Consider the following 61,526-nt stretch of genomic DNA (forward strand, 5'->3'; position numbering starts at 1 on the left):
GAAGGCTGTGGGGAGACCTGCGAGTATCAGGTCCTGCCAGTATCTAAAGGGGGGCTGTAAAAAGAGAGGGGATAGACTCTAGCAGAGTCAGCTGTGACAGGACATGAGGAAATGGTTTTCAATTAAAAGAGATTTAGATTGGACATAAGGAATAAGTTTTTTACAATAAGGGTGGTGAGGCACTGGCACAGGTTGCCCAGAGAGGTAATGGATGGTGTCCCTGGAGACATCCAAGGTCAGGCTGGACGGGGCTCTGAGCGCCCTGATCAACCTGCAGGTATCCCTGTTCATTGCAGGGGAGTTGGACTAGCTGGTCTCTAAGTGTTCCTTCCAACTCGAACTATTCTGTGATTCAGACTTCAGACTTCATCCCTAAAAAGAGTTAATTTCTGATACAGTGATAATTCTCATTTTGTCAGTTTTTATTTCATTATGAAAGCAGTTTTGACAGTCCCAATACAGACAGATTTTTTTTCCTACCACATAGCTAAAGCAGGATTAATATTAACTTCTGATGTACAACCATATGACTCAAAGCCATATCCACAGTGAGAAAGCCCTAGCAAAAGGAAAACCGAATTGCCATGACTCATAATGGTTCAAAGCACACCCGACTACTGCAAACCCGTGTGGTAGTGATGACTTCTACGAGCACACTGTGGGTACCAGAGCTGTTCCTTGCTCTAGTAGTAACTGACAGCAGTAATCAATAGATGGATTAAAAGGTAAATAAAGTAAATTATGTGGGTTACTCTCTTGATGTATAAAACAGCATGTACTCTGTCACGTGAAGCAGTGTTAGCGCTGTCTCTGATAGAACAGGCAATGCAGAGTAGAACAAGGGATGAAAGTACACACGGGTGCAGATGGCAGGGTGCACTGGGGGCAATGAGGCATCGGTGGGTGTATGGTAGAAGGGCCCTTATGGCTCAGCTGCAATCAGGCGTGATTCTGTTTGTGCTGTCCACGAAACAGTGCGGAGCGACCCGACACCAAATTGTTCTGAGGCAGGAGCAGATGCATTGAGCTGTCAGGGGCAGAGCCATGACGAGGCGCCACGGCGCCGGGGACACACCTGCACATCTCCTTGGCTGGGGAAACCTCCCCTTCTCTGATGGGCTGCTTTGTGCCTTGGGAACATTCTTCTCATATTGCAATGTCCCAAAGAGCAGAGTCCCCAACATCTCCGGGACCAGCAAGGGTAAAGAGCTTCAGCTGCACAGGACTGGTGGAGATGGAAAGCAGCATGAGCTGCAGACAGTGACCCTCAGCATCTCATATCGCGCTCAGCTACACAGCACCTATGTCAACAAGCTTGAAAGCCAAATATTCCCTGCTGTATGGTGTGTCATGCAGCAGGGGTAATTCCCATCTCAGTGCTAGATAAACTCAGCCATACAATCAACCTATAAAATAGATACTTTATTTTGGCATAACAATAATTGGTGTCAGCTCTAGTAACTGCTTGCTGCCTGTATTCTCTTCACTCTCACTGTCTATCAAGGTCTGTGTCAATGTACTTACTATTTCTTTTTTTATCACTGCAGTGCAAATCACCAGTATCAGGATTAATTATGTTTTTCACTCTTTTTTTTTTTTCACATTTACCAGCTTCTCATTTTTCATATCAAAGAAAAGAAAAAAGGAAGGGAAGGGAAGGGAAGGGAAGGGAAGGGAAGGGAAGGGAAGGGAAGGGAAGGGAGGGAAGGGAAGGGAAGGGAAGGGAAGGGAAGGGAAGGGAAGGGAAGGGAAGGAGAAGGGAAGGAAGGAGGAAAACGAGAGGAGAGAGGAGAGGAGAGGAGAGGAGAGGAGAGGAGAGGAGAGGAGAGGAGAGGAGAGGAGAGGAGAGGAGAGGAGAGGAGAGGAGAGGAGAGGAGAGGAGAGGAGAGGAGAGGAGAGGAGAGGAGAGGAGAGGAGAAGGAAAACAAAAAAGGAGAAGAAATGAGGAGAAGGAAAAGGAAAAGGAGAACAAACAGAGAAGCAATGAAAAATGTTGCCCATGAGAAGAGCTCTTCCATCACTACTGTGGGCTTCAGCACCTTCCCATCCAATGCCTTCTTTCCCCTCTTGTGGCAAATTGAAAATCCTCAGCTTGTTGGTCAGATGGGCATTATGAAGTGTTATTACAGAATAGGGCAAGTGTGAGTCATGCTGCCTTGATCAGCTTGCTCTTGCCAATTCTTTTCCATTGACATTATTGAAGGTAATGTTCAGTTCACTGTAATATCCTAAGGCCGAAGTCAGATAACTGGAGAGGATGTGTAGTACTTCTCTTAGTTCATAGAATCACAAAATGATAGAATCACAGTATCATAGTATCATAGAATCCTTGGAGTTGGAAGGGACATCTGAAGGCCACCTAGTCCAACTCCCCTACAATGAACAGGAACACCACAGGTTGCCCAGAGCCTTATCCAGACTCGCCTCATCAGTCTCCAGGGGTGGGACATCGACCACAACACTAGGTAATAACCTGTTTCTGTCTCACATCCTCACTGTAAAATATTTTTTCCTTATATCCACCCTAAATCCACCCTCCTCGAGCATGAGGTTAGGACAGCAGTTATTGACACTTTTGCAGCAGTATTTTCCAGAAAGATTTTCTTCATTTACAGAAAAGGTCATAAGAAGAGACATGGATCTTGTGATTTTAGAATGAATTCCATTTGTGATTTACAGTATGGTTTGCATGTGAGAGAACAGTGTCTACTTTTTTCACCTGAAGGCTAGGCTTTTGTTCTCATGGGCACTATTCTGACTGGATCTGGAGATTCAGGAATGAAAGAGTATCATAAACTCATTGAATCACAGAATTGTTTGGGTTGGAAGGGATCTCACAGCCCACTCAGCCCCAACGCCTGCTGTGGGCAGAGCTACCCTCCACCAGCTCAGGCTTCCCAGGACCCCATCCAACCTGGCTTTGAGTGCCTCCAGGGATGGGGCACCCACAGGTTCTATGGGCAGTCTGCTCCAAGTATTGTTTTTAATTTATTTTTATTTATTTTCCTTGCCTCTATAAAGAGAATGTCCTCAGAAGTGCCAATGTTCAGTCGTTTCCCTCATTTCAAAGAATATACTGTAAAAAATAAAAGGATGTGTCAAGCTATCGCATGCAGCCATAGGGCTAGATGATGTGTATACTGGCTAGAAATTTAAATGTGTTCTCCTGAATGACTTGTATATAAAATAGAAAAGTCTTTTATTGGTGACATGCTTTGAAATTTGTCATCAGAACCCTAGGTTTAGAGCCCTGCTTTTAGTTTCTGGGGTAAATAAATGGCCGCCACAGATGTTTAGCTTTTTGAGTCAGAGCTTTAGTCTTAACTCATAGACAGAACCATAGAATCATTAAGATTGGAAAAGATCTCTCAGATCTTTGATCCAACCATCAGCCCACCCCCGCCACAGCCATTAACCATGTCCCACATACAGTTCTTCAGCACCTCCAGAAACAATGACTTTACCACTTCCCTGGGCAGCCTGTGCCAGTGGTTTTGGTTTGTTTGAGGTCAAGGGAGGTAGATACACTTTGCCATAAAGTCATGCACAGTGGTGTGTGCCAATAAAGATTTTATTAGTTTGAACTTTGGAATACCACATTACACATAAGTGATGATGTTGTGTGTAAATCCGCTGTTTCAGGAAGTACAGGAGGCCGATGCTCAGTGTAATGTGAGAGAATCCTTGTCCTGCTGAAAGACGAGACCAATTTCCGGTGCCTTCAGCATGAGCAGCATTTTGCCAGTGACATGTTCAGTAGCAGCAACACACACACACACACACATTTATGCACACGTATATATGCATACATGTATGTAGGCTGCACCGAAAGTAGTGCCTTTTATTCATTTTCATGGAAACTACAATAAAGAGCATAATAACACTATGTGATAGAGCATATTCTCAACAAACACTACTTTTCAACAGTCACCACTGTTAGCTATGCATTTTCACCAGCAATGAACAAGAGCCTGCATACCACGCTCATAAAAATTGACAGCAGTGGTGTCACTGTCACCACTAAAGTGGTGCTAAAGGCAGCACCCACCGCCTCACTGTGCTCACATTCACTGTTTGGTGTCCATAAACTTTTAGTAAGTGCTGATGAATGTTAATGAGTGCCATTTTTGCATGTGGAGGAATTCAACTACACACCTTTGCTCCATCCGCGCTTCCACGTCAGACACCATTCTGTCAGACCACCTCTCTGCTGCCATCTGTCACACGACAACAGCATGTAATGGAATATTGGTGGGAAGGTTCAGCCTCTACTGCCATCCCACCAACATCTGCCTCTGACGTAATGGGCCAGCATCGTAACATAGGAGGCATTACTTCTGGAGCAGCCCTCAAAGAAACACATAAATACATATGTGTGTGTGTGTGTGTTCTCAGATTTTGGCATTGTATGGGCAATAGACATAATATGTAACAGTTAATATATACACTTATACATATTTTAGATATAGTATATTCTATACTATATAGCATACATATATATGCACGTACACATCCACCACGTCTGTAGCGCGCTCACTCCCTCCTGCCGTACGTACGCACACACGCACATGCAACACTCCTTTCGACTAACTCAGACTTCGGAGCTCACTCCGGCGCCCGGCCCCAGCACCACCGTGCCGTCTGACAGCGGCTGGGCGGCGGCCGGGGGCAGCGGGGGCGGCTCCGGGGCTCGCGGGGCGCCGGGCGGGGGCTCGCCCAGTCACCGGCGGGAGGCGGAGCCGGCGGGGCCGCGGCGGCGGCAGGTGTCCGGGGCGCTGGCGGCGGGATGGTGGCGGCGGCCGGCGCGGGGCCGTAGGGCGGCGGCGGGACCGGCAGCGGGGCTGCGGCGGGGGCGCCATGGGCGGCGGTGGCGGCCCCCCGAGCCGTGGCGCGCCGCGGAGGCTGCTGGCGGTGCTGGCGGTGCTGGCGGCCGCGGTGGCGGAGGCGCAGGGCACCGCGGGGAGTCAAGCGCCCGGCGCGGCGGCGATGGGCACCGGCACCCCGCCGAGCCCCAGCGGCACCGCCTTCGAGGAGACGCGGCTGCACGTCTTCACCTTGGACTACCCTCACGTGCAGATCCCCTTCGAGATCACCCTCTGGATCCTGCTCGCCTCCCTCGCCAAGATCGGTGAGCGCGGCCCACGGGGACTCCCGTTCTCCGCAGCCCGGGACCGCCGCGGGAGTCCGGCGAGGGGAGTGAAGCACCGGGCGGGGGGCGCGGGGCGCGGGGCGGGGCTCCCGGAGTCGGCGATGCCACTTCTCAGCCTCATGCCCAGGGACGGGCTCGTTCGGAGGGTTTGGGGTAGGAAGGTACAGGTGAGCAGCGGTTACCTGCAGTCCGCTAAAGCACGGGCTGGTAGGATTGGAAAGCCGAGAGTTCAGCCGGGCACGGCAGGGTGTTCCTTGATGGCTCTGCTGCCATCGGAGCTCTGTTTTCTTCCTCTTAAAATAACACCGGCTATAATGACAGTTTCCTAACAGAACAACAGATCGATGGAGAGCAAATATTTATGAGGAAGATCCTCGTTGTACTTTCCCCACCATTCATTCGTGTCCCGAGAAAAATAGAAAGTGCGGCACTGAACGAGTAAGAAAGGCCGCTTATTCCCTCATGTGGAAATTATTAGTATTGCATAGTTTCACTGTTTTGTGTGGTTTACAGACCGTGTGTCTAATGAGCTTTCTGTACCCCAGACTGAATAAAAGGGGTACAGCAGAATCACCTAAAGATGTCAGGAAAATCCATACTAGAGACCTGTTTTAGTCAGTAAAACTGCATATGATGGACTCTGTCTCAACTAAAAGATAATGACAGGGACAGAGCTGTGGAAACCCAATAAAAAGGTCTGTACATCCTTGGTTTAAATGGGAAATCTGACTTTGTGGCACAGATTTGGGTGGTCCTGTGGGCAACCAGGACTTGATGCTCCTTGTTGGTCCCTTCCAACTCTGATTATCCTATGATTCTTTGATTTCAGTCAAAGCTGTGATCATACTTTGATAGAACTGCTCGATAAAACTTTGACGTGACTTCTCTTGACATTTAAATGGGGTCACATTATTTACACATTACATGTCAGGTAGTTGAGTTTCTGCAAAAATGGATGTTGCTGCTCATCTCTAGCCACAGTCAGCATCAAACTGGGGGCATGATCCTCCACCCCAGGACCTCACTGTAGCTTCATTGCTTTCTGCAGAAATACGTTTATCTTGCAGCCAGCCATTCTGGCTGCACATCTGAATGCGTTAAAGGTACATACTTAGCCTTGAGGATGAATGTAGGTGTTTGCAGAATCAGGATGTAGTTCCAGAGTGATGCACTCAGATAAATCATGAACCGTCACAGCCAGAACATAAGGGATTTGGGAAAGAACTCAGCCAGTCGAGTGCTGCAGATTTACTCCAGCTTCTGAGCCTAAATACAGAAAGAACTGTTGAATCAACTAACACTTCGTTTGTTTCATTAACAATTAAATGGAATCCATCTGAAACATGTCAGCACATACATACACAGTAATAGATTCTGCAGGTCTGTATATATTGTAATTGTCATGGCATTTTGCGAGTGCACAGGCATCTAAAAAGTAAGAAAATGAGAGTTGCCTACTTTTACTTCCCAAGCTGACTGCAGAGCAATGAATAAGCTAGAAGTGTAAATGAGGAGAAATGCCTATAATTGTCAAATCCCTTCAGCTACACCAAACGAAGGCTGATGTGGCAGATGTAGGGCACTGTCTCTGCTGTTAGCAGCATGCTGCAAGCAACCAGGGCCAGGTCCCAGGTGTGGCCACACCGGCTCCACCACGCCTACCTTAAGGGCCCTGGCTGTGAGGCTGGAATTAGGAACATCCAGTTCTGGCTCCCAGGTTCCTGCTGCGCTCCTTATCCAGCAACTGCATCGCGTGCACCTGCCCAGCGCAGGATCTCATCACTCCCAAGCCTAAGTCTGTAGGACAGGGTGGTTTGCCTCAGTTCAAGGGGATGGAGAGGAGTGTTGAGCCCCTTCTGCAAGGCAGCTTTCTGGGACATCCCTCTCCCCACATTTCTTCAAGGCAGTGCAGGCATTCTGCCTATGTCGTGCCACCTCGAGGCGCGTGCACTGCCCAGGAAACTTGGGTGCTTAATCTGGCATCACGCATTCCTTTCTGGGGCTGGGCACAAGGTGCTTACTTATAGCACTGCTGAGCAGCAAGCCTTTATGAACAGAGCCCTGAATTCTGCTCAGCTGCAGGAAGCACGGAATATAAGGTCACATTTAATAACATCACTCACCACATCCTTAGGATCCCAAAGAACTGTATCCCAACACTTGCTTACTGGCTTTTTGAAAAAGCATGTTTTTGCAGAAGTGCAGTTCGATTGAAGTGGAAGCATTGGAAAATATGCTCTTTGTTATGAGGGATATCTAACTGAAAGACTTCTCAGATCCCCTGATTGTAGACTAGGATTATCAAGAGCACAAAGGACAGCATAAGAAAGGAAAAGTTGTCAGGGAGATCCGAAGCATTTTTGTAAAGTACATAGAAATTAGGAACTTAGTATTTATATTCCAACAGAGAGCAAGAGCACCTTTTGAAATCTAAGAAATTGCCTTGAGCAGAATTGCTAATTTCTGTCTACCTCTAGTTACTTATCTTGTGTGGTGATACCATACATGAAGTATGTCACTAACATGCTGATGAGTTCACTGGAGCATTAGGTGGAATCCAGTGCACCCCAAACATGCTGTAATCTCTAGGCAGTGAGACTGGTCTGCTTACTGCCCCATATTGCTGAACTCCTGTAGCTCTAAACTTAGAAAACGTTGTCTAACTCACCCAGATTGTCGTTACTCATATGCTTAATCACAAGCACAATTAGAAGTGCTGCCTCTCAGAACTGACCTGATGCCCCATCCCTGGAGGTGCTCAAGGGCCAGGTTGGATGGGGTCCTGAGCAGCCTGAGCTGGTGGGGGGCAGCCCTGCCCATGGCAGGGGTTGGGGCTGGGTGGGCTGTGAGGTCCCTTCCAACCCAAACCATTCTATGATGTCCTTCCAGCACATCTCTTCCTAATAAAAGGTTTTCCTGAATAAAACTGTTCAGCATCTGAACCCTGAGAGTTGGACCACTCACGCATAACCGAAAGTACATGTCTTGGTGGCATTGTCAGCAACAGAAAGCACTGGACTTCACCCAAGAATAGGAAACCAGGAACTTTCAGCTTCAAGAATATTGAACTTGCACATTAGGCAATGCCCAGTGGCCTGAGGGTAAACATCTTCCATGCTTCTACTGCATAGTCAGGAGTCCAAGAACAAGGTCAGAAGAGGAGAAAGTAGCTATGATCTTGGGTTCAGCCAAAGGTCATTCATGTGCTGCATAGTGGGAGCCCTTCAAGAATGAGGTAGAGTACCAATTGCTCTGGGAAGGTATGAACTTTCCAAAGAGTGACTTGTAAAGGAAAAAAAAAAACAAGAAAAAGATTTTTATTGTATGTTCATAATAGACATTTCATTGCTTTTGCATTAGACCTGCTTGGAAGCTTTTTTTTTTTTTTGCTTTTTTTTTTTCCCCCTCATTAAAAGCTGCATTTGTATAAATAGCCTTGTTTTCATTTTTTTATTGAGAAAATGTTTTAAGATACTTTCCAAGGGCTTTTAAATCTTCTAACAAAAAACTATTTGCTCAGGAGAATCTTCTTAATCACTCTGTCAGAAATTTTGGCATCCTGCCACAGCAGAAATGAAGGCAGACTATAATATGTTCAAGTGGAAGTGTCTGAAAGGTGAAGAGACAAGTGTGCAAGAGGCAATTCTTATCTTCCCAGGGTCATTACCTGCTCTGCTTATACAGCAGACTGGATCCTAGTGATTCCTGTTCCAAAGAATGATAGTGAATTTAGCAATCCTAACGCGTCACAAGGCTATTCCCGTATATTAAAAAGCACTCTGTTCATCCAGATGGGAGAAAGAAAGGAGGATTGAGCTGCTTATTTTTAAAAAAGCTTTAATAGTTATTGAAAACATAAGTAAAATTCTGTAGATTAGAACAACTTCCCCCTTAGTCTTGTTTAACCATTTGTTTTCCATAATTGTAAAGTCAAGCTTTCTTTTGCCTGGAAAAAAATCAGTGATGAAAGGAGAATTAACAGAATAAGTGCTACAAGATACAGAAGCCTCAGACTGGGAACCTGGATGCGAACTGTTCCAAGTTTGCAGAAGTTTAACTGTTTCGACTACAGGTGTGAATTTTACTGAAATAGTTTTACTGAAATAGACGCCCGTTATTACCACACCCAGTGTTTCCGCGCAGCTCTCATTTAAAATAATTTAAATGCTTTTTACTTAGGCGGGAATTGTAGGATCTTGTGGGTGTGGATAGTTTTCTATATAATTATATGGGCCAAATATAGATAAGGAGGAGCCTGGAAGATTGGTATCGCCACGACCTGGAATGTGACCTTTGTGCATAGGGTTGACCATTCCATTAGATTGGCCAAAGTAAGTTCCTTTCAAACATCTGCCATTCATTACTGAAAGTCACCCCTACAATAATCAACTTCTAAAAGTAATTGGAATCTTTAAATCAAAACTACATGGCTTTGAGAACTTTAGTAGGCAGTGGAACACTCAACCATTAGTGTTGAGTTTTGACAAACCATTTTTCTTTTTTTTTAATTTTTTTTATCACTATGCACAGATTTTTGTGACAGACTCAGCACTACCATAATTCATATGATAGAGAAGGATTAGTATAATAATACAAGCTGCAATTTATTGTCCCTTTATAGAAAACATATTTCTTTTTGTTGTTGTGAAACCAATTTGGAGGCTCTGTTAAAGAGTAATGTGGCTGGTGATGCTTCCTCATGGTCACTGAGAAAGTGCCTTGGCTGAGTGGATGCAGGTCATGTGCTAGTGCCCCTGGTTTTTAGACTCAAGAAGCCTAAAAATAAAAAGAATGTGTTTGTTTCTTAAGTTCCTTTGTGACGCTGTGCATGGAGGAAGGGGTAGTTATCCTGATTTTTTTTCTCTACCTAGGTGTCACTTGCCAGTTAGAAGAAGTCTTTGGAACATGTTCCTGTAGGATTCTAAGTTACAAACAACCACAGCAGAAACAAAACAGCAACTAAAGAGCTTGAAAAAAGCAACAAAAAACGATAACGTAGTTTCACAAACAAAGCACCAGTTGCTCTAGCCAGCCTACCTATTAGCAGGAAACTCTAGCTATTAAATTGCCTCTCCATCAAATTAATTGAATTAACTATGCTGGATGACAGGTTTACATTGGCCTGTGATGGTGGTCCATTTCAGTCTTGTCAGTGAAAATGAAACTGCCCTGCAGTTGATGTTTGTTTACTACAGAGACTAAGATAACAGAATGTAGAGTAGTTGTTTGGATTCTTTGCAAATAACTTTTTCATTTTCTTGTGTTTGAATTTCCTTTGAAGGCTTCCACCTCTATCACAAATTGCCCTCAATAGTACCTGAAAGCTGTCTCCTTATTCTGGTTGGATTGCTTCTTGGAGGGATTATTTTTGGAGCAGAAGAGAAGTCCCCACCTGTAATGAACAGTGATGTGTTTTTCTTATATCTCCTACCACCAATTGTACTCGACGCTGGATATTTCATGCCAACACGTCTTTTCTTTGAAAACTTTGGTACTATATTCTGGTATGCCGTGGTGGGCACGCTCTGGAATGCCATTGGCATTGGGATTTCACTTTTTGGAATTTGCCAAATCAGTGCATTTGGTTTGACTGATATCACCTTGCTGCAGAATTTGCTCTTTGGCAGCCTCATTTCAGCTGTGGATCCTGTGGCAGTACTGGCTGTGTTTGAAAATATCCATGTCAATGAGCAGCTATACATCCTGGTGTTTGGAGAATCATTGCTGAATGATGCTATAACTGTGGTAAGTTACCTGATAAATGATTAGTTGATTAAAATGATAAATGATTGCCTGCATGCCACTGTGTGGCCTGTTTGAACATATGTGGTTATTGCAATTTGCCAAAAGAGGGAAATAAGTAAGTGCTAATGCATTTACGTAATTCTCTGAACTTTAGATTTAGGAACTACAATAGTCTAGCTACAGCAGAGCAACGGGTAATGGTAGCATATTTGTTCAAGTCATTTTACTACCTGACCTCTTTAGTTTCTTTGAATTCTATCACTTCTGTAATCTTAAACTGGAGGCTTGCCTCACCTGCAGAACTAATTGGATGGGACAGGCAAAAGGGCCAGTGTGAGGTGTTCTGTGTATTCTCAGGGAGAATGGGTGAGTTATTGAGCTACCACGAGCATGGGATCCAGGTAATGCCAGGTGTTCTCATGTGCCTGTCTGGTTCAGACTGCCCAGAGCCCACCCGTACATTCTCCCAGGCTACAGATGAGCCAGGAAAGCCACCTGGAGGTAGCAGTTTCTAATCATTAACTAGCAGCACCAGGTTTGTGGTGCTAACCCGAGGACAGAAATCTGTAAATTCCATTAGCACTCCCAGTGCCCCTTGTTTGTACCTGATGACACTGTGTCTGGAACATTACTCCCATTTATCTATACCTTACTTGAAATCCTGCCCATGTTAACTATGTCATGGCATGCTTTCTGTTTTATGAGCCTTGGAAATCCATTTTTTTTCATATGACAGAATGATCAGGAAGATTGATGAATTGGGTCCTCACCTTCACCTTCTCTGGCTTCTTATCAACTGTTCCACACCATACAGAATTCTGCTGCAGTTTTCCTCCTTTCTGGGACATTCCCTCACCTGCTTAACATCTGTGTATCTCAAGCTTTTAATCCGAGCCTTGGTACTGATAATTTCTTGTGTGCCCTGAGGCATACTGTTCTACACACTCTATGCTTTACCAGACTCTACGTCGCATCCCCTCATATGGCCTTGACTTAAAGCCTAGCTGTTCTCATCAGCTTACAGCTGCATCTGCCTGTTACTACTGAACTGGCACCTAAGACAGTTGGGGAAAACAGTAGGTGTTAATTCTAAGTTTCAAACAGTTCAGCCGTGGATGTGTCTGTCTATATTCACTCTTAATGAGCACATGTACAAGGAATCCTTTTCATATTATTTTTCGAGAGGAAAAAAAGGGCTACTTGAATTTAATATAAGCATTTTATTTTATTTTATTTTATTTTCCTTCCAAAATTGCTTTTTCCAATCACAAAATCAATTGCTTTTCTACAGGAGCAGCAGTTAATCTAGCAAGTTTTGCTAGCAAAACACTTCATCTTGATGGTGGAAGTGTGTGTGCATGCCAGTGCCCAGTAGTGGGTGACTTCATGGCACCTTTTTCTTAGGTGCTGGCATGGCACTGATTTGTGGCTTTCCTTTAGGCATCATTGTTGCCTTCTTCAGAGTCCTTTCTCACGAAGTGCCTGCCCAGTGCCCCACCATGGGGATAGGTACTCTCAGGAGCCTGTAGGGCCAACCCAGCAGGTACGCTGGCCATACTTGTATTCATGGGGAGTGAAAGGGATTTAGAGTCTGTTTGGTCTTACTTCCCAGCTATTGCTTAGAAGTGATTCCTGGCAGGAGACCAAGTGGTTTCCACATGCTAAGCAGTGGTCTGTTAATGGCTCCTTGTTATGGTTTTGCACACCTGCAATTGTGCTTAAACTGAAAATGCAACTCAGGCCATCTCATGAGGCTGCTCTGGAGTGCCCTGGGTGGACCTTGCTCCCATACCATGGCGGTGCTGCTGGAGCAGTCCTTGCTGCAGATGCCTGTGGTGGGATGTGGGACAGGGCAGGAGGGGTGCTGAGGTCAGGCTGGCCATGGGCAGTGCTTCACGGCATGACTCCAGTAAACTTGCTTCCTAAATACTTTAAGCTCTTCTTCCTGCTAACCTGCTTGCACTGCTGGGCTGCTGCTTTTCTCAGGAAAGCAGTGTCATCTGTGCTTTCCCTTTTCAGGAAACTTGCTATTCCACCTTCGTTTTAGCTATAAAGCGGCGTGTGCATTCTCAGAAATCTCGACTCTGCTGTGCTTCTCATATGGCTTTCATGCCTAACTGAAATCACAGTTTGGATGATCCCACTGGTGAAATTTTGAAGCTTGAATTTAGTCGAGGACAATATTTGCCAGTCAGTTGTATTGCTTCTCATTTGGTGCCTTACCACCCACCCGGTTCAGTGACAGCTACCATGAGGATGCTAAATGGCAAAATCACAGTTGAAACTGAGTTTTAGAGGTTCAAATTCCAATTCTGGGCCTAAAATCACACAGAAGAAGCCAGTTTCATTACAATAATATTATTCCTGTATTAAAAAACATTACAGCAGCGCTCTGCTTTCTACCTCTACCAAAAACGTCATTTTAGAGTGCTTTTTAGTAATTTCAGAATTAAAAACTAATAACTGAAAACTGATGAAAACAAGTAATTAGTGTCTAGGAGGAGCATATATACTCTGAGACACGATTAGAACCATTAGTGACTGATGCCTCCTTGGTGTAACCTTCAGCGAGTTCAGCTAAAGGATGTTGAGTAAATCTTGAACTTGAATAAAAACAGTTTGCATGCCAAGTGCATTGCAAAATGTGGCTGGTGTTACTGTTGTTTAACTCACCTGAAAGCTTAATGAGAGCTGTAAATCTGAACTACCTGTGCAGTAAAAGGGAATGGAACCTGATTGTGATCTCATGTACAGTAGTGCAAATAAAGAACAATAAGGAGATTAAAATCATTTTCTTGACATTCCACAGTCCTAGCTACTGCTTCCAGCATGGCATGGTTTTCAACTATGAACATTGCATTTCTTCTTTCAAATAAGTTGTGGCAGTAGACTCTAGATTTATGTCTATGCTGGAAACAGGCTCCATTCTGTTTGCAGGTTGAGTTCTTTGCAGTTGAGATGAGGTGATGATATGGAAAGGCTGTTGCTTGAGTAGGTCAAAATTTTTTACAAGCAGTAGGTCAAAATTCTTTACAAGCATCTGTCAGTGACCTTTCTTCAGATACTTGCCAAACATATATATAAATTTATATATACAACTCATATAGTTACTTTTGAAAATGTAAAACAAGCCTTTTTGACTCAAAGAAAGTGATCATGTTCCAAAATCCATACCGAGGTAGATGAGATTCTACAGGTGTCTTGAAGAATAGTGCAATACAGGGGCAATAGCAAGTGCCAAGAGGTGACTCAGGGAGACTTCTCTCCTTTCTTGACACAAAACAGCAGTTCTTTTTTTCCAGCCTGTGATTCAGGGAACCCTGTGAGTCTGTGGAATGAAGGGTCTTTGTAAAATGAAAAATGAAGGCACACCTTGTCAGGAGGCTTAATTCTAGTATGCTTCTCTCCATGCAAATTCATGAGGTCTAGAAATCAAAACAGACTGAAAACCAGTGGAGCATATGACATTACTTTCCTGTCCATTTCCTTTCCTGTGTACATGGGACATAAATATCGAGGAACAGGGCAAAAAAAGCTGTGAGTCTGCCTTGCAGCAGAAAGGTGAATGGGTTTGCCCACCTGAAAAATGACGCTTCTCCCAGGTGGACTCATCCTGAGAGCATCATGCTTATGAAGCAAACAGTTCATGCTCCTGCTCTTCCCCTGCTTGTTGCTCTGAAGTGGAAATCAGAAGTTACTGGTGACCCTGCTATGTTTGATTTAACCTTGTTCTTTTTTCACGCTTGCGCTGGAATTGTTTTTTTTTTCTTTTTCAGTTCTTTCCTTTCATTTAGCTCAAAGGACCCTTAATAGTCCATGTCTTCAATTACTCTTTACTGAGGACTTTTACCTATGTAAGTCTTCTCAAATTTTGGCTAAGAAGAGCTGTAAAGCTACCTTTCTGTCATGTGAGAGAAAGCAAAGCTACAAAGGTGACAATTCCCTCCCTGTATTCAAATACCTACAATGTTGGCACAATGCAAGTACTGATAAAAGATTATTCTTTCAAATAGCATTTCTGATAGAGAAGCCTATTTGATTTGCTAACTCCATAAAGAAAGCAGAGATTTAACTCCTTTAAGTTGTCCAAGCTGGTGTTTGTTATGAACATGGTGGCTAAGCCTGTGACCCCAGTTTCTACTTCTGGCTTAGGTGTGCTCTGTGCTAGGAATAGGACCAAACTTTGGCCTGTAAATGGGGATCATGTAGCCATCGTGATATCACAAGGCTGGAAGCACACATGTAACACTGGGCAATGCTTGAATCTTCCAAATATATCTGCAACTGTGAAAACCATTTAAGATTTTTTTAAGAGTGATTGATTCCATTGTTGTCTTTTTAGTAGTAACTACTGATTAGAGGAACTTAGACTTTATATTATTGTTTTATGCATAGAGAGAAAAGGAGATCTGGCCAAGAAAATGTTATAATACCATTCACCTTATTTGTTTAGGAGGGCAGTTGTAAGAATTTTGAAAATGAAACTAGGCAAATACACAGGTCTTCTATGGGAATTAAATCCAAATCTCTAGAAATAATATAAAGTTTGGAAAGTCCTTAAACTATTGTATTCCAAATGGTTAGTATATCAGAGAAAGGCCACTTCATGGATGCCATGTTTCTTGTAATCTCTGGGATGGCTGCAGTCCAGTGTTTCTCAAAAGTGGGTTCAAAGTAGACAGAGAAATACAAAGTTCAACCATGAAGCAGAGAAACGCAATGGCACAAAGGGAAATTAAGAAGAATTCAGAAACATAATGTGCTTTCTTTTTCTCATAGGTCCTGTACAATTTGTTCAAGTCTTTCTGCCAGATGCGCACAATTCAGGTTATTGACATATTCGCTGGGATTGCTAACTTCTTTATAGTGGGGATCGGTGGAGTATTGATTGGAATCCTTTTGGGATTTGTAGCAGCCTTTACCACCCGTTTCACCCATAAAATCCGAGTGATTGAGCCACTCTTTGTCTTCCTGTACAGTTACTTGTCATACATAACAGCTGAAATGTTTCATCTCTCGGGCATCATGGCGTAAGTACCCCAAACTTCAGTAACAATAGCACCCAAATAAGAATGGGATCTGCAGAGAGGACCAGATTTTGCAAACCCTGCCATATAGCCTCATTCCACTGTGCATGGCAGTGGAGCTGGCTTGAGGATTTGTGGCTTCTCCCATTCTGCTCCCACCCCATTGTCTCAGCTTGCCACCACACCAGCTGTGTCACTAAAACTGCCTGTGGCATCGCACCATAAACCATATCTTTGAAACGTTTCAAATTAAAAATAATCCCTAGTATTTTTGGTGGGGTTATTTTTACCCCAGATCAGTTGGGTGACCCGTGTCCTCACGAGACCCTGCCACTGGTCACACAGGCATGGCCCAGGGGTGGCACACAACGATGTGGGGGCAGCCATGGCAGGCAGGGAGTGGCAGTGGTAGCTGCAAACCTCATGAGCTGGCTTTGCTGCTGATGCCAAGATATTGTGAAACTGCATCTTCGTGTAGTCATGTGAGCAGCCAGCAAATGCCATTCAGTGGAGACAATGCGTGTATCATCCAGGCAAACTCCTGCTGCATTACAAATACAGTAAGATTTGCAGAATCTAGTCCTATGATGATATAAACCTTCAGTTTAATAACTTGATACATGTACCTGTGTGTTACAATGCTCTCTGAATACATTGTTATGTACAAAATAATATTATTCTTCCTGCTGCTAATAGATAAAAATATTTTCCCTCTGTGGGCTTTCTCTCCTGGACTTCAATAAAGAGACAGCACAGCCTTTTTCTTGATGCTGTTTATACTCTAACAGCTTCAGCTTTAGAAAGAGCCTTTATGACACTTGATATGCTTAAACGGTTTTCTCAGGTTCCAAGTAATATTTTTAAAAGGCTGACCTTCTTTAATGACTTTGTGTTGTTCTAGCGGCAAATGTGAGTCATTCAGGCATAAGAAACATAGATATTTGAGAGCCTATATGTTGCTACCGACTGTCACTAAAACTCGATAATTCCTGATTTGATAATTATCCTGTAAGAATGTGAAGATAGGTTTGATATCATAGTCCCGACAGTATAGGGTTTTCTGGGTCTGAGAAACAATTTACATGGAAACTTACAGCTGATAAAAAAATAAATATTCCATGAAACCACAAGAGTCAGTACTTTAATGTAAGTAAAGAACCAAGGATTGCATGGGTTTCTTTCTCTGATATATATGAGCCTAAATAAAGCAACGTATGCATCCACTTTGACCGAGTTCATAAGTGAGCCATCTCTTTCCCCACCTTCTATTCATAGCATTTGTGTGGTTTCTAGTTTCCTCCACTTCTTAAGTCAAATGTTCTTGACATCCTATGATCAAATACTCAAAGGGCTTCAAAGCCAAATATGTGTGGCTAAACTACACATGGAAAAAGTTGTATCAGCATGCAGGAAAATACCAAACTGGACATTCTGCATCCGGGATAAAATGGGAAGGGCAGAGTGGGAAACAGCACACCATTGCTTCATGTGGCACCAGTGAGCTATTCATTACTGTTTGCAATGGCAACCCTTGAATGCGTGCAAAACAGTGTAGGAAGCCTCCAGGTTTTTTTGTTTTGTTTTGTTTTGTTTTGTTTTTCCATCCAGCAGTATGACAGAAAATTAGTTATCTTTAAACTATCCTATGTATGTTTTGACTCTAAGTGGACTTCAAAACAGCTGAGGGAGCTGAATACTTTTGGTGGCACTGGTGGGAAGGAGGAAGGAACCTCTGCAGAGTTATAGATGCTCTGATACCATGGGACATACAGCACAGCCCCCTCTCTGCAGTGATGCTGAGCACCTGCAGCTCCCATAACCCCCACATCACCTTGGAAGGAACAAGTATTGTTCAGTCTGGACAAGAGGCTCAGGGGAGACCTTATCGCTCCCTACAGCTACTTGAAAGGAGGTTGTAGTGAGGTGGGGGTCAGCCTCTTCTCCCCAGTAACAGTGATAGGACAAGAGGTGACGGCCTCAAGTTGAGCCAGTGGAGTTTCAGGCCGGATATTAAGGAAAATTATTTCTCTGAAAGAGTGGTGAGGTTCTAGAACAGGATGCCCAGGGAGGTGATGGAGTCACTGTCCCTGTAGGTATTGAAGAACCAACCGTTTGGATGTCGCACTGAGGGACATGGTTAGTGGGTGTGGTGGGGATTGGCTGATAGCTGGATTAAATGATTTTAGTGGTCTTCTCTAACCTTTATGATTCTATGATTCTGTAGCCTGTGCTCTTTGCATTTACTTAGGCTTTGAACTCTGGAGAGTACTTTGCCCTGTGTTGTAGTGCAGCATGGTGCTGAGCCCTGATGCCATCCTCTGCAGTGAGTGCTCTGGTCCCAGTCATTCAGTTCTGGTCTCAGAGTCAGCCTGAGCCAAATGACCTTGAGGTGCCTCTTGCAACCTGGCTTATTCCAGGATTCTGTGGTCATTTGTAGCTCAGCCTGTAGGGAATAAATGCCCAGTTTCCCTCCTTTCACCGGTATCCCATGTGCTGAACTACTGATACCCTCTTCCTTCATATCCAGATTCTTAAAGATTCACTGCAAGGCTTTGCACATACACACTATGCCACGCTTCAGGCAGAAAACATGAGCAGGAACATGTAGTGTTTTATAGCATATAAAAGATACATGCACAGAGTGCCTCTTTTCTGTGCAAACAGGAATTCTTTGGCAAAAAGGAGCAGAGGGAAATGAGAGGTGCTCTCTTGTTCCTCTGATAAGTCCGTGTACTCGCTCTGGGGACAGATGATTCCTGAAGCACCCATGTGTAGCCCATGCACAGGGTCACTCGGCCAAAATATCTCTGGGGCTGACTCAGTCCTCACCAGCTGCTGTGAAAAAGTGCTCTGCAGCAGAGGAAGGAGGTCCTCCTGTAACTAGAGCCGGGCTGGAATCAGGATCGGGGTGCGAAAACTACATATGTAAATCTGAACTTTACCTGCCTGGTTCCCATTTCTAATTATAATGCTGTATTCGCTGCTTACTGATTTGTTATGAAGACAGTGAAGTGGCAAGACTATTAATTTTTTATTTTTTATTTTATTATTTTATTATTATTATTTTTTGCAACAGTGATTTAGCAGGCTGAAAGGAAAAACACTGAAACTACTGTAAAGTTACTGGGTCAGGGAAACTTGAGGACTGAACGCAGGGGCCTAGTTTATTGCACTCCTGACAGAAACAGGAGTGCTCTTCAGCAGCATAAAAGGCTGCAAGTTAATTGCAACTACTGTTTTTCCCTCCATTTCTTGATAAATGCAACAGCCTCAGGTCACATAAATCAAAGCTCGAAGTGAACAGTGATTAGATGTGGAATAGTACTTATTAGTATTTAATAGTACTTAATAGTACGAGGAATGTACAACGCTATTTGTTATACTGGTGAATCATCTCAGCTGTTAACACTAATTGGATAAATGCAAAATGTGACTGAAAAGGATATTCAATATTTAAGAGCATAGTCCCTTTAAATTCTTGTAGTTAAACATGGTAGGTGTTTTAGGTTACAGCTTGTAAAGATCCAGATTAATCTGGTGACAGATTCTTATCAGACATCTATTTCAGTGTCTCCATTACCTCAGAATCCAAAAACAAACTGTGTTCGGAGCTTCCTTCCTCACTCCCCAAGCTGCAGGGCTTTCCTAAATGGACGTAATCATGAAAACTATTTATTTTAAGATGGTAATAAATAGTACTGATTGTTGTGTTTTGTCTTTGATGCAGATCCAACAGCCGTAATGCTTTGGACAGTGAGCTGCAGCTGTGAGACCCTGAAACGACTGTGTGTCTGAAAGGGGCTGTTTTGCAGCCTGCCCATTGCTTTCTTGCTAAATTGCCATTACTGCCCCTGCACTTGCCCCAGTGCCATCTGTACTGTGTGTGCAGTTGATTGAAGGTAGCCAGGACTTGTTACACCTGTGCAGTTAAGCTGTGCCTTCACAGGAGGGCTATCATTGGCCGTGACATATCTGTATCCTATCAGTGCAGTCTCTGGCTTGACAAGAGCTGATTTGCCAATGATGGAGTTCTGGAGGGTTAAAATGATAAGGAGATCTGATACCCTTCTTTACATGTACTTTAGAAGTCGCTGAAGTGAAGAGCCCACGAATATTTCTCAGGCTTGGGTATATGTCCTGGCTGGATCATCACTACATGTCAGGACAAAATCCATCTATAGCCAAGATCCTCTCCCACTTTCTTCCTGAGATGTATGGGCATATATATATTTGGGATCTATGGTGGAATCTATTCTGAGATCCTTTTGGAGCTACTGCTCATTCTGAGATTCTGCTTTCCACTTTGCAAAGAAGTTTTTCATGGTATCGTTGGAAGTTGGAATAGATCTCTAAAGTTCACCTAATCCAACTCTTCTGCAATGAACAAGGGCACCTACAGCTCAATCAGGTCGCTCAGAGCCCCGTCCATCCTGATCTTGAGCGTCTCTGGGACCACCTCTCTGGGCAACCTGTGCCAGTGCCTCACCACAGAATCACAGAATCACAGAATAGCCCGGGTTGGAAGGGACCTCATGGATCATGAATCTCCAACCCTCTCCTGCCACAGTCAGGGCCACCAGCCTCCACATTTAACCAGGCTGCCCAGGGCCCCATACTATCTGGCCTTGAACAACTCCAGGGACAGGGCATCCACAACCTCTCTGGGCAGCCTGTTCCAGCACCTCACCACTCTCACAGTAAAGAACTTCCCCCTGACATCCAACCTAAATCTTCCCTCCTTCAACGTTTTCCCTTGTCCTGCTGTTATCTACCCTTTCAAAGAGTTGATTCCCCTCCTGTTTGTAGGCTCCCTTCAGGTACTGAAAGGCTGCAATGAGGTCACCCTGCAGCCTTTTTTTCTTCAGGTTAACCAAGACCAACTCCCTCAGCCTGTCTTCACAGGGGAGATGCTCCAGCCCTCTGATCATCTTTGTGGCCCTCCTCTGGACTCCCTGATTAGAGAAATTACGCTTACTAACACAGGCCTAGAAAATGGACATATAGGCATAGTAAGAGCTACCTGTTCTTTCACTTATCAGCTGAGATCCCCATTTCATTCTTTTTTGGGTGCTTTAAATGCTCAACAGCAGGTTGTGTTTTTCTCCTCTGAGGCCTTGCTCAGCTCTATGCATATGGAAAGCAAGCAGTAGCCTAGAATGGAGAAGTTTTCTGTGGCCTTGCTGCTTATGTTCCCTGGAAAAAGGAGCTGGCTGCTGTCATTCTCATTGAGGGGGAAGTGGTTTGGTGGGCAAACTACTGATGGGAAGGGAGTGCAGTCCTGCCCCAGGGCTTACAGTTGCTATCCTGTCTGTTAGTATCTGAATAATGTCTTTCTGATGTCCTTCAGCAGCAATAGGAGTAGCAATTCCTGTTCTCCAGGGCTGCCTTGGCTCTCCTCAGCTCTGCCTTTCTCTAAGTGCATAGTTTGAGTGACCCCTGAACACTGCATGTGGATTTGGAAGGTGGCAGAACTCTCCATACACTTATGTGTTCTCAGAAAACTTCCTACCATGGAGAAAGAAAAATCACGTGCCCCAAACAGGATGTTCACTAAGTCTATAACTTCAAGATTTGTTGGTGATGGAATAAGTCATACTTTGTATCTTAAGAGGAGTATGGAAAAGTGAAAAGACAATGAAACAGAGGATTGTGTTTCCCTTTCAGAATTACAGCTTGTGCCATGACCATGAATAAATATGTGGAGGAAAATGTTTCCCAAAAATCCTATACAACAATAAAATATTTCATGAAGATGTTGAGCAGTGTCAGTGAGACCTTGATCTTCATTTTCATGGGAGTGTCTACAGTTGGAAAGAACCATGAGTGGAACTGGGCCTTCGTTAGCTTCACTCTCCTGTTCTGTTTAATCTGGAGGGCACTGGGTAAGCAAGTCTCAGACCATTTGTCATGTTATTTACAAGTGATACTTCCTACCTTTCTTCCAACAGAAGATGACAATATTTAGAGAGCCCCATTATCTTGTTTGTAACATATCCCAGATCTCAGGGTTAGCTTCCATCTTGCCCCAAAATGAAATCCAGAAATCATTTTGATCTTGATCCTGCCCATCTGAAGGCAGAGGCAACCAAGTTTGTTAATCTGAGTGAATGTATCTAATTACTCATTTCTTTACAAACACTTTTCTTAAAAGAATATGCTATTCTGCACAAACTTTATGCTGAAAAATACCCTGACTGCCCCTCAACTCCTGGCACTTAGGCTTGCTCCCTTATGCCCTGCCCTTATGCTTTTTCCAGCCTGCTGCATCTCTGTAACCTGTGCCTTTGGTACACTACCATGCACTGATATCTTCTTGCTCCATCCCCAGTCCTCCATCTTTCCTGTCTGTGGAAATAAAGTTAAGTGACCGAAGTAAGACTTTGAAGAGTTCAAAGCACAGATTGTTGGAGGTGGCAAGCCAAAGTGTTCCAATGTACCAATGTTCCAATCCCATTAAAAAAAGTAGTTTAGGAGTTTAGTAGTTTCTGGTCCATGCTGAAACAAGAATTACTACAGCGTTAGAAGTGTCTGTCTTGTGAATATCAGGTAGGTGCTTCAAGTCCTAAATCCAGCTGGCCTGAGGTCACTAAATATGATTAAGAAGAATTTAAAATCTTTCTTTGGTGGTGTTATCAAGCTGCTATGTAACATTTTATTCCTTCAATAACATAATAAGAAGCAAGTGCAGGTGTTTTAGAACAAGTACTGGCATTGTGGGGGATTTCAATGTGATTTTGATTTCCTTTTTTCTCTTTCTTGTACTTTCATTTTTTTTCTCAGGTGTTTTTGTTCTGACTCAGATCATTAATGTGTTCCGGACAATACCTCTCACTTTTAAGGACCAATTTATTATTGCCTATGGAGGCCTTCGAGGAGCTATTTGCTTTTCACTTGTGTTTTTGCTTCCTCCTTCTGTGTTCCCCAGGAAGAAATTGTTCATCACTGCTGTTATCGTGGTTATATTTTTTACCGTTTTTATTCAGGTAATACCTTTCCTCTTCTGGACATTTTCTTTCTAAGGCAAGGTGTAAATAAGCTGTGGGTGGAAAAATAGATGTCCTAAATTACTGGAAGGAATGTACTTGAAGTAACATACTTCTGTATTGCTCCTTGGTCATACTTAAAAAAAAAAAAAAAAAGCTATGCAGTCAGCAGACAGATAGCAAAACTATGTCAGATATTAAGTACTTAGGTGAATATGTAGGTAGTATTAAGCATTTAGGACCCAATGAGGTTGGAGTAGAGATTAAACATAATCTGGGTAAAGCCCCAGTACTAATTCCTTGTTAGAATATTTAAGTTGTATGTTTACTAGGGAGCTGGGTATTGGGTGCAGAGAAGAGTGGAAAGAGGAATGGAAAGCTCTTAAGGGCACTGCAAAGTGAACTGCAACATTTTAATCTGGGTGTTAAGCAGTAATATTGAATATTAGCTGAATGTCCATTCAAAAGCACCATGATGAGAAAGAATGTGAAGAACAGATCTCTGGTATCACAGTGGTCATGGAGAACTGGTCTGAATGAACAGGAGGAATGAGAAGAAGGAAGGGAACACTGACTTCAAAGGATAGAATACTTTAAAATGTGGATGTATCGGGAATGCGTTATGAAATGCATTGGGGTTTACTAAAGAGAAACCTGATATTCTTTGATAAAGAAATTTGAGAGTAATCTCATCAAACTAGATTATTGTAAAAGTTTCCTTTTTTTTTTTTTTTGTTAGGGATGTGGTGGAAGACAGGGGAGCTGTACAGGAGATTATTAGCTTAACTACACATAGGTTTAGATTGGTTTTCAGGCGATTGCAAAGTGAACGAGGAAGTGAGGAAGGAGCTAGCAATTTCTCCTGTAAAGGGAAGTAGACATGGAGGGCAGTTTGGGTCTGAGGATGTCTAGTGCAACCTCATGCCCATCTGCAAAACAAGACTGACTTACTCAGGGAGATGGCCATTTTTATTTATCCCCAGCCTCTCTCAGCAGCTGCTTCAATGTTCAACCACCCTGATGAAATTATAGGCTGATGGGTTGTTGTTGACAGAATTCCTCAAAAGGTGATTCCAGGGAATGGTTTTGTTTAATATTGTTGTTATTGACCATAACATAGGAGTTTTTTGGTGCTTATGTTTCTTAATGATGGACCTTGGAAGGTGACAACATGATGGGGTATTAACTAGAAAAAAAGAGAGTAAATGGGGATGGAAATAGAATGAACTTTAACAGTGGCATGTGCAAATGTTGTTCTTTCTAGGACATTCTTAACTGCAGATTTCACTTTAATAAATAAATGGGAACCTTTCATTTGGAAAAAGAATAAAAAGGGAAAAAGACACAGGTCTATTGGTTGATAATGTGCTGGAGCTTAAGCAACCAATGCAATCCAGGCATAAGAAAGATGTATTGAGACAGGTGTTTCCAGCAGAGAACAGAGTTGTGTTCTAGAGTAATCACATGGAACTGGTAAGCTTGTGTGAAAGATGACCAGAATGTCTCGGTCTTGGCAAAATGAAGGAGAAGAGGGAATGTAATTACTGTTTATATCAGGGAATGAACATCGGGGAAGGAGGAGCACTGTTTAAGCTAAAAACACAATGTTGGCAGAAGAACAAAGTGGTACAAAGTGACCATGGTGTAATTAAGAGGCAGCTTTCTAATTATCAGAACAATGAGGTTCAGGAGGAGTGTTCCATGTGAGCAATGGGGCAAAGAAACCTAACTATTTTTTAGATAAAGCTTAATTCATTTATGAAAACAAGTATGTGGTATGATTGTCTTGGATAGTGGCGATTGATCTCAACACGATGAGATTTCTCTCCTCTGTTGGTACGCCTGTACAAATAAACGATGTGATGTCAATTCTTCCACAAATAATTGTTCAAAAATCATTATATCATTCTGGGGCAGCCAAAACTTTTGTTCTTTTTCTGAGAACTGTATAGTATGTACACATATTTACCAAAAGTCTTTGTGTACTGGGTCTGGTCTGTGCTACTATTGAGACTACCTGAAGGTTACTCAAGACAAATCCCATTAGCAATACGTCATTTACCCATCTTGGGCCTCTCTGCTCTAGACAGTAGGACTTTCTTTTCTTTTGTTGTATCAGTGGAGTCTGTGCGTTGACAAGGACTTTGCAACTGTGTGCAACATCTGCTTATTACAAGAGTGAATTTGCTATTAGGATTGTCAGACGGGGTTTTTGGGAGCTAAAAGAAACATTTTAGGAGCTAAAATGTTATCCACTGCCATTTTCACTGCTCTGACAGAGATGGGGAAGATTGAAAGGTTTTGTTCTTCCTTAACATTTATGGAAAAACACAGAAAGATTTGCTTTTTTTTCTTCATAGGGAATAACAATTCGTCCTCTGGTGGAGTTTCTTGATGTCAAAAGGTCAAATAAAAAGCAGCCTGCTGTCAGCGAAGAAATTTATAACAGGGTATGTTGTAGCTTCATTGTCACAGATGAAACCTTCATAGAGATGAAATTCCCAATGGCTTTCAATATGATAAGGATTTAACGCACAGCATTACAGAGAAACATGCATTATTTAAGATTTCTTTTCTATATCTGTTTTAATCAAAACAACTGCAAGGTTTATATTTAACTCTTGATAATTATCAAAATTATCATTATTAGGTATATTTAATTTGAGATCTTCACTTGGTTTTGCTCACTTGTTGAGGTAAATTGTCTTTTTGTAATTTGTTTCACATAGGAGTTCTGTGTTATTTTAGAACTTGACTACATTAAGAAACCTTTGGCAATTTAATTACGTTACATTGTAGTTGAGCTAGTCTAATTAAACACATATAAAATCCTCCTAAAGACGCATTTAAACTTCCTGAACTCTCACATCATCAGTGTCTTAATAGATTTGTATTTTGAATGCATATGTCTCTAATGATGGTAGGTTCATTAGCTGTGCGTTTTCTTGAATGTAATTATCCTTGCAGCAACTCAGCTGCAAAAACCCTGTGATTTTAAATGCCAAAAATGAGGAATAATAGCGGTCACATCCAGTAGAGAACTGAATCTAGGCACCCAAAAAGTCAGTCGTTTCTGAGCTTACCCTTTCGACATATCTAGCAGGATTTCCCCCTGAAATTTAGAGACCTCTACTATGGTACTTGAATCAAGAGCATGGTTGGCCGTGAGCTGCCATGAGTATCTAGTGAGATCTTAGCTGAATTGATTTACCCTTTTGTAACTGATAAAAAACTGAGGAAGAATGTGGCTCTAATACCGATTGCTCAGGACACTTTGAGATAAACCTGGACCACAGTACCCTGAAACAGTAGCTCAGGATGTTGGCTATGGCAGATCTGTCCTGTGCATCCAGAAGGGGCAGTGCTGGCTGCCCACTTGGGCTGTCTCCTCCACAAAGTCACACCTGACTCACTGTCAAACCTGGGGAAGTCCCTGGAGAAGTTCCAGGCTTAGCTCCAAGCGATTGGAGAACTTGAAAGAAATGAAAATATAGCAAAAACAACTTAACTCCAGATTTAGGCAGGAGCTCAGCAACTTTGACATTGTAGAGATTAGCTTCTGTCCTTCTGGGTCTATGAGCTCCAGGGGAGAGCAGGAACCAGGTGCCCCCCTGGGCATGTGTACAAGGGCAAAACTGACCCCTTTCAATATTTGTAAGCCAGGCCCATGCTTGTTTGCTTTGACTGCATTTAGTTAAGCATCATCCTGAACTCTGCCTTGACTTTTCTGTTTTGAAGTAAGTTGAAAATTAATAAAGTCTAATGGTAAGACAAATTATATCCATATATTTGTGTAATGAGTCAACATTTCTTATTTAGTTCTTCGATCACGTGAAGACAGGAATTGAAGACGTGTGTGGACATTGGGGTCACAACTTCTGGAGAGATAAGTAAGAACGGCATTTAAAACTCTTTCTTTGTTATAGAGGGAAGAATGAACTGGCTCTGCAGCAACAAACGAAAGCTGCTGGGCATCAGATTTCGTTTTCAGTATTTTATTCTTGAACGCAGATGGTTGTTTTTAGAATGCGTGGGTTACAAAGAGAGAGCGGTAAAACAATGTCTTTTTAACTAAACCACAAGCAAGTAGTACAAAATTTCCAGCTGGGAAAAAGCACAGCCCTCTGATCCCAGGGTAGATTATTCTACCTTCTGACCGGTGTGGGTAATCTCACTGTTTCTGACAGTTTCAGAGCATTTCCTGTATGTCTGCTGAGCTTTTGATCCTGAGCTGGCTTTCCTGCTGCAAACTATCTGTCTCCGTGGTGTTAAGTGAGGGGTTAGTTCCCTAGCTGATGAGAAACAAGCAAAAGCTCTGGGACTTCCGCTAGGAAGATCAAGGCACTGGCTGGCATGAGGTGCATGAGGAATCCTAATGGCAGGCAGCTTCACAGTTCCTGATGGTATTATTTAAGACTCAGCATCAGTTAAGAGGATTACCAGTGGCTATACCTGAATTATTTATGTGTGCAGTTGAGCTGCTGAATCATCATCATTGTTTGTTTGGATCTAACTCCCTTTTCTCAGAAGCATGTTCTTTTTCACCCAAATCCTTCAGAAACAAAGCAAGGTTATTGCTCACCCACCTTCTGGTCATTGCTCTGACAAGAATTTAAGCATTTTATACAAAGAGGAACAGCGTCAGCAGCAAAGGCTGAGGATCCCTCTCTAAATGACTTGAGGGCATGGCTGAAGATGCTGTCCTGACAGATGGATGACATGGCCACAGCTTTTCTTAGCGTCGTTCTCCTCCAGTTTGTGTGAGATCTTTAACCAACAGATTACAGACTGAAGGAGAGTACCACCTCTTTGTGACCTTCCAAAACATTTTTGACTGAATTTCAAGAATAATTTCAGAACGACTAGAGTGCAGGATATTTTCTGACAAACAAAGTCACTCTGCTCCAATCAATATTTTTTCACTAAGCATCCAAGAGGGCTGAAGTTGCTCTAAAAAAAAGGAGAACTTCCAAAATTTTACAAGGGCAGGCTAAAGTTTCAAAGAAAAAGCAGTAGGTGCAAACGTAGACCTTTTATTTGTTATTACAGTAAATATTTAATGTTCTCTTTGTCTCCATGAAAATGGAGAATTAGAAATAATATTGTGCAATAACACAGAGTACATAGAAGCTAAAAATTGCTGCTAGGGACACTGTGCTTTAACAGATTAACCAAAACATAGGTTAAGACTATCTGAAGCAAGGATGAATTTGACCTTTTATTATGATACCCAGCAGTAAGTTACAAATACGAACAGACACATTCCTGAGGAATAAACTCCTTCACGATTGCTTTCATAACAGTATAGAAACATTCATCAGCTCTGCCTAGTAAAAATTGACTGGTTGTGTTGGTTTGCTTCATGCATAGGTTTAAAAAGTTTGACAATAAATACCTGCGAAGACTTCTCATTCGGGAGAACCAGCCCAAATCCAGCATTGTTTCTTTGTACAAGAAGCTGGAAATAAAGCATGCCATCGAGATGGCAGAGAGTGGCATGATAAGCAAGGTGCCTTCGTCAGTGTCTCTCAGGTAAGGCAGTGAGGCCTACGCGACTCAGTGTTACAGCAGGGCCACATCATGTACTTCACAGTCTGGTCCGTAGGCAGGATAATTGCTTTGACTTAGGACATTCTGTGTCCTAATATCACATGAACAGTAACCAAACGTGGAACTGGATCATTTCGCAGCAGCTCACATACAAAGCATGAACGAGCCTTACTCTTCCGGCGCGTGTAGTTTTACAGGGGCAGCTGCATCCAGCTTCCAGGGAACATTTCTGTGCTATGTGGGGCTGAGTTGGGTTTGATCCAGTGCCTGCACATCTGCTGCCAGGAGCTACAGGGGAGGCCTGAGAGATGTTGTGAAAAGTGCCTTAGTCGAATTTACAGCTCTGTGCAATCGATACAGATTTCAGAGGGTCGGTTTTGACTGTTACCACTTGAGTCAAATGAGATCAAGGTTTTGTTCTCACCCATTACATTTTCACCTTTTCCTCAGTTGTTTTAGAATGCTGTTTCCAATACAAAGGAAACAGTTAAAATGTAATTTCTAATCATAAAAAGAAAAATATTCTCTCTTTCTCATTTTCCCATTTTTTTTGTGTATCTTCTTGGGTTTTATTCTTCCACAGTGAATATCATGAAGGGAAAATAAAGCCGCTCTCTCCCACTGAGATGGAAAACATGCGGGAAATACTAACAAAGAATCTCTACCAAATACGTCATCGAGTAAGAATAAAGTTTTGCATACGTAAATATCCCTCTACTCTTCGACTATACTTCTTACCTTCATTAAATATCTTTGGGCAAGTGTAGTACGTACTGTACAATATATATCATTTAATGTTGTTATTTACTTCTATTGCCTATGAATAAATGTCAATTATTACAACATTTTCAGCAACATATGCATACTCCTTTATGTAAACAGCTTATTTCATTTTATACTGTTGATAAAGCTTTATGTTTTTGGCATATTACCTGCAATATACTTCCATTACTTAAAAAGGATCATAGGTGCAAATTCAACCCAATCTTGTCCCACTTCTATTAGTATTTTCTTCACTTTACAATATGCAATTAGATTTCTCATTTGCCTCCAGTTGTGAAGTTGCTTGTATTATGAGCAGAGGTGATGAGCTGGAAAAATAGTGAAATAAAAGCAAAAGGACATTTCACAAATACCATCCTGTGGCTAAGTAGTTTGAATCACAGAATGTCTGTGCCCTTGGAAGACGTTCAAAAGTTGAGCTTGCTTCAGCTTGCTGGAGATAAAAATGACTTCCCCCTGGGTGACTCACCCTATCACTTTCAAATATGCATCCTCCAATGACATATTGACTGAGCAAGTACAACATAGTGGTAAGCACTGTATTAAGCCAGCTTTTTCCAACTGCTCTTTCATTATAAATATTGGCAGGCTTAAAAAACAAACAGGTGCTCATGAAGCCTCTGACTAAAAAAAAATCTGGCGTAATTATTGCCTTTGTTCTTAATTGCCTTTAATATGACTTTGTTTGCAAGAATTTATGGTAATTATTAAAATAACAAAGCAAAAAGGCCTGTTTTATAATGTGTATAGAGATCAACACATTTGTGCTTTTCAGAAAGTAACCACAGCTTTTCTATTTCAGACCATGTCGTATAACCGACATAGCCTGGCTGCAGATGCAAATGAGAAGCAGGCCAAAGAAATTCTGATCCGTCGCCGACACAGCCTTAGGGAGAGCCTACGGAAAACTAACAGCCTGTCAAGAGAAAGACCGGTACTTGCCCTTTAGTTGATTTATAGAAAACAATTCTCCATAGCTATATGCCATGTAGAAAAAATCTTCTGAAATGCAGGAAAATTAAATCCCCAATTTGAAAGACAGCTGCACGTATAATGTCATACTTACACCCTGAGATGCACACATGCCCCTTAGTTTGCACTGAACCCTTCTGAAAAGCTTCCATATTGTAGAATGTAATATGGAAGTGGAATCTGCTGCCATGATTTTATCTCAGAGGAACTGAGAAGGGTTCATACCCAATGTACCTCTATGGCATGGTGAGAATTCTCTATCAGTATTTTGATGAAGAGCCGATGACTGAGGTAGAGTATGGCTTTGAGATAGACAAATTCCTTGCAGTATGCTCCAAAATGTGGCAAGGAGGAGAGCTTCTGGTCACACCAAAAAGTGTGAATGCTTTATTTGAAAAATGCTGTGGGCTCCTTAGGATTCTTAAAAAGTGGCTAGGGCTTCAGGTTTTGACACAGAATAGAAAAACCCCTACAATATGCAAGAAATGGTGTGTCAATGTGACATTTGACTTTCTGAAGCAGTCCTTTTATATCAGACCATTTTTGAAAAGAGCACACTGATTAAACAGTAAATCCAATGCCCCCTTTTTAACTCTGGAAGAAATTAATCCTCCTATAAATATGTATTTTCAAGTTGCAGGAACACTTAGTGACTACTACCTTCACTGATGCAGTTGTCCTTTAGTTACTGAGGCTGCTGCTGCTGATGCCTACAATAAATGTTATATCTCATTTGTGACCATTACCTGGATTACCTGCGGCATTGGTTGTAACAATAAGTCTGTTTCTGAATGATTTTTTTCCTTCTCATCCACAGTTACTTATACTGATTTTTTAGGAGGAGTAGTGAAGAGACTTGGCAGGAGTAAGGCATTTTTGGGTCTGAGAGAGAGATGGTGTATGTCAGCTTTTTCAAACTCACAGACTGTAATTTTAAAAATAATTGTCCTTGAGTAAATGATCATCCAGTTTCAACGTCCCTACTGTGTGCAGGGTCGCCAACCACCAGACCAGGCTGCCCAGAGCCACATCCAGCCTGGCCTTGAATGCCTCCAGGGATGGGGCATCCACAGCCTCCTTGGGCAACCTGTTCCAGTGTGTCACCACTCTCTGTGTGAAAAACTTCCTCCTAATATCTAACCTAAACCTCCCCTGTTTAAGACTGTTCCCCCTTGTCCTATCACTATCTACTCTCATAAACAGCCATTCCCCCTCCTGTTTATATGCTTCCTTAGATTACTGGAAGGCTGCAATGAGGTCTCCCTGGAGCCTTCTCTTCTCCAAGCTAAACAATCCCAGCTCCCCCAACCTTTCCTCGTAGGAGAGGTACTGCAGCCCTCTGATCATCAAAGGAAGGATACCCTTAAGAAATTTCTGAATTTTTAAGAATGGTCCTGTCCTGGAAAGAACCTCATATGGTCCAGGAAGCATGAGGTGCACTCTGCACCTAGGGACTGCATAGTTTAAACTTGGGAAAACAAGGCTTCTGTGACCTGTGCTGGTAAATAGTCACATTGGTGCCCAGCTTCCCCATCATCCTAAGCGTGACTAATCAACTGTGTAAAGTCATTTGTATGTATAAAACATTTGTGGGGGTTAGAATACAGATTAGCTTTTGTGCCCAGGCTTCAGTCTCAGCCTAATTTTTGCAGCTGAGTAATAAAATTCCAAAACAGAACTGCACAAAATGAAGCTATCTTTGCCTTCCGCTGAAAAACCTGTACAGATAAGGCTAGAGACTGAGAGCATACATTTATTAACTCTGATCTCAGAGAGCATAGCACTAAGTTTTGATTGAACTGCTTGAGATTACTCAGTCCTTACCTTCGTTAGTAAAGACCTCAACCAGCAGTAAGTGTTAACTTGAGTGTGTAATAAAAGATCACATATTAGCTAATCCCAAACTACTTGCGAGCCCTTGAGCTACTTAAGTCTATTCAAGGCTCAGCTGTGTATCTCAACATGCATTATGCAAGTACTTCAGTCTGCTGTGTCTTAATGATTCTGTTATTCTTTGCACAGGCTGCTGCAAATACAAAAAGATTTCTTTCACTTCCTAAAAACACTAAACTCCCAGAGAAACTACGTGTGAGAAACAAAACATCTTCTAGAGGTAATGGAAAATTTTTTGCCCCCTTGTGTACTGCACTCATCTCGCCTGCATAAAAGGAACGTTTTTCCAGGGATGATGCACAGAAATTAGTATATTGATTTTCTAAAAGATATGAACTATTTTATTTGCAAGGGCTAGAATTTTTCTAGCACTTGTTCTAAAACAGGTATTTTATTATGAAGAAATGCCCCAACAAACAGTTCTGTGGAGTTCTCAGCCTAAAACATTTGCATCAGAATTGCTGACTCTTTGTATCTTTATTGGATAATATCCAAATCTACCTCTTAGATTATGACCCTATGTGGTTTCTTTTCTGACCGAGGTCAGAGTAAGCACTGTCCTGAGAACCAAAACACTGAGGAAAATGAGGATATGATGAGTGATATATAGATCTCTTGAAGAGCTTTTCAAAATTCTGTGCTTAACAACCTAAATGTCTATTTTTTTATGCCTAAACTCACTAACGTTAAATTTTGGAGTTCTTGAATTATAAAATTAAAAAAAAATAAAAAATCCAGAGGAATGCAACTATCTGATATGAAAAGCTTGGTTAGTTTTGTACATTATTTTTACTTGTTACCATTTGCATGACCACACTTATGCCATGAACAGAAACAGTCTCTTGGTGGGATTAAATCTCTACGTACTCACTAAAATTCCCTGACCATACCCCAGACCAATTAATTTCCCACTCTTCCAAATTAATTTAGTAATAGACCATTGCTTTTCTGTTGCTAATTACATCTTTGCTCTCCTGAGTGCAGGATGTCTTTTATTCTGTAGTTATGTCTAGAGAGGTCACCTACTGTCACCTTGCATTAAATATTAAAGAGGAAATGTGCCTCCAGATTATTCAATTGTCAAAAAAAAATACAGTTTGACATATCTAGGAGGAAAAAAGCCTGCAAACATAATCTGATGAAGACCTTCCTTGATACAAAATGATCTGGGTGAATGGATAACTATGTGGTGATATGTTTTATTGACCTCTTTCTCACCTTTTAAAAAGAAATAATATGCAGGCTACTAATGGAAGTTGTGCTTATGACAATTGCACAACGTGCTATTCTTTGTTTTGATTTGTTTGAAATACCATATCTGACAAATCTAAGAACAAATGTGAGTCATTCATAAATAATTCTTAACATGATTATCAAGTGACTGGAACATGCTAGTTTTTTTGAAGATATTTGTCAATTAAAAAGAAGGAAAAGGTTCTTCACTTAGTGGGTAGTTGGGTGCTGGAACAGGGCAGTGGTCACAGCCCCAAGCTGCCAGAGTTCAAAAAGCATTTGGACACTGCTCTCAGACATAGGATTTGAATTTTGGGTGATCCTGTGTGGAACCAGGATTTGGACTCCATGATCCTCGTGGGCCCCTTCCGACTTGGATATTCTGTGCTTCTAAGTCTGCTGCAAAAACATATTCCACATCTACACAGCCTGATTGTTCCCAGCTTAGTTTACCTGATAGTGATCACTGCATTCCTTAAATGAGTATGTCAGCTTTCCCTTGGTCATCTTCTACTCTGCTGCAAGCGGGTGAAGGAGTCCATGGCAAGCTGAGATTTGCACCGTGGTTGTCCTTTGATATTGTACATTCAGGCATCTGAAGGATGGGATGTTTCCTTTCATCTGGTCAATTGCCCTCTTTTGTTTGGTGAAGCATTGATTCTTCTTTTCCAAAGCCCAGTTTCTAGAGTCTCTGTAGATGCAGTGCCCTGGAAGTGCCTCAGATTAGGCTTGTTATGTGAGGATAAAAAAATCTCATTTCTTTGTCTTGCTTGGGCACCACTAGGGACTAGACCCCAAGTAGCTCAGGGTCAGGTGTATTCCATTTATTCCATGTCCTGACAGAACTGAAAAGCTTGAGGAAATGTCAGCTTAAAAATAGTAGCACCCTTTGACAGTGGGAGATTTCTAAATGTCACTGTTTTGAGGAGAGGGATGTTTGTAGGTCAAATCTTAAAGTGTTTGATGCTGGGCCTAATCTCAAAGCAATGAATTTAAGAAACACAGTTAACCTTTTTACTATGGCTGTTGCCGCTCAGTGCTGTTGTATGAGTATTCCTGAAACAGAAACATTTCACAGCTAAAATCTTTATTTTGTTTTCAATTAACAGTGGGTGACAGCAGTGACTCTGAAATGGATGCCACTACCACAGTGCTCAATTTAAGACCCAGAGCAGGAAAAATCTTGAGAGAGCAGAGACTGAGACAGCAGCGGCCACCCTCTGAGTTTAGCATGGAGTGGAAGAACGAAGTTGATGGGAGCCAAAATGGACAAGGAGAGCAGCAGGAGCCAGGCAGCCTGCCTCAGCCGTCCATTGGGTTCAGGCAGCCGCTGCTGACAAGACCACGATTTGGCACTTTGAGCAGGGAAGATTTGACTGCAGACCACGAGTTGGCAAGACCTGTGCCACCACCACGATTAGTTAGGCAGGCATCACAGGGGGAAAGGCAGAGAAGTAAGCCTGAGAACCAGCCGTACTGAACATAGCAAAGATTGAACTGTTGGTATCAAACCGTGGATGTACCAAATTCAGATTCTAAACTATCTGATCAGACAATGGGATCCATTAAAGAGAAGACAAACTTCAGTGTGGATCTAAGCATTTCCATTTGGGTAAAGCCAATGCCATTAACTAAGTGAAAGGAATACTGCAGCAATTGCAAAACTGAAGTCATAAAAAAAATCTATTTTATAGATAACTTATGGCAATGCTTTGATTACGTTATTTCCACTATTAAATAGGATGGAAATGTGCCTTATCACATCATCTCGTGGAACCAAATCATGCAGGCTCAATACCCAGCTATCCAGTGAAAATCACTGTTGGAAGTCCAGTGATGAAGAGATTCTTTACAGAAATCTGTATCATTTCAGATTTTATTTATGATCAAATGATACTTGTTTTGACCAGAGCATTAATATGAGTAACACTGAAAATTGCACAATGCACCTACCATATAGACTTTGTAAGAAGCAAAACATATTCCTGAAGCCCAATTTGTTTGAAGAGCCATGATGTGGAAAAGAGGAAGAAGAGAAGGAACAAGCTGTAGGAGGAGAATTGCATGTGCAGTTTATAGAAGTTGCAACAAAGACAAGACCTGAATAGCTTGAATTTTTCGTTTCTGAATTTTTGCCAATATGTAGCTTTTAAAATGGTACTGAAAATCACTAAGGGAAATCTAAATGACTTTGTCTCTAATATCAGTAAGAGCTGAGGGTACCTAAAGGAATACCAGAAGCCCTAAAAATAGAAAACTTCAAGTAGATAACTAGCGCTCCTGTTCAGGATTGCTTTTTGCACCGTAGCATCTTTGCAGTGCAAACATGGCAGTAGAATAGTTGTGGAGCTCTGCACATAGAAGACTGAGCAGTATCCCGTTTGAGTCAGGGACCACTGAGACTCAAGAAAGCTCCTTCCCTCGTGCTTGTGACTCTGGTGAAATTATTTTCTTTTTATTTCTTCATCTATAAAAGGGGAAGGATATCTTTTCTTTCTCTCCCACTGATTTGTTTGTACAGAAAAGTAGCACTCCAGGGGCTCTGGAATCAGTTGCAGTCACTGTGCACCTTAATAACGCTCATAAGAAATGCAGACTTTCTTCATCCCAGCGTAAATAGCAGTCACTTAAGAACATATGGGTAGGAAGGATGCATTAAAATAAATGATACTTAATAGGTCTCAGGAATTTGCACTTTCTGTCCCACTTTATCCTAAGTTTTGAGCTTGCTTCAGCACAGATACACATTTCAGCACAATGCAAAAATCATTTTAATTCTTCTTGTTACAAGATTCATAACTTTCATTTAAGAATGTACACTGTGAAATCATAATTTTTCTTTTTCATTAGCACATTTCTAAATCTGTGGGCAATAAGATTCACTTTTTTATTTAAGCTTGTTTTGAAAGAACTATTAAAAATCAGAATTTGCTTTTAAAATCACAGGGCAGATTTCTTTGAAAAAATTTGTGGGCTGGGATGGTAATTGAGCTTAAAAAGGAATAATGACTTGACTTAACAGCTTTTCTAAGATATTCATTTCATGTATGTATTTGAAACGCCAAACTTGCCTAGCATCTTTTATTGGCTCGTGTCTTTTAATTACTGTGTTCCAAGTATGTAATTTCTGCCAAATGCAAACTTCAAGCTGTGGAGAGATGGCTAGGTCAACCCTAGGAATCTTGGTCGGATGTTCATGGCTATTCTCAAAAAAATTTTGTGGAAAGCATTACTTATCTACCCTTGAATGGTCACCTCCTGTTTGGGAATAAAACTGGGCTCAAACAAAATCAATAAGCTTTAAAATCAAGTGTGATTGTCTTCCTACATGGAAAATATGTTTCAGCGGTAAAGTTGTCAGCAAGTACTTTGTCACTGTGTTACTGACAGAATGATTGAATAAGAAAGAGGTCTTGAATTTGGATTTTATTATTGAAACTTCTTTGCAGATTGGACTGTTTAGGTTAGTTGTTTTATAGCAGACCCAACTGAAATCTGACCAAATAAATACAAAATGTTGCACATCAACCTTCAGTTAGTTCCCTGCAGAGCTTCTCCTTCATGTGCTATTAATGACAAATTGACTTGTGCTTGGGGAAAGATGTCTTATTTTAAAAATTGTTGTTGGATTTGTTGGCATAATATTAAATAGTGAATGCGGGTTTCAGGAACCTGACAGCTTTGCTTGTCACCCGTTAATACAGCATATGCTTGGATCATTGGAACTTAAAACTAGGTTCCCCATAGCAAAAGCACAAAGTTGGAGGATGTTTGATGTAATAGGGTCCTAAGCTCTTGGTGCTTCAAAACACACCAGTATTTTGTTACTTTTTCAAATACTTTGAGAACCGCAGAAGAAGAGCAGTAAGGCAAATCTCCAGCATGGTTACACTGTGAAGCAGAATCATGGGTCTCCTCCCACATACTCTCTCCCTTCCCCTCTGCTGCTTATCACACCCTTTTCAGGCTCTTTTCTGCTGCTGCTGGTCCAGAGCTTGTCACCTCCAGAATTTGCTTCCCTGGGCATTTGAATTTCAGTAACAAAGAGAACAGCAAGTGGTATGGGCTATGTCCCAGGTAGCCCATCTCATTCAGCTCTTGCTCATTTAAGTCACATGTTTGAGGTTTGTCTCTTCCTTGTTCTTTTACTTCCCTGCAAAAGGAAAACAAATTCAGTAGCACTTCTGGCTCTTCCTAAAGTGCCCATCAAGCTTCAGCTTGTGGAGGAGATTTTTCCTTAACGTTGTAGCAAAGAAAAGGTCTCCTGCTAGAGAGCGAGATGCTCAATAAATCTGTCCTTGAGCACCATCTGATGGGGAAAATCATGTATTGACTGGGGATGTTTTTTGCTTTGGAAAAACACATCTTCAGCAGTGATGGAAATTTATCAAACCCACAGGTGTTGTTTTTTTTTTTGTTGTTTCCAGATGGACTCCTCAGTAAACTCTATAGTATCAGTATTTTACTGCCTTGGTAAATGCCCAGCTGTCCAGTTTTAGGAATGAGAAAGTAGAGAATACGTTGTGTTAGCCTTTTCTGAGAGTTTTATTTTCCCCTTCAGCTGCTGAATTTGAAATTGAAAGCAATTAGGATAAGAAAGTTGGTAAAGCAAAGGCTAGAATGTAGACAGACACCCAGTTATCTGTTCTAAGCAGATATCTGACAAAGAAAACAAGAATAATTTGCTGTAAGAGACCAGATTTTAAGGGCTTTGCTACCTGGTACTAAAATGTAATGCAAGGTCCACTGAAACCACAGGTATTTTGTTAAATAAGATAACCATGCTGCCTAACAATCTAGCAACTTGAGAACATCCTCTGTTGAAGCCACATATAAATAACATAAGGGAACAAACTAGGTTGAAAATTTGGCCAAAATAACATGCATACTGTTCTGAATAGTGCCTTAGGATCTCTGGAAGTAAACACAGTGCATCAGCATTTTCAAGAGATGCCAAGTTCATCAGATCCAAACACCAGCAACATTTTAAGGCTGACACTGCAAGTAGTTTTTCAGCATTGTTCTGCCAACTTCTCTCAGCTTCTGAAGAGACGATGAAAGATCTTGAAATCGGCTGGAGGAATGCTTTTTGTACTTCAAGAGCTCTGATTCTATACAGCTATGTTTTTGAACATGCTTACAACACAGCTACACTGGCTGTGTTTTAATACTATACACAGTGTATAGTAATACTACTATACACCGTGCCAGCCAGGCCAACAGTAGATTGGAGGAATAGCCTGGCAAATAAAATGCTGGAGGTATCAAGTCCAGGCAGTAGAAAGAGGATCTGCTGTGGGACACAATAGAGAGTTAAGTCATAGTCTACCTAACTCACCTTATTCAGATGCTGTTTAAATTCTTGAGAGAAAGGACTAGTAGTCCTTTTTTCTCCCTCACTTTAGGATACTATGATGTAATTTGTACTTTCTAGATAAATCTGTAGCTGTGCTTGACACTGTCAGTTGTGTGAACCACCATGAGCAAGCTGTCTCAGGACACTCAAAAGGTTTAATCTCCCTCTTGGCTTGTTAGATGGCCAGCTAAACAGAGAGCTACTTGAAAAAAAATCAAAACTGTTAATAAAAATGTATGGCAGCTTCAGCTTGATTCTCCTGCAAACATTTGAAAATACCTCAACATTTGGCAGCTGATCAGATTTGAGGTTGATAAGTCTCTCTTGGATTCTGTGCTGCACTGCTTGAAATCGGAATTCCTCCTGCAGGTGCTTGGCAGGTCTTCTAATAGGACAACACAATGAGATATTGGGTTAGCATCATTTCTAAGAGAAGCACTGATGCATTTCCTCTACAGGCACACAGGACTGACTGTGGAAGCTCTGGAAGCCTCTGTATCCTGTAACATTCAACAGGATATCAGTGAGTAAATGCAGGAGGGAATACAACAGCTATGGGGGTCACTCCATTTCTTTATCTAAAATGTGCTGGGCTTTACATTTGTGTGTTGTGAATTGAACCAGCGTTCTAATTGCAAAAGGTTTCATTTCAAGAAGTAAATTTTAGAAGGTAAATTCATTTTAAATACTGCAATTTCATTATTATTTTACATCATTTCCAAAATCTTCTGTTTATTACATTTGAGAGAACAGTTCCTGTTCCAAAGCTTTTGTCAAAAATAACTCCTTGATGCTAATATTGAGTTAAACATAACTAAAAATGTTATCTTAATTCCTCCTCGTAGGTTGAACTATGAGGTTTTCAAGACTTACCTTTAAAAAAAAGCTCCTTTAGCTATTTTATTTCCCATAGGGAAGAAATCTGAGCTCCACTCAAAATAGGTTGATTCTCAAAGTTCAAGCCACAATTAACTGCTTTGCAAGATTCCTGCACAGCTATTTCTAAGTGTTCAAAAAGTATCTGTTGGGAGCGTATGAAACAGTAACCAAAAAGCAAAATATATTTATGTAAAAAATAACAAATTGAGTATCTATCATAGCCTATCAGTTATTTTACAGAAAAATTATTGCACTGTATATGCAGCTTCTTCAGCGTCAGATGATGATGAAGATAAGTGCTAAAAAAGTGAAAAATTCAAATGATAAACAAAAACACAACCAATACATCCGAGAAAACTAACTCAAAGTAAGAGTGAGCAAGGGAAAAAATCTCATTTTGCAGTTATTTCAAGGTTGAAACTTTCCCCCTAAAGACACACACCTTTAGTCCGTAATTAGATCTCTGCCTTGGAATCTTCGGATACCAGAGCTGGATTGAAGAAACTGCTGAGTAATTCAGTGTAGCCCCAAATAGCTGCAGCTTCTCCTCCCTCAACTTCAAGGGAGGAGTCACATCTCTCCAGGGATGTCACTTTCTCATCTTACTTGCTGAATTTTATCATGGCAACCAAGAGACTACACAAGGGATTTAAATATGGTCTCCACACACTAGAAATGCTAGCTTTCAGCATCCCATCTCAAAAGTGGTGAGTTCATTCTTTGCCTTTCTTTCTTCTGTTCCATTCACTGTCAGGTGACTTCCTGTTTGAATCCTAGGGCTCCTTCACCTTTTATGTGAAAAGTTTATTATTATAAGTAATAATTAGACCACAAAGAAAAAAATTTGCACCATCTGTATTTCATGCCATAGTTTCAGAAGAGGAAGAGTGAAAAAAAAGAAGAAAAAGAAAAAAAAAAACAGTGACAAAATGATAAAGGTAGATCGTAATTTCATTTTATTACTTCTCCTTAAAAAAATAAATAAATAAAATAGTGCAACTTTTCTGTAACTGAGGCTTTCCAAAGAAATGCTTGCACAGACTTTCATTTTGGCCTACAATTAAGAACCTTTTGTTCTGTAGCATTACTTGTAATGTCCCTGAGATCACAACCTCCTAAAGGTTTCTCAATGCAAATATTAATTTCATTTTTATTTAGTGTATATTGAGACCTATTTTTCAAACAAAAACATTAAATGTGTAGGCTTTGAAGCTTTTATAAGCAGAAAAGTAATATTCTGGTAGTTTTACAGTAAAGCTGTATTTTATGGTATTTACAGAATTTAGCTTTAAACAGTGCAGCAACTCTAAAATGTTGTTACCTTGTATAACCAAAAAGCATAATAAAAATTACTAAATCTTTCAAATATGTTAATTTTTGAGAAATTCTCCACCTTCCCTTTTAACTGTTGCTACAGTTGCAAAACAGAAAAAACCCTGATTTACAGAAGGATAGTTTTAATTACTATTTGAAAACATGGATTGAAAGAGGATTGGAAATGCTGGGTGAGAATGTTTTGAAGCATCTGCCAAGCAAAACAAGGAGATAACATACTTGAAAATGCCTCAAGTTCCTCAAGTAAATTCAACACAGATCATTGCAATAGTTATCTCTGATGATAGCTACTGAAATCATAGCAGTAATAAAACATTTATTTTGTCAATGTATAAAATTAACTCAGAGTTCTCTTATATTCTCACGGTGGCATCACTGAAATGACTGAGGTTTCAACAAGGACTCACATCTTGGGCACTGGAAAAAGAAGGAAATAAGTGCAAAACGTTACAGTGACTCTTTTGAAGTAGCAACATCATTTGCACAGATGTGTTCAGGGAGACAGCTGAATGGTTATTAATAAAAAATTCGACATAGTGGATGGTAGTTTCAAGTAGTTTTAGAAAAAGTGCATGGAACATCATCAGTGCAAAGTATGTTTCAAAACAAATTCAAACAGTGACTAGTAAGCGATATGTGCTTGAACAACAAATAGCAAAGTTGCAAAGTACTACAACTCTCACTACAGCTCTGAGAGTAAAGTCATTATTTAAGCAGTTCAGACAAAGACTGAAATACAAATGAAGAAACATTTTTCAGCTTGTCACTAAAATGTCACCTATGCCTCCAGAGATGAGAGACTTTCTCAAAAGACTTGAGGAGCAAATTTATTCTTAAAACGAAGGCAGAAAAACTGCACAGGAAGCATTACAAAATAATTTAAGACAAAGTTGCTCAGTAGAAGTTATCACTAAACATGAACTACCAGTTCAAGATTCAATAAAGCTTAGGTTCAGTCTCAGTTTCAGTCTGAATGACTCCATGTTATTCCAAAATTGTCCATTTTAAGCTTGCTAATACAAAATTAGCATATATCCAAATCTGTTGCCTGGGAAAGACTGGTAATCAAGGCCAGATGGCTACCATAAATTTTAAAGACAATGTACGCTCAACAAAATCATATAAAGAAATGTCTTGTTAATTATCTATTGTCACAGCAGAAAGTGGCAACAGACCACAGCATAAGAAATTAAGCCTGGTAAGTTATATTCCAAATTCTCCTTGTAAAATAACAAAAGCTCACCTCTAATTAAATAACACAACTTGTCTGCACATTTTACAAGATATCAGTCTAAATTCTGCTTCAAATATTAGCTACAAACAGAATCTGTGTACATAAGTCATTCTTCTATTCCCTCCAAGAAGGTTAAAAGTTCATAAAAAATCCCAGCCAACACTATACATTAACACTTGTCCCTCTCATAAGAATTCTAGTGGTCCCAGTTCAGAAAGACAACTGTCCTGCAGCATTTATTTATATTAGTGTATATATACACTTGTGCCTGCATAAACAAAATCGGCCCTCTTAAATGATCCTGTTACTACTGTACAGGTCTGGCAGGTGTATGTGTCAACCCTGGTTGATTCACTGTGCTTCTTCTGATAAATACATCCATGTAATCCAAATTTGCAGATATTATTGATTTTTTAACTTAACATTTCCACTACTACAATATTTTTGCTTGTTTGTGTTCATTATTAGAATAGCTATTAAAGCTAAGCCAACCCCCAGACTTGGCGGGCCGCAGGGACTGAATTCCTGAGCAATTCCAGAAAGGAGTGGGGCAATTATACGTCCCACTGAGGTCACAGACTGTCCAACACCCAGGAGCGTACCGCTGGCCTCATTCCCACCAATGGTCAATTCGAGGTCAATGATGCAAGTACGACCTATAGTAGTTGAAAAGGCTAAGAATGTGGAAGACAAAACGACCATCCACATGCCAAGTGCTGATGCATACAGAAGAATCAACACGCAGGTGAAAGTGCTAGAGTGCAACAGAAGTCTGTAAGTGTTGTGCTGATACAGTCTTGTTATTGGTCCAAGAAGACAACCAGCCAGAACTCCAAGTGTACTGCTATAGCTCATTAGGTATCCAGAGAACAGAGGTTTCACCCCAAATCTCTCATCCAAAGCCAGAGTAAAATTACTATAGTACAGCAGTATAGCAACAGACATCAGTAACCGTATTAAAAATATATCCCACAAATCAGATGATGCAATTTCTTTAATCCTCTTCAGCACTGTTGTAATTTGGACCCATGGAGACTGGAAAGGACTATCATTTGCCATAGCTCCATTAGTTACTGGTTTCAAGTGCGAGTCACAATCTCTTTTTGCTGAGGAATTGTCTGTCCTTTTTTTGCCATGTTCATGTTTCTTATTGACAATGTTTTCTTCATTCCAGGGTAACATCCAGACAAGACCTATACAGATAAAAATATTAGTTGATTGCATTTAATTGCATAATTTTTTACATGGTTTCCCATTAGCCTGATGGTAACTGTTTACAGAGTGTAAAAAACAAAGTTTAAAAAGGAATTGAACTACTTTTTAAAAATCACTGTAAAAAATTACAAAGATTACATATAGTGTTATTCACAGTTCAACCTTAAATGCAATGAAAGCAAGGAAAGAAAGCACTAAGACAACACACAGCATGTAAACCTAAGGGCTGAAGCCAAAGCTCTGATTTTTAGTTGTCATCTTCGGGCACTTAAGTTCCTATTCCCATGCTTGTAAAAGCAATATAAATAATTTAACAGAGAAGCAACTGGAGGTTAACTGCTTTAAAATTCCCATTCTTCTCAACAGCCCTGTATTCATAATACAAAACATGTATGCCAAGTATGATAAGGAACAGTACAAATTCTAGGTATTACAGACAGCATAAATACACAAGAATGGAGCAAAAAAAGACATAAAACCTACCAGCATTCAGAAGGAAGATAGAGGCACAGATGATAGACGTTTGATAAAAGCCATCTTCCAACTCTGTGAGGTAGCCACCAACAACAGGCCCCAGAATGAAGCCCACACCAGAGGCTGCATTGAAACGGCCCATTACTAAAGGGCGGTCTCTCTCAGAAACCAAGTCGGAAAGCAGGGCTTTAGAGATGGAAAGTGTGTGTTTGAAAATACCTGCAACATAAATAAAAACCCAAATGTGCCTTGCTTAATTCAAAAGATTAAAAATCACATAAGCTATCTGATGTATCAATGTTAAAATTGTAGAATTCCTATAATTAATATTACAGACCAAAAATTCTTCGTGCTAGAATCATGCAGTGTGTTGAGCCACAATCATTGTCCTGCTTGTTCAAGGATTTGGACATAGCTATCTAAATTATTTAGGCATTTGTTTTAAGGGAACATTCTTCCAATCCTACTGGAATGATAAGTAAATAAGCTCGTGCTGGAGCACTCTAGGAATAGCAGAGCCTCTAAAATAGGATCCTGTGGGTAAAGGTGGAGTAGAAATGGCTTGTTTGTTTATAAACATAGCTCTGTAACAACTTTGCTGAGTATGGAGATTTCCAGGATTACAAGGCATTACAAGAGACTGGTGTGGCAGACAAGTGTGCTGCAGGAATAGCAGTAACACAAACTTTTATATTCCTTCACCCTGACCAGAGCAATGCTATCCATCACAGGCACAGTACTGTTAGAATTAAAAAGCGTTACTTCTACTGTGTAATCAAATAGCAACCAAATCATTCATTGGCAATTTTTCTTTAAGTAAAGAAACAGTACGAAGAGTTCCTAGACCAGGACCATAGGCCACAAAAGTATCCTTTTGTAGATGTGTTCCAAGTAAAAGCAATGCTTATTATATCAGAATATGTAAGTAGTATATAAGAATACATGATAAATATTCAGCTACTGTAAGAATTGATACAAACTTTGCCACAAACAAAAGTTTCAGTGTTGCAAACACACTTGCTTTGGCACATATTCTATTGAAGTGCTGACCTAAATTTTCAGCCAGATTTTGCAGTTATCAGTTTGAAATATGTAATCAGCATAAGAGAAAATCAATAATGAACCAGTTCATTCATAATTCCATTCAGCCTTGTGAGTGCAGGTCACGATTTCCAGCAGACATACCAGGTATTTCTAATGACTAACAGTACAACAGCCACTTTCAAGGAATTGCTGCACTCCAGTCCTACAAAATTCAGCTACTAAAAGTGGTATAAAAATTTTGACAGTTTGAGTACATATTTCAGTTGTCAATCGTAAGAATGTTTAACCTGTAGAGATGCCTCTATTACCAGGGTCCAGTAGGTGCTACTGGATGAAGCTATGTCGGTACCTACATACCACCACTTCTCTAGTAGTAATTCTCAAGCTGAGACAACATGAAATTTAAGCTGCAAAACGCCATGTGTTTACTCACCTACAGGGACTCTAGAAAGGGCAAACAGGAACACAGTGGTGGATATTCCAAGAAGGAAGTAACCCAGTGCACTGAGAAGAATACAAGTAAGCAGAGAGTACCGTCTTCCTACTATATCACTCCAGCAGCCCTTCACAAAGCAGGAAATTAAGAATATTTTATAACATTTAACAACATACAATGAACAATCTGTTTATCTAAGTTAAACTGAGAAAGAAGTTCAAAGGACTGTTAGCAGAAGCTTAATAAGCTTATTATTACGCAGCTTTGCTAAGTGCATGAAGTCTGGAAGTGATGAGCAGAGTTCTGCCCTGCTGGGAGTGCACCTGCTGAAACTGTACTCTATTTCATGCCATGTATAGGGATTTTTAATTTTTTTTTAATACTTTCTCCCTTTAAAAGCCATAATCATGGCAACAAACACCCTCAAATACTACTATTACTAGCACTCCAAACACGTTAGCACAACCAACCACAAATATTTGGCAGCTATGCTCAGACACTTGCTGAGCATCCTAGAAGGAACAGTCTTAGCTAGGAGGAGTTTGTCATCCCAGAGCAGATGAGCAGTAAGTAGATATGAGAAGGGAGAACAGCAAACTTGCTGTAGTATGTTTATAGAACAGCTTGATTCCAAGCAGCAAGTAGATTTTTCTAGAAGTAGGTAATGGCCTTGCAGTTCAAAGAAAATGCCACATTAGAGAAGCAAATTATCCCAGGTGTCCTGTAGAACAAACTCTGAAATGCTTTTTGACAAGATGCTCAAGATCTGCTCTCTTGAGAGACAGGAGATAGCAGGATAAAATTAAAGGTTTTCCCGATTAAATACAGGGATCTATGGTATTGAAAGGTAAAGCATGCTTTCAGGATGCTTGGCCTTGACAAAGTTCAAAGACACGTGACATGAGAGCTTAGGGCGTATGGGAGACTACAAGACACTGCTTATTAAGCAGGAAAAGCAAGCTCCATATAACAGGCTTACAAAGAGCTGACTCATTGCTTTCTGGATGGGCTACTGAATTAAGAGAACTGTTTTACTAGCGCTTACATTGGAGACAGAATGGCCTGGGTTGGAAGGGACCACAAGGATCATGAATCTCCAGCTCACCTGGCACAGGCAGGGCCACCAACTTCCCTGTTTGATACTAGACCAGGCTGGGGAGGTTGGAAAATAAAACAAAACAGAAAAACAAAAACAAACAAGGAGACAACCGTGTTTGACTGAGAATTAGCTCAGCAATGTGTGTCTGATCCCAAATCTGCATCTTAGTTTTAACCTGAATTCTGCATTCTATTTAGTAACGTTATGAAGGATCTGAATGTTCTGTATAACAAACAAAAACAGGATCCTCCAAACAAAACCACTTACATAAACAACATGAACCTTTTCAAATTTTCAAGAAATGTTGCTATTAAAGTCTTCCTTTCCCCCCATAAAATCCATAGAAATGACAATGTACTTAAAAACACAGTGTTAGAACTCACCACAAACGTGCTGGAAAATAGTTGCATTATACCATAGAGAGATCCTAAAACAAACAAGTAAAATACCAACAGTAAAAATTATTATTTTCTTTTATGAAAATTGCGTGAAATTTTAAATGAGAAAACATGAAATAATTCAAATGAAATAAATGAAAACATGGGAATAATTTACTAAAAGAAGAGGAAAGGATGAAGCTTAAGAAACAAGGGAAATAGTTTAAGGAATGGGAAAAAAAGCCCATCATAAAGCAACTGCTAACCAAACTCACACAACTACATAACGTAGAAGGATGTTGCCTTGGGTGATGCATTAAGCAAAAGAGATCTCAGCATTTGTGATTCCTTTCTCAGAATCAGAAGAGAATTTCATTACTGGGAGGCTGTAATTACTTTCCACTCAGCTCTTCAACCTATTACAAGGCACCACAGAATCCCTAAAGAAACCACATACCCTACTCTTTCATTTGGGAGTCTGAGTTTAGCTGCAGTTAGTGAAAGAAGAGAAGCAGAGAAGAGAAGCACATAGAAACATCTACCAAACCTTTTCATTTATAAGAATACACCTCAAAATCTATTTTTTTTCAAGTTTAAATCAAAGCAGATGAAAATGTATTTTTGATGAAACAGTGCTTAAAATACTGCCACCACCTCAGAGCAGAACGAGAGTTATTTCACAAACTGTTCCCATCCAAAATAAAAATAAAGAAAGAAAAAACAACAAAGCCCAACTCAATCACATGTAGGTAAAAAGAATACCATAATTCAATCACAGCAAACCATAAACAGTACTCCAATATATAAACAAGATCCTTAGAATCCTGGAACTTCATCTTAACATCTCATTTTAAGACAGAATTCCAAACCTTCAAAATTTACTGATAAATAAGTTTCTAAGGATGACAAACATCTTTGCTAAAAGGTAGCTGCAAGGAATTTAACTGAATTGGGAGCAATCAAGGGCATTGGAAAGCTGAGGAGAACCAGCTGTAGACACATTGTCTGCAAAGACTGCAAACAACAATAAAAAATAAAACCAGCAGCTCTGGCTCCCAAGGTTGCTGAGATGTGAATTCTTGGATGCTGAAGAAACCAGGTCAGCTGGAAAAGCATCTGTACAAGTATTGTACAAGTACTGTAAGACTTCCTTCTTCTTTCTAAGAATGTACTTTCTCAGGCATCTGCTTTTAGCAACCAACAGGTTGTGAGCTTGGATAGCTCTTTGCATCAAACGCAGCATGGTTTTCCTTATGTTTCTATTTGGAATTTGGCATTACTTTTTATTATACTACTAGCAAGGAAGAATTATGCTATAATATCCAATTTACAGGAAGGTACATTTCAGTTCTCATCATCTTATTCTTTGATAAATCAATTGATTATTGCAACTCACCTATTATTCCAGCAACCGTATGACTTGCTCCTAGAGATTTGATGTGAAGATTCATTAAAGGAACGACCATACTCACACCGAATAAATCCTGAAAAGAAGGCAGGAAAATTTTTAATAGGTGATGATTTCTACAAAGATGGTAGCAAACTGTTTTAAGAACAGTCAGTCCGCATTTCAAAAGTTTTAAGTGACTTCTATATCAGTACAAGATTCAAAGAAAATTTTTCATGGCTAATGTGCTATGTCACAATCTCAGTGTACCCTGTAATGGACAAAATTAAAACCACACAGGAAGATGAAGAAAAGGTCTGCCTCACAGAAGAGTGAAAATTATATCATTAATATTCCTCCTTCCTGCACATACAAACATTCTGAAGATATATATCTAAACAATATTTTTTTTATTTCAGTCACCTAAAACACTGTACTTGGGTAGAAGGAAAATCTACAGTATTTTCACTATCAACCAGGATGAGGAAGAGAGGAAGAAGATAGATCTGAACCTATTCAAAGTTGGTCTTTCTGTATAACCTCAGAAATGTAAGGACAGAAATATTAAAAAAAATATCATGAAGTGCAAGTAGAAAACTTTTTGTATAAGGGCAAAGGACACTACCCATCCTGAAAGGTACAAGAATCTTCTACTCAGTTCTTTTGACACTTTATCTTTTGTTGAGCTAGGCCACCTTAACCCAATAGTTCCTTCACTATGTGCTCCCGGCATGAGTCCTTTATCAGAGCTGAACCTTACAGAAGAGAGCTATTGAAGCAAGATCACCTTTTATCACTGACTGCTGCAGCTTCAGCAGACTAGCTACCTGTTCATAGCACACCCACAGTCAGAGTAACTGTAACAATGCATGTTACTAAATTCTTGCAGTCTATCACTAAGTATCTTACGATGGAAACAAGAAATTAGGACATTAAATATATTAGCATGAGTAAAAAGCCCACACAACTTAGTAAAATTGTTAGTAAAACAACATCGGGGCTCAGAAAGCTATTCCATACACCAGTATATAGAATCATGGAATAACAATAATTCACACTGTAGGGATCCCAGGTTTCTAGTCATGCTCTCAGCAGGGTAAGCTTTGAGTACACACCCTCAAGCTTTATCCAGTCTTGTCCTAAAAATCTTCTAGGACAGAGACTGCACAACTCCTCTGGCAACCTTTCCCACTGCTTGGCTGTCCTCACGTGAAAAGATGTGTCTATGTCTCAGGAGAGACATGGACCTGTTAGAGTGCATCCAGAGGGCCACAAAAATTATCCAAGGGACAGATCACCTGCCTACAAGAAAAGGCTGAAAGCTAGGGCTGTTCAGCCTGGAGAGAAGGCTACACAGTGATCTGATAGCAGCCTTTCATTATCTAAAGAGGAGCTATAAGAAAGAAGGGCACACAAACCCTTTAGCATCATCTGCTTAGGACTAACTAAATAAAATATCACTAACTGTGATAGTTTCTAACTAAAAGAGGGGAGATTTAAACTAGATACAAGGAAAACATTTTTCACAGTGAGGGTGGTGAGCCACTGGCACAGGCCAGTGAGCTTGTGGATGTCCCATCCCTGAAGACATTCAAGGTCAGGCTGGACAGGGCTCTGAGCAACCTAATCTAGCTGCAGGTTTCCCTGTTCATTGCAGGGGGGTTGGACTAGATGAGCTGTAAAGGTCCCTTCCAACTCAAGCAATTCTATGATTCTTTGAGGCAGGCTTTCTTGCAATTATAGTGAGAGGTTTTGACTGCATAAGGACCTTTGTCCCTCTTTCCTTTGCCATGCACCACACTAAGGAGCCAGCTCCATCTTCTTGGTAACCTCCTTACCCATATAGGAAAGGCTGCTGTCAGGCCCTCCTCAACCTCTCCTCACAGGGCAACCTCTCTAGGCATTCTGGTGGCCCTTCAAAGCTCACTCCTTCCTGGGCACAGTATTTTAGATGCACTCTCACAAGTACTGAATGAGGAAAACTCATTTCTTGTTTGTACAGTTCAAGATGCTGCTGACTGCCTTTCAAACACCCCTCTGTGTTTGGAAAAGGTTATTTCTTGCTGACTGCAGGACATGGTAGTTATCCATGTTGAGTTTCATAAGGCTATTGTCAGCCCATCTATTCAGCTTGCCTAGAATCACAGAATCATTAAGGTTGGAAAAGACCTCTCAGATTGTCTTGTCCAACCATCAGCCAATCCCACCATGCCCACTAAACCATGTCTTTCTTTGCCACAGGTGCCCTTGGATGGCACCCATGTCCTAAACTGCACCCCATACTGAAATGTCATCTGAAAACCTGAAGAGACTGTGGGTCTGCCACTTTGCCTGGGTCAAGGATAAAGGTATTAAAAAGTGCAGGTCTCAGGACACACACCAGTGGTACTCAACTTGTCACAGGCATGCAGGTTGTGCAAGACCCATTAATCATTCTTCTGCAATAGGTTGTTATCTCATTTAAAATTTTTTATGTCAAACGTTAATGACACTGCATTTGCTGGCTACAGGAAGATTGTGTAACAGGTAACATGTTGCTCTTTATTACATTTCACCACAATCTAAACCTTTAAAATTGCAGTAATTTCTTGCTGGCTTTCAGAATGTATTACATGCTCTATGTCAAAGTATCACAGAGGATGTATGAAGATACTAAAGTTTTTACTACGCACCTTGTGCATTACATTATTTTGTAGGATAGAATAGTAGAATCCTGAGTTGGAAGGGACCTCTGAAGGCCACCTAGTCCAACTCTCTTGCAGCACGCATAGACATCCACAACTAGATCAGGTTGCTCAGACCTCATCCAACCTCACCTTGAAAGTTTCCAGGAATGAGGCATCAACCACAACACTAGGTAACCCATTCCAGTGCCTCACCACCCTCATTAGAAAAGAGCTCTTCCTTACATCTAACCTAAGTCTAGCCTCCCTGAGCTTGAGAACATTTTCCCTTGTTCTATCACCACAGATTCTGCTAAATAATCTGTCTCCTTTTTTCCTGTAGTTCCCCTTTAGATACTGAGGGCTGCTGTCAGGTCACCTCGCAGCTTTCTCTTCTCCAGGCTGCACAGACTCAGCTCTCTCAGCCTGTACTCATAGGAGAGGTGTTCCATCCCTTGGTTCATTTTCATTTAAGTTCTTTACTATGAGAGTGGTGAGGTGCTGGCATAGGCTGCCCAGAGAGGTTGTGGATGCCTCGTCCCTGGAGGTGTTCAAGACCAGATTGGATGGGGCCCTGGGCAGCCTAGTTTAGTATTAAATGTGGAGGTTGGTGGCCCTGCATATGGCAGGGGGGTTGGAGATTCATGATCCTTGAGGTCCCTTCCAATGCTGGCCATTCTGTGGCCCTTCTCTGGATGCACTCCAACAGGTCTGTGTCTCTCCTGTACTGAGGACTGCACACTTGGACGCAGCACCCCAGGATATTAGTTCAAGGACTGAAAGCAAGCAGAGAGTCTGTACGGCTCAATCTAAAGGTCACAGGGCAAATCCAGCTGCTACGCTACACTGCCTCAACAAGCATTCAAGCCCCAGAAAACAGTCAGAGCTTTAAAACGGAGTAACTTCATCAGTAGCGCTAAGGGGGAACCCAGGGGAAGCCCAGATCGGACCGCAGGGCCGTTTTCTGCCCAACCTCGGATTTTGAGGGAACCAACGGCTGCCCGGCGCCGTTCCCCCACCACCGTCACCGCCGCCACCGCGAGCACGGCCCCTCCGACGGCCGCCGGGAGCCCCGGCAGAGGGCCCCAGAGCCACAGGGCCGCCGCGGCCGGCTCAGGCGAGGCTGGGAAGGATTTCCCCCTCACCATCACGGCCGCCCACTCCACGCAGCCGGCTCGCCGCTTACCAGGAAGCCCACGGCGTACAGACAGCGCACGAAGCGCCGTGCCGCCGCCGGGCTAGTCGCGGCTTCCCGGCATCCATCCTCCTCCATCCGGCCAGCGGCTGCCCCGGGCCCGCGCCCCGCAGCGGCAGTGCTGGGCATGCGCAATGCCGGGGAACGACGGAAACATGGCGGCAGGGAAAGGGGGGAGGCGGGTAGTGGGTAGTGATTGAGCGTGGTCTCCTAACCTGGGCGTTTTGTTTGTGTTGGCAAGTATGTTTGTGTCAACCGCTAAATCTGTGTTTTTTCCCCTTTAGGCGGGCGAGAAGGTCTTTTCAGTTTTTGGAGACTTTCAGAATCCTTGCCTTCCCCTGCTCACCTGTAGGAATTTGCCCTTCCTGCTACTTCTTGTGTGTTTGCGGGGAGCTTCTCATTGTGCCTCTGTCACCACAGGGCCCGAGGCCCCGAGGAAAGCAGAAACGGAGGAGTTTTGGAAGCAGAAATAAGCCCTAGCAGAATGGTGATGGCTCTTCTCACGGTCCTCCTGGCTGCTGTAGAAAGATGGCTTTTAAACCTGTATGCTTCTGGTTCTGCCTCCCCCCCTGGGAAGCAGCCCTGTCCGACTGCCACATCCTGGGAAGATGGACATCCTGATTTCTTCTTGAAAGGTATATAGTTAGAATCATAGAATAGAATCATTAAGACTGGAAAAGACCTCTCAAATCATCCAGTCCAACTGTCAGCCCACCCCCACCATGCCCATTGTCCACATCCCTCAGTGCCACATCCACACGGTTCTTGAACACCTCCAGGGATAGTGACTGCACCACCTCCCTGGGCAGCTTGTGCCACTGCATCACTACTCTTTCTGAGATGTTTCCTAATATCCAACATGAATCTCCCCTGGCACAATGTGAGGCCATTCTCTCCCTCCACTGATTACATGGGAGAAGAGGTCAACCCCCCACCTTGCTACAACCTCCTTTCAGGTCATTGTAGAGAGTGATAAGGTCTCCCCCAAGCCTCCTCTTCTCCAGGCTGAACAATCCCAGTTCTCTCAGCTGCTCTTCATAAGACCTGTGCTCCAGATCCTTCACATCTTTGTTGGTCTTCTCTGGACATGCTCCAGAGCCTCAGTGTCTTTTCTTGTAGTGAGGAGCCCATTATTAGTGATTAGTGATTATTTCATTATCTCTGAGAAGCTGCTTTTGAAAAATGATGATGATGTTTACATTTTAAACATAAACACCAGTTAAAATTAGAGAATGTCAGTTGTTGATTGGTTAATGGGACAACTTCAGTTCTGTCCTCGTGTTTTAATAAGAAATAAATATCTGGTCTTTAACAGAATTAGGTCACAAAACAGGAGCAGGGGAGAAGGGTATGTCATTTTCCTCATGGTTCTGAATAGTTAAGCTAAAAGGAGAAAAAGCTTGAAAGCAAGAAATATTCCTAGATACATGCCTTACTTATGGATAGTCTAGTGTATGCACGGGGACAAAGGTGCTATTGATTTTCCAGATAACCGAGCTGTTTAATATCCCAGTGCTTGTAATATTTGGAGTTCACCCCATTTAGCTCTTTCACTTTGAATAACATTCTTTCAGAATAAAGACATTTTTAAAACTTTGGATATAGCAATCCTGGGAATCACAATTACATACACTTCCTCTGAAATGCAACAAAATGCAATGAATTATTGAAGTATTGAGTACCATGAGAATTGACACTACTTTGTCAGTCTGCTCACTATTATGCTAATTTGGTTACTTCAACTCTGATAGAAGAAATGGAAATGGTCTGAAGGCTGTCAACTATTAAAGTGGATGATTAAAAGATGTTGTGAGGGTTTAGATAGTGTTCCTGGGTTGTAAGACAGATTGACTCTTGTGGCCAACTGAGACCAGCCGAAAAAGTTGAGATGCTTTGTAAATGTCAGTCTCTGTGATAAGTCTAGAAAGCAGTTAGTAATTCTACTTCCTCTTCAGATTGTGAAGATCCAAATGATTTAATATAATTGGGACAAAATACTGCAGTCTGCCCCAAAATTCTTGTCAGTAAGAACTGATTTTTAGTTTTGTCTGCTATTTGCATCTACTCCATTGCAGAATGGCTTGTAAAGCAGACAGAACTTAGTTTTCGATTGCTCCAATAACATTTTCAGCGCCAAGTGGATTAAAAAAAAAAAACAAAAAACATACATGTGTCTGTTCTTTTAACAGATTTCTTACTGCTTTTGTATTGGCAAACTTGATTACATTATTTAAAAAGTGCATCTGTTTTTGCATAATGTGTAAGAAAAAATATATAATATATAATGTAAAATATACATATATACACATATAATGTATAATAATGTATAATAACATAGTAAAGATCTCTGTTGCCTTTGAACTGAAAGCAGATGGTTCTTGCTACCTCAGAACATCCCACTTTTTTCTGTCACTGCAATTAAAAAAAATAGGATAAATCTCCCAAATAAAAATGATATGTCTGATAAGAGATTAACTTACAAAGAATTAAAGGAATGAAATATGATGAAGTCTATTTATCACTGTCTTATTTAAATAGAACCAGTCTAATATATCTCTTAGGGCAGAATTACTTGGTTGATACTGCAACTTGTCTTACTGTAAGATACTTGACTTTCTACTGGATGGTTCTTTAATTACATCGGCAAAGCAGTACATACTCAGTAATGGAAAACAGCATGTGGATTCAGAATTTTTGGATATGTCTCCAGATTGAAATTGTGAATGGAGAGTCTTCTCTCAAGAAATACATCTTACCTTTTTTTCCATTACCTAGAAGCAGCAGTAGTATCAAAATTATGTGGTATGAATACTAATCCACTGTTATGACTAGTTATGGTGTCATAACTGAAGGATAATGTTCGATAATGGGAGGTGGTTCTAAAAATGAGCTTTAATAGCAGGAAAAGCTTATCTTATGACGTGAGGTTGCTATACATCTGACCCTCCTCAAGCTTGCCTCAGATTATGAATGAGCGGAGAGGTACTCTGGGGGAGAATGTCTCAGGCACAGTTTGCTAATGAGAAAAAGGGATAAGGGATCTGCAGTCCTTCACTAAAAACATCTACTGTGGCAAATGCTAATGTGTCTTCTGCTAAGAAAGGGGTTGAGGTTGTCTGTACCTATCCTACCTCAGCCACCTTGGAGCTGTGTGTGCTTCAAGCCAAGATAAAGTGAAAGCTCTGGTGGAAGTCATCTGAAATCTAACAAAGTTCTCTAAAAAGATCCTTTCATTCCTTTATGAAGGGAGAAAATTTAAACCTTATAAATTGTCAGATAAAGGTCTTAAAATTATTTTGTAAGGCAGACCTACGACAACTGCAGAAATTTGCAGTAAAAGGAACATATTCATGAATTGCAGTAAATGGAACATATTCATGAATTCCTTCCTGTGTTACAACTAGGAAATTTCAAGATGCCAAAATGCACCACCTGTCATCAAATTTAGCAGTAAGTCTTACAATGACTTATTTCATTCTGGTTTACAGCTTCAGATCATTACAATAACATTTGTCACTCATTTCGACTTTTCATATACAAAGTGAGCCCAGTAGAAAAAGTTACAATCTGGTGGTCCAGAACATTTTGAGAGATACTTTTGAGAGTAAAGGAACTAGAGTTTGGAAACTTCTGAAAATATTAAAGACATTTAAAGTGTAATCTTTCTGAAAAGATCTTTGGATTTAAGGGATATAGAAAGAAACCTTTTAATTGATTTTCTACCTCAAAACTATAAATACTTGTGAGTAAGACAGAATGACCTAGAAAGCATTTCTAAGCATTTTTTTAAGGAAGAAACTGTTTCAGCCACTAGGCCTAGTTCTTCCATTCTGGAGTCTTCTGTGGCAACATAACTAAGACTGCATAGCTTTCCATGGTTCTTTCAATTAGTGCTTAACAGGTAAAATAATTATGTCAGGTACAATTTAGATATCACTGATGCTGCTTTAGAACAGAGAATGGCCTTGATAAGTCCTTTATACTCCAGTCCCTTTCTTGTCATACTGCAGTTCTCTTATTTCACTCCTCCCCAACATATGTGTTGTTTTTTTTTTATTTCTGAAGCCTCAGGAGCCACAAAGATGGAAATATACAGAAGAGACTGAAGGCTGTTTTCTCAGTTTTCCTGAGTAAAATCCTAAAATATAAAACAAAAAATGTCTGTGCAGTAGATGGTAGGAGTTACTGCCTCAAAGTGAATTTCATACCAGCTTCGTGCTGTGAAGAGAGCCATGTGAGACAAAAGTGGACGTGCTGAAGAAAGGAACAGTTCTTCATGTCTGACCATTTCTGGAGTGCAGGCACATGATTGTTTCCACGGGAGACTGCCTGGAACACCTAAAATTAGGTAACTCATTCATATCTGAGAAAAATGCATGAGGGGTGTGTCATTCCGTTACAGCAATAATGGTATTGTCCCTGATTTCCTGTATTTTAAGATTAGAGCACTCATCAAGGATGTGGGTAAACCAGATGCACCCTCATGTACCTTTGATGATTCTACTTATCTTGTCCGACCTACAGGAACATAGATTTATCAGAACATGAATCAGTACTATGATTCAGTTGAAACTGTTCTACCTTCCCATGTTGTTTACCTGTATTATCCACTGTAGATATAATGTAGAATATATTGCAGAGTACGATATGTGAAACAGTGATCCGCTTGTATTTACACTAACATTTTATGGAGTTTTCCTTACCTCCCATACAGTAAATAAGTATAATATAAGATATAACCATAGAATCATAGAATCTCAAGGTTGGAAAGGACCTACAAGGCCATCTTGTCCAACCATCCTCCCATTGCCATTGCTTCCACAAGCTACTGAACCATATCTGGTAGCATCCTCATCCTCTTGAACACTGCCAGGGATGGCGACTCCACCATCTCCCTGGGCAGGCCATTCCAGTGCCTGACCACTGTCAGAGAGAAAAACTTTTTCCTCATGTCTAACCTAAACCTCCTCTGGTACAACTTGTGGTCATTTCCTCAGGTCCTGTTTGTTGCCTCGGAGAAGAGGCCAAATCCCTCCTCAACACAACCTCCCTTCAGGAGGTTGTATATTATATATTAAAATTACATTAAAATAGGGAAATATGATGGCTCATAAAAAAGGTTGTTCTTGTTAGTGTAATAGTGTTCCTGTTGAGGCTGTAACTGGCTTAGGTCAGAAGTGTAGTTACTCTATGTATTGTTACTATCATCCCTTCATGAGTTATGCATTTCAGCATAGCAGTTTTGCAGAATGAATGATTCGGTGATATCTGTATTCAGAATGGCTTGATTTCAATCCATGAGTAGATAACTTCTGCTCTACAATCTCTACTCAGGATTTATACGATCCAACAATGTGCCCTTGCCACAAAGGCGGCTAATGTTATCTTGTTCTGCATTAGGAGGAGTATTGCTAGCACATCTGGAGAGGTGATTCACCCCCTGAGCACTGATGAGGTCACGTATGAAGAACTGTGTCCAGATCTAGGAACAAGAGAGTCATGAACATATTGGAGAGAGTCCAACAAAGGGCCACAAAAAGAAAAATAAATAAGTGCAGAGCCTTTCCTGTGCTGAAAGGTTGAGAGAGGTTGGCTGTTCAGTGTAGAGAAGGTTCAAGGGGATTTCATCTGTGCTACAGGCCTGTCAGTCTGACGTTGGTGCCAGGAAGGTCACGTAAGAGATCATCTTAAGTGCCATCACATGGCACATAGCAGAAAATCAGGTGATCAGACCCAGTCGACATTGGTTTATGGTAGGCAGTTCCTCAGTAAGTTTGCAGATGACACCAAGTTGGGAGGAAATGCTGATCTGTTTGAGAGTAGGGAAGTTCTGCAGAGGGATCTGTGTAGTCTGGATTGATGAGCTACATACAATTGTGTGGTATTCAACAAAGTTAAATGCTGGTTCCTAAGCCTGTGCAACCTCTTGCAGTGGTATAGCCCTGGGGAAGGGCAGCTGGAAATCTGACCAGCAGAAAAGAACCTGGGGATGCTTGTCAACAGATGGCTGAACATGAGACAACAGTGTGCCCAGGTGGCTCAGGAGGCCAATGGCAACTGGGCCTGCATCAGAAACAACATGGCCAGCAGGACTAGGGAAGTACTTAGCATTGGTTAGACTGCTCCTCGAGTACTGTGTTCAGTTTTAGATTGTTCACTACTAGAATTACATTGAGTTAGTTGAGCATGTGCAGAGAAGAGCAATGAAGCTAGCAAAAGGAATAGAAAACAAGAGTTATAAGGATGGCTGAGGGAACTGAAGTTGGTTTTTCTGTAGAAGAGGCTTCCTGAAAGGAGACTCCATCAAGGACTGTGTCGGTCTCTTTTCTCAGGTGACAAGGAGCAGGATGTGAGGAAACATCTTCTAAGCTGAGCCAAGGGCCTAAGTGCCCTAAGAGCCTAGTGGAGTCCCCATTCCTGGAAATATTTAAGAGAGGTATGGATATAGAACTTAGGGCTGTGGTTTAGCAGTGGACGTGGTAGTTAGGTAAATAGTTGGACTTTATAATCTTAAATGTCTTTTTCAACCTACATCATTTTATGATTCTATATAAATACCTAAAGGGAGGGTACAGAGAGAACAGAGCCAGGCTCTTTCCAGTGATGCCTGGTGACAGGACAGGAAACAATGGGCATCCTTTCTTACTGTGAGAATAAGAAAGCACTATCACAGGTTTCTCAGAGAGGTTGTGGAGTCTTCCACCTTGGAGATCTTCAGATGCCGCCTGGACATTGTCCTGAGCAAGCATCTCTAGATGGTTCTGCTTGAGTAAGGGGTTGGATCAAATGATCTGCAGAGGTACTCAAACATTCTATAATTCTGCGATAAGTAACCTGATGTACTATAGTATTAGTTTTGAAGTGATCGCATCTCAAACTAATAATTCCAGGCCCCCTTTTAGTCAGTGGAGAAAAAAAGTCATTAAAAAATAAAGGAATGCATTTCTAGGGTGTGATTCATTGCACACTGAAGTAGTCATCCAAAAATAGATCAGGTGGACTGTGTCCTAGAAGCTCCAGTGTAACTGTAAAGGAAAACTGAGGTGACAAGTTTAACTGAAGGCAGCTACACTGCAGCTGTTTAGTGTTAGGTAAGATGAATCCCAGTCAAGGACTTAATAGACAAGTTGTTCTATATACTCTGTATGTCTGCCCAGCACACTGCTGACAATTGATCTTGTAGGTGCAGTGTATAATGTGCTATCCAGCTGGGAAGGATGGACAGGATAAAGATCTGAATCAGTGGATGAGATATTCTGTAGATGTTCAAAATGTTTTTCTTCGGCAATAAACGGGCTTCAGGATTTCAGAAGAACCCAGTTCTGAGGCAGCTAGAAAAATTGTTTTTTTTGGTATGTAGTGAGACATGCAGATGGTTCTAAAAGTCTGTTTTAGATCATGGACATATCTGCCAGCATAGATAAGAAGCTGCTTGCCAATTCCAAATGTACACACATGACATTTACTCAATCACACATAAACATAAACAAGCAAATAAACAGCCCCCTCCTCCCATAAACTAATCAAGCTTTTTCTCCTTCAGATAGAAAAGGAGGAAAGAAATAGCCTGCTATTGTTTTGTTTTTAATTCTTTCCTATTTTTAAATATGAGGAGGAGCTCAGATAATATATTGATGCTGGAACCATTTAGATACGTAAGTAAACAAAAATATGCAGATTTAGGAATTAGTTTAGCCTTATCTGCAAAAGAAAATTAAACAGAAATAAAATCATAAAACTTTTGCCAGCTTTGTCCAATGAGACTGAAATATATCCATTATGGAGAGCCTTCAATCTTCACGCTATGAATCAACAAAATCAATGGCTGTTGGGCGTAACTGGCCAAATTGATTGTATGTTAAAACTGATTTAATTATATCATTGTCATTATGGTTGGGATAAATTTGGCTTTGATTTTAAAGTATCAATCTTTCTGTAGAAATTCTGTAGGAGCGTTGGAAGGAATTGGGGAATTAACTTGTTTAAGAATCATATTAATGGTTGTTTTTATTTGATAAGCCTCGCCCAATTTTCACTGCCTTGGACATTTTTATATTCTGTAGAGGAACATTCAAAATTTAATTTGAGAAAATGCACCCTGGGACTTTCTGTGAGCATTTAAGTAGTGTAAAAGGTGAATTTTTATGATGGTATAACAGATATGAATATGTCTCCTGATTCATTCCTGCCGTAGTCAGGCATAGTACTGGAGATGTTAGACTATTTGGAAGGTAGTGCTGCCAGAGAATGTGCCATAAACATAAGAGAATAGTTAAAACAGATCCTCTCAAGAAGAACATTCTATGCTGAGACCAGGATGCATGTATGGTATATTAAAAATAAATACTTTTACTACATAGTCAGAGCTTCAGCTGTCATTTGAATACAGTGACACTCTTCATACAGACTGATTTGTGTGAAGCTACACATGAAAGTGCGTTACTTCCATGCAGAAATGAGTTTGCAGACACATTGAAGTGTTTTCTTTTGTCCGACCTGAAGTCACCTGGAAGCAGGTGGGTGCAGTAAGAATGAAACCAACCATTTTATTTCTTTCATTATTTGTGTTCAGTGGCTGTCAGAAGACTGGAGTTCTCTTTTCACTTCAGACATAACATTGAAAAAGGCATTTTGTCATTGAGTGCCACAGTTTCCTTGTTGCTTCCTATGAATAGCAGCACCTTATAAAAGCATTTGTATTATTTTCACTGAATTCTGCCATGCCTTTTGCAGTACTTATACAAAATCTTGTCCAACTGGTATTCTCTTCCATAGTGTCTTTTACAGTGAGGATGCTGAGGCATGGGAACAGGTCACCCAAAGATGTAGTTGATGCCCCATCCCTGGAGACTTTCAGGATGAGGCTGGATAAAGTCCTGGGCAACCTGATCTAACTATGGTGTCCCCATTCACTGCAGGGGAGTTGAACTAGATGACTTTCAAAAGGTCCCTTCCAACTCTAAGGATTCTATGATTCTATGGAGTGGCAGCTGAAAGCCAGTAGGATACCCTGAGAAATCAGTGGAGCTAGGTATCTAGGTGAGGGACTGAACTGAGTTCTTTGGGTCTAGGTCATGCTAAACCTCTCTCCAGGCTCCATCATTTGTATTTACTAGAGCTATATTGACTGTAATGGATAGACACGTAAACAATTTCATGTGAGCTACATCTGGACAGGTAAGTCCTGCACTGAATCTGACTTTTCCGTTGTTCTTTTTCTATTTTTTTTTTCTACAATTTTTTTCTGAGGGACGAGTAATTGTTTTCTAAAAACACGCTCAAAAATATGCATTATTTTCTCAAGCATTCTTAGAATCCTGGAATCAGTAAGGTTGGAAAAGTTGGAAAAGATCACTAAGGCTGTGTATAATCAATGGATATACAGATGGTATATATATATCCAGGAGCTTAGCTAATATGATTTATATTGGAGTAATAAGAGAAAGTCACTCACCCTATCCTGGGCTCACAAGGTGAACTCCAAAGGAGCAGATCTC

At 41.0% G+C, this 61,526-nt stretch overlaps 2 protein-coding genes across 3 annotated transcripts; one reads left to right on the forward strand and one right to left on the reverse strand.

Annotated features, from left to right (window-relative positions):
• The first annotated feature begins 4,709 nt into the window (after window positions 1-4,709).
• SLC9A2 (solute carrier family 9 member A2) lies at window positions 4,710-36,275 on the forward strand. Its single transcript, XM_085214475.1, has 12 exons — window positions 4,710-5,128; window positions 10,431-10,894; window positions 15,674-15,924; window positions 21,586-21,803; window positions 22,702-22,904; window positions 25,265-25,354; window positions 26,724-26,794; window positions 28,275-28,436; window positions 29,038-29,134; window positions 30,040-30,171; window positions 32,232-32,322; window positions 34,445-36,275. Exons 1-12 carry the CDS (start codon window positions 4,858-4,860, stop codon window positions 34,813-34,815), a joined length of 2,421 nt encoding a protein of 806 aa, XP_085070601.1. The 5' UTR covers window positions 4,710-4,857; the 3' UTR covers window positions 34,816-36,275.
• Window positions 36,276-40,503: 4,228 nt separating this feature from the next.
• Window positions 40,504-52,183, reverse strand: SLC67A2 (solute carrier family 67 member 2). 2 transcript variants are annotated; one of them, XM_085214486.1, is made up of 6 exons: window positions 52,021-52,183; window positions 48,181-48,268; window positions 46,791-46,834; window positions 45,306-45,435; window positions 43,838-44,047; window positions 40,504-43,332 (listed from the first exon to the last, which is right to left on the reverse strand). In XM_085214486.1, the coding sequence occupies exons 1-6, from the start codon at window positions 52,156-52,158 to the stop codon at window positions 42,542-42,544; spliced, it is 1,401 nt and encodes a 466-aa protein (XP_085070612.1). In that variant the 5' UTR covers window positions 52,159-52,183; the 3' UTR covers window positions 40,504-42,541. The 2 variants fall into 2 exon arrangements, with proteins under 2 accessions (XP_085070612.1, XP_085070621.1); XM_085214495.1 differs by having other exon boundaries at window positions 46,354-46,834; window positions 52,021-52,044.
• Between the last annotated feature and the right edge of the window lie 9,343 nt (window positions 52,184-61,526).

Source organism: Meleagris gallopavo, chromosome 1 (genome assembly GCF_905368555.1).
Source record: "Meleagris gallopavo chromosome 1, MGAL_WU_HG_1.1, whole genome shotgun sequence".
Lineage (NCBI taxonomy): Eukaryota > Metazoa > Chordata > Aves > Galliformes > Phasianidae > Meleagris > Meleagris gallopavo.

Bases quoted from the DNA above. Each gene is read 5' to 3' on its own strand.
- SLC9A2 (XM_085214475.1), top strand. From the start codon at position 4,858: ATGGGCGGCGGTGGCGGCCCCCCGAGCCGTGGCGCGCCGCGGAGGCTG. The intron at 5,129-10,430 runs GTGAGCGCGGCC...TTTCCTTTGAAG, and splicing joins CGCCTCCCTCGCCAAGATCG to GCTTCCACCTCTATCACAAA. The intron at 26,795-28,274 runs GTAAGAACGGCA...CTTCATGCATAG, and splicing joins CACAACTTCTGGAGAGATAA to GTTTAAAAAGTTTGACAATA.
- SLC67A2 (XM_085214486.1), bottom strand. From the start codon at position 52,158: ATGCCCAGCACTGCCGCTGCGGGGCGCGGGCCCGGGGCAGCCGCTGGC. The intron at 45,436-46,790 runs GTGAGTTCTAAC...TGCTTTGTGAAG, and splicing joins TATTTTCCAGCACGTTTGTG to GGCTGCTGGAGTGATATAGT. The intron at 43,333-43,837 runs GTAGGTTTTATG...TTATCTGTATAG, and splicing joins TATCTTCCTTCTGAATGCTG to GTCTTGTCTGGATGTTACCC.